This window comes from Lolium perenne, chromosome 2, assembly GCF_019359855.2.
Source record: "Lolium perenne isolate Kyuss_39 chromosome 2, Kyuss_2.0, whole genome shotgun sequence".
Taxonomy (NCBI): domain Eukaryota; kingdom Viridiplantae; phylum Streptophyta; class Magnoliopsida; order Poales; family Poaceae; genus Lolium; species Lolium perenne.
The window spans coordinates 320,172,649-320,244,737 of NC_067245.2; the positions used below are offsets into that span (position 1 = coordinate 320,172,649).

The 72,089-nt window shown below is 46.3% G+C and overlaps 3 protein-coding genes across 3 annotated transcripts; 2 read left to right on the top strand and 1 right to left on the bottom strand.

Annotated features, from left to right (window-relative positions):
- The first annotated feature begins 16,007 nt into the window (after positions 1–16,007).
- Positions 16,008–17,338, top strand: LOC127330747 (uncharacterized). The gene is made up of 2 exons (XM_051356858.1): positions 16,008–16,879; positions 17,053–17,338. The coding sequence occupies exons 1-2, from the start codon at positions 16,045–16,047 to the stop codon at positions 17,085–17,087; spliced, it is 870 nt and encodes a 289-aa protein (XP_051212818.1). The 5' UTR covers positions 16,008–16,044; the 3' UTR covers positions 17,088–17,338.
- A 12,510-nt stretch (positions 17,339–29,848) lies between these two features.
- On the top strand, positions 29,849–33,564 carry LOC127336658 (WAT1-related protein At1g68170). Its single transcript, XM_051363494.2, has 3 exons — positions 29,849–30,306; positions 31,107–31,169; positions 32,294–33,564. The coding sequence occupies exons 1-3, from the start codon at positions 30,110–30,112 to the stop codon at positions 33,222–33,224; spliced, it is 1,191 nt and encodes a 396-aa protein (XP_051219454.1). The 5' UTR covers positions 29,849–30,109; the 3' UTR covers positions 33,225–33,564.
- Positions 33,565–39,622: 6,058 nt separating this feature from the next.
- LOC127336657 (putative F-box/FBD/LRR-repeat protein At5g62970) lies at positions 39,623–47,478 on the bottom strand. Its single transcript, XM_071826816.1, has 6 exons — positions 47,295–47,478; positions 46,629–46,751; positions 45,556–46,509; positions 45,272–45,427; positions 41,902–45,178; positions 39,623–41,826 (listed from the first exon to the last, which is right to left on the bottom strand). The coding sequence occupies exons 2-5, from the start codon at positions 46,737–46,739 to the stop codon at positions 44,822–44,824; spliced, it is 1,578 nt and encodes a 525-aa protein (XP_071682917.1). The 5' UTR covers positions 46,740–46,751; positions 47,295–47,478; the 3' UTR covers positions 39,623–41,826; positions 41,902–44,821.
- Positions 47,479–72,089: the final 24,611 nt, after the last annotated feature.

Consider the following 72,089-nt stretch of genomic DNA (forward strand, 5'->3'; position numbering starts at 1 on the left):
AGGGGACTTTCTAACGTGGGAATAATCCCAACCGTGCACGAGGCAAACTCTAACTAATCGACACGGAATCTACTATGTTACAGATACAAGGGCAAGCTAGCCCAAACTTAGCATAACAGGCCGATTCACGTAATTCTTCTGTGTATATTCTTTAAATCCATCTTGATCGCGGCCCACCTCTGACTCGGTCAAATTCTGGTGATAACAAATGCATAGTAATTGATTAAAAAAACATTTTATTCCACAAACTAATACATAATTGGGAACGTGCTTTACATGAAGATATAGTTGGAACATGGTTTTTTTTTGACACAAATACAGTAGGGAAAGGCTCCCTCCTGTGTCATTTTTCTATTAAATGATGGAGGGGGGGAAATTTACAATGGGAAGTCACTTATTACATGTTCATAGGGTGTCAATCCATGATTGCATCCCTTCCTTAAGACTAGGCTTAGCTCTATGCATAGTAAGAGTAGAAGTGGCTTTAAATTTTCCAATACATCTCTGAATATTTGGATGAATCCCATTAAAAATAGCATCATTTCTTTGGTCCCAAATACTCCAACATCCTACAATCATTATCTCCATAAAGAAATCCAAGGATATCCTCCGTTTGGCATCATTCATCATTTGGTAGAGGTCCATATCAACATTCCATTCTACACCAAGAGACCACCAGAAGCTTTGACTGAAGGTACACTCAAAAAATAAGTGCATATTTGTTTCCTCAGGGCAAGTCTCACACAGGATGAAATCCGAGAACTCCACATAAAAATGCTTGTGCTTCATCATCTCTTTTGTGTTGAGCCTACCATTAAGTAGAAGCCAGGCAAAGAATTTATGTCTAGGAATATTACAGGCTTTCCATATTGAAGTGATGCATTCTAGTGTTGAGTGGTTGCCAATAAGCTCCCTGTAAACCTTCTTTGTAGAAAAATTATTGCCCCAATTAAAAGACCATATATCATCCTCTGTTGTAATATTTAAGTCTAATAATTCTTGTTCCAAATTGTGCAGTTCTTCATGAGCAACAGTGCTAAGGGGAAGATGAAACATATCAGATATATTTTCAGTAGTTACTTCAACTGCCTTTTGGATTGTGATCTTTTGATTCTTAGCAAAAGAGTGCAGATGGGGATATAGGTCCTGCCTGATATCACTGTTCCAACTGTCCTTCTATAAGATGGCTGATTTTCCATTGTGTATATCCACATTTGCCATCTCCTTGTATTTATCCTGAAAAGTCAAGCAATCTCTCCACCAGAAGGAGGCATTTGTGCTGATTGTTTGTGGAGTACCTCTGTTTTCATAATAAGCATGCCATATCAATTTCACCCAGGGGATGTCTGCATTGTTATAGAATTTGTGCAGGTTTTTCATGAGAAGGGCTTGATTCTGTATTCTGAGGTTCAAGATCCCTAGTCCACCTTGATCCTTTGGTCTGCACATCATGTCCCAGCTTGCTAAGCACTTTCCTTGAATTTTATTTTCTCTGTCAGACCAAAGAAATTGCCTTCCACTCTTTTCAAAGTGAACAAATATAGTAACTGGTACTTTGAATGAGCACATTGCATACATAGGTAAAGATTGAATCACTGAGTTTAACAATGTAAGTTTTCCAGTATATGACATCAGAGATGAAATTCCAGATAGTTTCTTATCAATTCTTGATACCATAGGCATAAGATCAGATACTGATGGTCTTGTTGTACCTAGAGGCAAACCCAAATATGTAAAAAGTAGGCTCTCAACCCTGCATCCAAAGATATTTTCCAACTCAGTAGCTCTTGCATTATCAATATTGATAGGTACAAGGGTAGTCTTGTGGTAATTCACATGGAGTCCAGTAGATGCACTGAAGATTTGCAGGATATTCTTCAAATGGATGAGTTGATTATTATCAGCTGGCATAATCATAAGTGTATCATCTGCATATTGAACTATAGGATATTTCTATCCGAAGTCATCAGTAAGTGGGAGATTAATAATTCCATTCTGCCATGCATCATTAATTATACTTTGTAACAGATCTGCAGTGTTGACAAACAATATAGGCGATAGGGGATCTCCTTGTCTCACTCCTCTTTTGCAAATTATTTTCTTCCCTGGTACCCCATTTAAGAGTACAGATGTAGATGCTGAATGGAGAATGTTGGATACTAGATTGACCCATTTTTTTCCAAAACCTCTTGCTCTCAGCATGCTAATGACTGCATTATAATCCACCTTCTCAAAAGCCTTCTCAAAGTCTATTTTGACTATAATAATGGGTCTCTTGGATAAATGACATATATGTAGATCCTCAAAAGTCCAACCTAGACAATCCTGAATATTCCTCCCTTTAATAAATCCATACTGGTTCTGATGAATTAAAGGAACAATCTCCTTCTGCATTCTGTTTGCCATAAGCTTTGTAATAATTTTGAGTGGGAGACTAACCAGAGATATTGGTCTAAAATCATTCATATTATCAGGATCTGCTACCTTAGGAATAAGAGTAATGAAGACAGTATTGATACTTTCCAAGTTAATTTTCTCATTATAGAAATCATCTATCAGTTTATAGAAGTCCTCTTTAATTATCTGCCAACACTTCTTCATGAATTTTCCATTAAAACCATCAGGCCCTGGGGCTTTATCCGTGGGAAAATCTTTTATAACAGCATCAATTTCTTCTCTAGTGAAAGGAGTATCCAGGTGTGACAAGTCTCTTGGATGTATAATATTGTCAAGGTTGATATGCATCTGTGCATTTTCACTAACTCCAAGTCTTTCCTTGTATGATTCCCAAATAATAGCAGCTTTATGATCATGATTGTACAATACTGAACCATCAGCAGCTTTCATGGAGGTAATCAGATTTCTTCTGTAGCTCTTGGTTGCAATAGTGTGGAAATATCTTGTATTTTCATCTCCCAGGGTGGCCCATCTGATTTTAGCTCTATTTTTCCAATAGATTCTTTTTGCTTCCATTAATTTTCTTGTATGGTTGGGCAAAATTCTCTGAAAATTCTTCTCCACAGTGGATAGACTTCTTTGATCCTCCAGTCCATCAATAAGAGCTATAGTATAGTTGCACTTGGAAATAATTTTACTCAAATTTGAGAAATTTTTACTCCATTTCTTCAGTCCAAGTCTAAGCTTCTTGAATTTTCCATTTAACATAAGTGCAGGATCATTCTTGTAAGCAGCTGTTTCCCAATTAACTTTCACAATATCTAGAAACCCTTCAAACAATCCAGTAATTCTCAAATCTGAACAGGTTTGTTTTTGGTATATCAGTACCAATTTGCACATGTATAGGAATATGATCAAAGCCCATTCTTGATAGTGGATAGGACAATGTATTGGGGAATTCAGATGTCCATGTGGCAGAAGTAAATACCTAGTCAAGTTTTTCCAAGAGTGGGTTCTGCTACATATTACTCCATGTATATGATCTTCCGTTTAGGGGTATTTCTTCTAGATCATGGACTTGTATGACAGTGTTGAAAAGTAACATATTATTTGTGTCCCCTCCATTCCTCTTCCTATCACCTGGATTTCTGATTAAATTCAAGTCACCAAGAATCATCCAGTAGTGGTAATCAGAAGAGTCTAGTTCTGCCATCCAATTAAAGAAATCCTCTCTATTTTCATTGTGAGCAGGCCCATAGATGTTGGTTAGGAACCAGATTTTTCCAGACATTCTACATTTGAATTCCACAGTAACTTGAAAGACACTTTGAGAAATAATTGTTCCCTCAAATAGATTCCCATTCCAAATTGTGATAATGCCACCAGAACTGCCAATTGAAGGAGTGAAAGCATATTTATTGAACTTCTTGTGACAAAAATTCCTCAGATGTGATAACTCAAAATGTTCCCTTTTTGTTTCTTGTAAGCATACGATATTGCAGTTGCATTCCTCCACTCTTTGTTTGATATCATCCCACCTTTCTTGAGAATTAATCCCTCTAATATTCCAGTCTAGTATATTCCATGAGATACTCATTTAATAAACTTTTCTGTGTGATATAAATAACACAGTGGCAGCATAACTGACCACTGACAATCCTCATTCTCCACAGACAAAGCTTCTTTCAAATAAAAATCATACATTGCACAAACGACTAACTTTCCCAGAGTAACAGCACAGATCACAATTACTGTGTATATACGCTTCATCATACACCAAAAATAATCATTAATGTCATGGCAGGAGCAAGAGCAACTCATAGAATTGATAATAATAACCAAAGCAGAGATATCCATTATTACAAGCCCAAAATAAGTACAAAGTCAGATGTCCTGTGCTCTAAAGTGTTACGAGCATATACCAGAATGATTCATGTAATGATCATAAGACAACAGTAAGAATATCCCTGAGTGCTCTAGAAGAACCAAGGATATATATATATAGTTTTATATGGGCAATGATAAATAAATCGCTGTAAAGTGTTGCACCGATATTAGTTTGATCACATATAAAAATAAAATTTCAATCTCAATTAGGCTAAGTGTTGTTTAAAAGGTAGCACAATGAGCTAGAAGAAGTCTATGCTAGATTTAGATCAGTTCTAAATATTGTGACGGATTCTATAAATGAAGGCAGAGTATGTCATTGTTTTGACAATGACTGAGGATGTTAAGTCGAGGAGTTCTTTGAGAACTTGCTGTAGTTCCGATAGTGTCAGAACTTTGAAGCTATATTGTGTATGACAATATTAGTGACTTATTTTCAGACCGCGGAATTAAGGTTCCACCAGAGGACTAAGCATATATAATTAATGCCGACTCATTTGGAAAATGAGTGATGCGTTGAGACGCAAATGAATTGCAAAATACATACGTTTCTGAGTGTGTCAGATCCGTTGACTAAAACCTCTCCAGTGAGCAAAACATGATAAGCACCAGAAGGCCAAGGTGTTATATCTTTACAAATGTAAACTAGATTATTGACTCTAGTGCAAGTGGGAGACTGTTGGAGATATGCCCAAGAGGCAATAATAAATTAGTTATTGTTATATCTTAGTGTTCATGATAAATGTTTACATCCCATGCTATAATTGTAATAACCGAAACATTGATACATGTGTGTTATGTAAACAACAAGGAGTCCCTAGTAAGCCTCTTGTATAACTAGCTTGTTGATTAATAGATGATCATGGTTTCGTGATCATGAACATTGGATGTTGTTAATAACAAGGTTATGTCATTGGGTGAATGATATAATGGACATACACCCAAATAAGCGTAGCATGAGATCAAGTCATTAAGTTCAATTTGCTATAAGCTTTCGATACATAGTTGCCTAAGTCCTTCGACCATGAGATCATGTAAATCACTTACACCGGAAGGTTACTTTGATTACATCAAACGCCATTGCGTAAATGGGTGGTTATAAAGATGGAATTAAGTATTTGGAAAGTGTGAGTTGAGGCATATGGATCAATAGTGGGATTTGTCCATCCTGATAACGGATAGATATACTCTGGGCCCTCTCGATGGAATGTCGTCTGATTAGCTTGCAAGCATATGATTGGATCATAAGAGATGACATACCACGGAAAGAGTAAAGAGTACTTGTCGGTAACGAGGTTGAACAAGGTATGCAGATACCGATGATCGAACATCGGACAAGTAAAATATCGTGTGACAAAGGGAATCGGCATCATATGTAAATGGTTCAATCGATCACTAAGTCATCATTGAATATGTGGGAGCCATTATGGATCTCCAGATCCCGCTATTAGTTATTGCTCGGAGAGGAGTCTCGACCATGTCTGCATAGTTCGCGAACAGTAGGGTGACGCGCTTAAGGTTCGATGTCGCATAAGTAGATTTGGAATATGGTATGGAGACGAAGTTTGTTCGGAGTCTCGGATGGGATCCAGGACATCACGAGGAGGTCCGGAATGGTCCGGAGAATAAGATTCATATAAGGGAAGTTGATTTCTAGGTTTCGAAAAATTTCGGGATTTTTCCGGTGAAAGACCGGAAGGTTCTAAAAGGTTTCGGAGGGGTCCACCATGTGGCCCACGACCTAGGGGGGCCTACATGGGCCGAGGGGGTGCTGCCTAGCCCTAATGGGCCAGGCGCACCAAGCCTCAAAGGCCCAGGCCGGCCACCCCTTAGGGTTTCCCCAAAACCCTAAGGGGGGATCAACTTGGGGGGCAAGATTACCCCCTCCCCCTTGTGCCGCCGGCCCTAGATGGGTTTGGGGGGCAAGGGGCCACCCCAACCGACCTGCCCCCCTATATAAAGAGGGGAGGGGGCAGGGGGGCGCACCCAACCCAAGCCACCACTTCTGGCCGCCCCTCTACTCCTCCATATGCTGCTCCGGCTTAGGCGAAGCCCTGCAGTTTTTCCTCCTCCACCACCACCACCACGCCGTCGTGCTGCTGGAATTCGGAGGAGATCTACCACACCTCCACTGCCCGCTGGAACGGGGAGAGGAAGGGCTTCATCGACACCGTACGCGCGACCGAGTACGGAAGTACTGCCGGATTGCAGCACCGGGGACGATCGTCTACACCAACAACGAGATCTAATCTCGTAGGCTTTGGAAATCTTCGAGGGTTAGTCTCATCTCCATCTCGTTGCTCCGATCTTGTAGATTAGATCTTGGGTGTTCCATAGATTAGATCTTGGATTTATTCGTCTTGCGGTAGGAAATTTTTTGTTTTCTATGCTACGAACCCCATCAAAATTTACAAAGGAAAGTCACTTATTACATGTTCATAGGGTGTCAATCCATGATTGCATCCCTTCCTTAAGACTAGGCTTAGCTCTATGCATAGTAAGAGTAAAAGTGGCTTTAAATTTTCCAATACATCTCTGAATATTTGGATGAATCCCATTAAAAATAGCGTCATTTCTTTGGTCCCAAATACTCCAACATCCTACAATCATTATCTCCATAAAGAAATCCAAGGATATCCTCCGTTTGGCATCATTCATCATTTGGTAGAGGTCCATATCAACATTACATTCTACACCAAGAGCCCACCAGAAGCTTTGACTGAAGGTACACTCAAAAAATAAGTGCATATTTGTTTCCTCGGGGCAAGTCTCACACAGGATCCGAGAACTCCACATAAAAATGCTTGTGCTTCATCATCTCTTTTGTGTTGAGCCTACCATTAAGTAGAAGCCAGGCAAAGAATTTATGTCTAGGAATATTACAGGCTTTCCATGTTGAAGTGATGCATTCTGGTGTTGAGTGGTTGTCAATAAGCTCCATGTAAACCTTCTTTGTAGAAAAATTATTGCCCCAATTAAAAGACCATATATCATCCTCTGTTGTAATATTTAAGTCTAATAATTCTTGTTCCAAATTGTGCAGTTCTTCATGAGCAACAGTGCTAAGGGGAAGATGAAACATATCATATATATTTTCAGTAGTTACTTCAACTGCCTTTTGGCTTGTGATCTTTTGATTCTTAGCAAAAGAGTGCAGATGGGGATATAGGTCCTGCCTGATATCACTGTTCCAACTGTCCTTCTATAAGATGGCTGATTTTCCATTGTGTATATCCACATTTGCCATCTCCTTGTATTTATCCTGAAAAGTCAAGCAATCTCTCCACCAGAAGGAGGCATTTGTGCTGATTGTTTGTGGAGTACCTCTGTTTTCATAATAAGCATGCCATATCAATTTGACCGAGGGGATGTCTGCATTGTTATAGAATTTGTGCATGTTTTTCATGAGAAGGGCTTGATTCTGTATTCTGAGGTTCAAGATCCCTTGTCCACCTTGATCCTTTGGTATGCACATCATGTCCCAGCTTGCTAAGCACTTTCCTTGAATTTTATTTTCTCTGTCAGACCAAAGAAATTGCCTTCCACTCTTTTCAAAGTGAACAAATATAGTAACTGGTACTTTGAATGAGCACATTGCATACATAGGTAAAGATTGAATCACTGAGTTTAACAATGTAAGTTTTCCAGATCAGATACTGATGGTCTTGTTGTACCTAGAGGCAAACCCAAATATGTAAAAGGTAGGCTCTGAACCCTGCATCCAAAGATATTTGCCAACTCAGTAGCTCTTGCATTATCAATATTGATAGGTACAAGGGTAGTCTTGTGGTAATTCACATGGAGTCCGGTAGATGCACTGAAGATTTGAAGGATATTCTTCAAATGGATGAGTTGATTATTATCAGCTGGCATAATCATAAGTGTATCATCTGCATATTGAACTATAGGATATTTCTGTCCGAAGTCATCAGTAGTGTTCCTACCTATTGTCTGGATATACCAAGAGAGATCTACGGTCTAATGAGGCTGCTATGAAATATTTACTCATGGGTGGGGCAAGCTCTTCTATTCTGGTTCATAGTTTCTCTTGGCTATATGGTTCATCTGGGGGGAGATCGAGCTTCAAGAAATTGTGAACGGCCGGCAAAGTGGAGACGGACGACCACGGTCCCGACCTTACCAGCACCGTAGGTTTACTAATCAATGAAGCCCCTCAACCTACTATCTTTTATTACAAACTCAACCAAGCCACTCCTACCTCGCGGGTGATGCATTCCCTTCTCCAGGTACTAAAAGTGATAAATAGGCTCGATTCTCATAAGAAACGTGCCACTGAAACCAAAGGAAGTACATATATATTCTTAGACGGAAGGAGCAGATTCTCGACCTTAAAGAGCAGATTCTATACTAGACTTGTGGCTTCAGGAGAAGAAAAGCTTGATGAACCCCGACCCACTAGACCAAGTGAGTGATGTTGCATTTCGAGCACAGGCACCTTTGACCTAGCTTTCGACAGAGAGAGACAAATGGGAATGCCAGGCACAACTCTTTGCTTTGGAGCATGAGAGAACGAGAACATTTCCACTTCTTTAGTTGCTAGAACCCCGGGGAGATTAATAATTCCATTCTGCCATGCATCATTGATTGTACTTTGTAACAGATCTGCAGTGTTGACAAACAATATAGGCGATAGGGGATCTCCTTGTCTCACTCCTCTTTTGTAAATTATTTTCTTCCCTGGTACCCCATTTAAGAGTACAGATGTAGATGCTGAATGGAGAATGTTGGATACTAGATTGACCCATTTTTGTCCAAAACCTCTTGCTCTCAGCATGCTAATGACTGCATTATAATCCACCTTATCAAAAGCCTTCTCAAAGTCTATTTTGAGTATAATAATGGGTCTCTTGGATAAATGACATATATGTAGATACTCAAAAGTCCATCCTAGACAATCCTGAATGTTCCCCCCTTTAATAAATCCATACTGGTTCTGATGAATTAAAGGAACAATATCCTTCTGCATTCTGTTTGCCATAAGCTTTGTAATAATTTTGAGTGGGAGACTAACCAGAGATATTGGTCTAAAATCATTCATATTATTAGGATCTGCTACCTTAGGAATAAGAGTAATGAAGACAGTATTGATACTTTCCAAGTTAATTTTCTCATTATAGAAATCATCTATCAGTTTATAGAAGTCCTCTTTAATTATCTGCCAACACTTCTTCATGAATTTTCCATTAAAACCATCAGGCCCTAGGGCTTTATCCGTGGGAAAATCTTTTATAACAGCATCAATTTCTTCTCTAGTGAAAGGAGTATCCAAGTGTGACAAGTCTCTTGGATGTATAATATTGTCAAGGTTGATATGCATCTGTGCATTTTCACTGACTCCAAGTCTTTCCTTCTATGATTCCCAAATAATAGCAGCTTTATGATCATGATTGTACACTACTGAACCATCAGCAGCTTTAATGGAGGTAATCAGATTTCTTCTGTAGCTCTTGGTTGCAATAGTGTGGAAATATCTTGTATTTTCATCTCCCAGGGTGGCCCATCTGATTTTAGCTCTATTTTTCCAATAGATTCTTTTTAGCTTCCATTAATTTTCTTGTATGGTTGTGCAGAATTCTCTGAAAATTCTTCTCCACAGTGGACAAACTTCTTTGATCCTCCAGTCCATCAATAAGAGCTAGAGTATAGTTGCACTTGGAAATAATTTTACTCAAATTTGAGAAATTTCTACTCCATTTCTTCAGTCCAAGTCTAAGCTTCTTGAATTTTTCATTTAACATAAGTGCAGGATCATTCTTGTAAGCAGCTGTTTCCCAATTAACTTTCACAATATCTAGAAATCCTTCAAACAATCCAGTAATTCTCAAATCTGAACAGGTTTGTTTTTGGTATATCAGTACCAATTTGCACATGTATAGGAATATGATCAGAGCCCATTCTTGATAGTGGATAGGACAATGTATTGGGGAATTCAGATGTACATGTGGCAGAAGTAAATACCCAGTCAAGTTTTTCCAAGAGTGGGTTCTGCTGCATATTACTCCATGTATATGATCTTCCTTTTAGGGGTATTTCTTCTAGATCATGGACTTGTATGACAGTGTTGAAAAGTAACATATTATTTGTGTCCCCTCCATTCCTCTTCCTATCACCTGGATTTCTGATTAAATTAAAGTCACCAAGAATCATCCAGTAGTGGTAATCAGAAGAGTCTAGTTCTGCCATCCAATTAAAGAAATCCTCTCTATTTTCATTGTGAGCAGGCCCATAGATGTTGGTTAGGAACCAGATTTTGCCAGACATTCTACATTTGAATTCCACAGTAACTTGAAAGACACTTTGAGAAATAATTGTGCCCTCAAATAGATTCCCATTCCAAATTGTGATAATGCCACCAGAACTGCCAATTGAAGGAGTGAAAGCATATTTATTGAACTTCTTGTGACAAAAATTCCTCAGATGTGATAACTCAAAATGTTCCCTTTTTGTTTCTTGTAAGCATATGATATTGCAGTTTCATTCCTCCACTCTTTGTTTGATATCATCCCACCTTTCTTGAGAATTAATCCCTCTAATATTCCAGTCTAGTATATTTCATGAGATACTCATTTAATAAACTTTTCTGTGTGATATAAATAACACAGTGGCAGCATAACTGACCACTGACAATCCTCATTCTCCACAGACAAAGCTTCTTTCAAATAAAAATCATACATTGCACAAAGGACTAACTTTCCCAGAGTAACAACACAGATCACAATTACTGTGTATATATGCTTCATCATACACCAAAAATAATCATTACTGCCATGGCAGGAGCAAGAGCAACTCATAGAATTGATAATAATAACCAAAGCAGAGATATCCATTATTACAAGCCCAAAATAAGTATCATCACTGCCACCACATAAATGTCTGATAGCATCACCAAATATGACAGAAGGTTTGTCACATATTACAAAAGTAATGTCCCCCATTAATGAGGAACAAATAAAGCATGATAATAAGCTAGGGATAACTAGGTTGTATGACAGACAACCCAACTGATCAGAATTAAAGTGGCAACTTTTCATCAGTCACCTCACTACGAGGGATCTGACACTGGTCCACTGCAATGCTTTGGACAGTCTTGATAGGTAGCTCAGAAGGAGGGGGCCAGTCCTGTCAATAATCTCCACTTCAAATTCAGAGTTGAGATTTTTCTTTGCAACCTTTGCAGATGTCGTTTTCTTCTCCTTATCCTTTCCCTTGTCTTTTCCTTTCCTAGCTTCTTTCTGCTGCTCCTTCTCAAGTTCCCTTGCCATTGCTGCATCTGCAGCTTCTTTATCCTCGTAACCAGCAGAGATAATAGCAATTCTTCTACTGCGCTTGACTTCCTTGACATCCACCGGGGCTTGCTCATTTTTCCTCTTTCCTACAGGAGTATCCAATACAGTGTTGACTAATACATAGTTTGTACCATGGTTGACACAAATATAAAATAATGCAAAAAAACTAAACCTAACTAGGCCGGTCATCGCATGTTTCGTGTGTTCGCTGCCAAAAAAGAACACTCGAGGGCACATCCAGTCACCTAAACTGGAAAATCCAGCTAGTGAGGGTGCCTCTGTTGGTTCTTTCGAGGAAGAACATCCAAAAAATGCATACTAATATTCGCTGCGAAGAAACAACACTTAGTCGTCGTCCTCCTCGGCGCTGTCGCCGTGGTAGTGGCGGCGCCTACGCGTCTCGTCGAACACCTTGACGCTCATGTCCCTGTCGCCAAAGTAGGAGAACACCAGCACGAAGCCGGCTTGGAGGCGGTGGTGGCACGCGAACTTCTCCCAGCTGATGCGGAGGTACATCTTGTCGTGCGCGTCGTAGATCACGTCCACTATCCACCGGTAGTAGCCTCCCGCAGCCTCCCGCAGATGCAGTGTGCCTGGGCGCTCATCGCTGGCGATGAAGTCGGCGAAGGTGTTCGGCAGCCTCTGGATACCCCGTGGGTCGCCCTTGAGGACGAGGACGAACTCGAACAACACGGGCCCCTCCTCGTCCATGTCCGACGATGAAGACGACGGCGTCGCAGGCGACGGCATGCGTGCACCTCTGTCGTGGCCACAGCCACGACCACGGCCGCGACCTCGGCCTCGACCAGACATGGCGTCGTCTTTTCAGATGGTGGCGGCTAGGGTTGGGGAGAGAGGCGCTAGGATTTGTGTGTAAGAGGGACGATGAGAGGCGGCCCTTTTTATAGGCCGGAGGGAGGCGGGGGAGCGGTGGAGCGGTGGCGCTCATTAACGGCGGCACGAAGAGCAAGACGCGCGCGACGGGACGGTTCGCTGCTCGTCTGCGGAAACTGCACCGTCGCTGCGCCCCAATAACTCCCGTCACGAGGTAGGCGATGGTTAGGTTAAAATTGAATGAGCTGGCGACGCATCGGCCCCGCCACTCCCCGCTGGCGTCGACTTTTGGGATGTGTGGCTGACAGGCGGCTCCCACGCCCAAAAGTTTCAGCCTCGCGAGCACGGGGTTGCCGGCGATTCTATTGGGCTCGAAAATTGGCCGGCGCCGCTTTGGGACGCGCCGGTGCGAGCCCATTTTCGCTATCGGGGCTGCTATCGAGAGCGTCGGTGGAGATGGTCTAAGGTGGATCAAAGGGATTCCACAAAGCAATCAGGTGGCACTTAATTTATAAAATTGAAATTATAGCGATGAACCCAAAGCCAAAGATTTTCTGTATATTTGTTCAAATTTTTATAGAGTTTCGTTTCGAACAAACCTAATATGCTAAGAAAGTACTGGTACGGTTCTTTTTCTCCCCAGCTCTGTATTTTCCTTTTCTTTCAGCAAAGGGATCTATCGATCTATCTCTATATGTAGGGCATTTCGACCGATGGCACGCAGGGCAAGCACCATGCCAAGTCGAGCTCAAAGCTGCCTTGCTTTAGGACCGCACCTTGCTCAGTCTGGTACTTGCTTGATGCATGAGTTCAAGGTAGAGTATCCGGCTATGGCCACTAGTACTAGCATACTTGCAGCTCCCTAGCCACCAACAAGTCAAATCAATTAGGCCAAGTTTTTTTATGGCCATCGGACAAAATTAAAGAAACTTGTTGGACTGGAATCAGCAGCAGACAACGTTGTGCCATTTTTCTTTCTAAACATGACAGGAGAATTAAGAAGGTTGGCATGTGTGGTGCCACATTAGGGAAGAACCTTCTTGCTATTGTTAGTTAATCCAGCCGGCGATGCATGCATGTGCGCAATACCAGCTAAAGGGTACTAGTATCAAGTAGTGCTACACGTACTACTATCCCAATGATCAAGAGGAATATATATCATGACCTTTTCTTATTTTAATCCAGCTACATGGGCCGGTATCGACGAGAGCCATCGATCAAAAGGTGGTAAAGGGAAGGAGATATTAGGGCATCTCCAACCGGCTGACCCAAACAGACGCGCTGGGCCGTCCGTTTTGGGCCGTTTGGGTGGCCGAGCGGACGCGCGGACAGCGGCCCGCGTCCGTTTGGGTCACACGCTGCGCCCAACGCGCGGACGCAGCGCATAATCGGAGAAACACGAAACCAAACGAGAAATGGCAAATTTATACGAAATTTGATTAAACATATGCCCTATTTTGGGCAAATTTGTACATAGCCCTATTTTTGGGCAAATAACTAACAAAAGAAGCCCCTATATGGGCTTTAAAATTTAAACTAATAAAAACCCTCTATTAGGGTTTGGTCGGCGGCGCGGTGGCCGCCGGTGCGCCGCCTAGCCCCTGTGGGCGTCGTCGGCGTCGTCGTCGTCGTGGACGACGTCCCCGGGCGGCGAGGCACTGTTGTGGCTCGACCGCGCCGGGGACTCCGGCCACGGAGACCACAGGGCTTCCTCCCAGGCCGAGTGGGGGTCCGGAGCGACCCGAGGATGCGGCGGCGCATGGAGCAGCGCCTCCTCCCCGAGGCGCTGCTGCCTCTCCTGCCAGCGCGGCGCACGGCCTCCCGGCGCCGCTGCTCCTCCGCGCGGCGCCTGGCCTCCTGGCGCCGCTGCTCCTCGCGGCGCTCCTCATCGGCGCGGCGTCTGGTCTCCTCCCGCCGCGCCGCTTCCTCCTTCTCCCGTCGCGCCTGGTGGGCCTGGGCGTAGAGCTCCCAGAGCTCGGCTTCCTCCTCCGCCAGCCGCGCCGCTTCCTCCATCTCGGAGGTTCGAATGGCCGCATGGAGGTGCGGCCATTTCGCGTCCTCCTCCGCCGCCGAGATGAGCAGCGCGGCGCGGAGGCCCGGGTCCTCCTCCGAGGACTCGGGCTTGGGATCGAGAAGGAGCGGCGGCGGTTGCGGCAATGCCGCGCCGCCGTGGGCGGCCTCTCCGATGTGGAGGCCGCCTCGGTTTCCGAAGGACGGCCGCAGCGCCGGCGGACTACGGCGGCTGCTGCTCGCCTCGTCGTCGTTGGCTCCGGCAGCGAACCGTCGCTTCGGGGCCATGGCGGCGGTTTCGCTGCGGGAGTGGAGTGGGGACTGGAGTGGAGGGCCAGATCCCCTCCAGTCCCCATTTAATACCCTCCCTGGTCACCGACAGGTGGGCCCCAGGGAGACGAGGCGACCAGCGCGCGGACGCGAGCGGATGGCGCGTGCCATCCGCGACCACGCAAACCCGGCCCAGATTTGGGCCGGGTTTGCGTCGTTCGGGACGCCGCGGCCATCCGCTTTTGCGGTGCGTCCCCGCGTTGGGCCGCATTTTTGTCCGGCTCGACCCATCCGGACGCGCGGGCGCGGGATGGGTCGCCCCGTTGGAGATGCCCTTACATACCAATGGAGCAACGGGGACTTGTTCCATATGTAACTATGCAAGATAAAATATTGTGAGTGAGCTTGCACGCATATGTCTATTTGATCAAGCATGCTTTCAGAAGATATTTTCGCAGCTTGTTAGCTACTAGCTAGTGGATATGGAATCAATGAGTGGTCGATTTCCATGTGTGGTTTATTGTGTATTTCTGGTTTTCCCCTATTTCAAATTTTGCCTCCTGATATTCCAGCTCTACGGTAGACACACTTCGATATAGCTTGCAACAAAAATCCTGCCCACTTTGTAAACGTATATACTATGTATTGTACATGTAGCTGCCTTGATCCCCAAGATAGGTTAGCTAGCATATCCCACGATCTTAGGATCGGATTGATTGTAATCTGTTGTATACCGATATGCTAATATAAATAGAGATGGAGGCCTACCGTGAGGGTACGGCAAAACATAAATCTTGACTTGGTATCAGAGCCATTCCCATCTCTTCTTTCATCACGCCGCCACATCTCATCTGCCATGACGTCCAGCGGACTAGCGGATACCACCTCCGGTGCGATCGTCTCAAGCTCTGCCGGCTCCCTCGTCTCAGCCCCTACTGCTACCATCCCGGCTGCCGCGACATTCAGCGGCCTCATTACCGTGCGCCTCTCCCGCACAAACTTCAGGCTGTGGAAGACCCAGGTCGTTCCCGTTCTGACGGGAGCTAATGTTTTTGGGTACCTTGATGGATCCATCCCAGCTCCAAGCCGGATGATCACTGAAGGTGCTGGCGACGCCGCTCGCCAGGTGTCCAATCCGGCGTTCCAGCGCTGGTTCCTGCAAGACCAGCAAGTCCTCGGCGCCCTCCTCTCCAACATGACAGAAGAGGTACTCGGGCAGATGACAACTCCGACCTCCGCGCACGAGCTCTGGACTTCACTGCACGCCAAGTTCTCCGCCACCAACCGCGCCTGCATCAACAACATACGCGCGCAGCTCGCGAGCGAGAAGAAACGCGACATGACGGTCGCTGAATACTTCGCCAAGATGAAGGGCTATGCCGACACCATGGCAAGTGTTGGGCATCCTCTGGAGGATGACGAGATCATCAGCTACATCATAGCTGGCCTCGGCGAGGACTACGACGCGCTCATGGCCTCGCTCACCGTCATCAACACTCCGGTAACTCTCACAGATTTCTACTCGTTTCTGTTGAGCTATGAGGCACGTCAGAATATGCGTGCAAATTCTCGTGATGACTTCTCCTCCTCCGCCAACAACGTCGCCCGCACCGGCTCCAACAACACCAACAACCAGCGCAACACCAACAACAATGGCGGTGGCTACCGCGGTAATCGTGGTGGCGGTGGCTATGCTAATCGCGGCGGTGGCTATCCCAATCGCGGCGGTGGCTATGCCAATCGCGGTGGTGGCCGCGGGCGTGGCAATGGAGGAAATCGCTTCCACACTAGGTGCCAGGTATGCGACAAGCCTGGGCACGAGGCGCTGCGATGCCGCGAGCGCTTCAACCATGCATTCCAGGCCAGCGACCCCGCTCCCGGCCATGGTGGCTACCATGGTGGCGGGAATCATGCTGGCTATCACGCCGGCTATCATGCTGGCCACGGTGGCTATCATCACGGACATGGTGGCTATGGACATGGAGGCTATCAGCAGGGTGGTGGCTCTCACTATGGCGGCTACTACGGTGGCTATGGAGCCAGCTCTTCTAGCGGGGACCCCCATTGGTACATGGACACAGGGGCCACTGATCACCTCACCTCCGAGCTCGACCGTATGACTATGCATGAGCGCTATCATGGGCGCGATCACGTTCAAGTCGCCAATGGATCAGGTTTGAAAATTTCGCACATTGGTCGCTCCTTACTTCCTGGCTCAAATAATAATCTTGCTCTAAATAATATCCTTCACGTTCCACAAATAAGCAAAAATTTGTTATCTGTTTATCGCCTTGTTTCCGACAACTATGTTTTTGTTGAGTTTCACCGTGACTATTTTCTTGTTAAGGACAAGGCCACGAGGAGAATTCTGCTCCACGGTAGGAGTCGTGGTGGACTCTACCCTATTCCGCTTGATCGAGCTTCGCCTTCATCCTTCCGTCAAGCCTACTCTGGTGTTCGCGTCTCCTCCGATCAATGGCATCAACGTTTAGGACATCCCTCCAATAATGTCGTCGAGTCGATTGTTAGGTCAAATAAATTTTCAAGTGGTGTCGTTTCTGAGTCTTTCGTTTGTGATGCGTGTCAACGTGCAAAAAGTCATCAATTACCATATACTTTATCATCTCGAATAACCACATATCCTCTTGAGCTCATTCATAGTGATGTTTGGGGTCCTGCTCTTGCCTCATCTGGTGGCTATAAATATTATGTATCATTTGTTGATGATTTTAGCCGCTTCACTTGGATTTATCTTATCAAACATAAGTCTGATGTTGAACAGGTGTTTTATCGTTTTCAAGCTCATGTAGAGCGTCTTCTCAACTCCAAAATTCGATCAATTCAATCGGATTGGGGTGGCGAGTATCATCGACTTCATGCATATTTTCAGCGCACAGGCATCTCCCATCGTGTGTCGTGTCCCCATACATCCCAACAAAATGGAATTGCTGAACGTAAACACCGCCACCTTGTTGAGACAGGTTTGGCTCTTTTAGCACACTCCTCTCTTCCTCTTCGATATTGGGACGAAGCTTTTCTCACGGCTTGTTACCTCATAAATCGCATGCCTAGTCGAGTCATAGCTAACCAAACACCATTATTCCGTCTTCTCAAAATCCAGCCTGACTACACCTTTCTACGAGTCTTCGGGTGTGCATGTTGGCCTAACCTCCGTAAATATAATGCCCACAAACTTGCGTATCGATCCAAGTTATGTGTCTTCCTTGGCTATAGTTCTTTTCATAAAGGATACAAGTGTCTTGAACGTTCAACTGGTCGCATTTATATATCGCGTGACGTCGTGTTTGATGAAAAAGTTTTTCCTTTTGCATCCGGATCTCGTCCTAATCTTGATCTTCTAATTAATCCAACCATTTTTCCCTTGACCGAGCCAGTAGTACAGGATGCACCTATGCGGAATTATAACCTGTCTCTGTTAGGCTCTAACGTGTTGAGTGCAGGAAGTACTGAAGGAGCTTCAGCTGCAGGAAATACTACAGGAGCTCCAGCTGAGGTCGCTCGCTCGTCTCCGATTGACGTCCAGACTACGTCCATGATTGACGTACCCAGGGTGCATGGCCTCGCACCCCGTGCTGCTCCGACCGCGCCATCTCCTCCACATGGGCCGCATGAAGCAGCCCCCGATCCGGCACATGACTGCATCTCGCTTGACGCGGAACAGCAGCAGGATACTGCTGCCGCCTCGCCTGATGATACTGCATCGCCACCTCCAGCGCCTCCTGCCGGCGTCGTCACTCGTCTTCGTCATGGTATTCATCGTCCTCGACAGTATACGGATGGCACGGTGCGCTATAACCCCATGCGCCGTGCTTTCTTCGCCATGCCCGCATCTCACCGTGATGCCATCGCTGACCCTGCATGGCGCACTGCCATGGAGGCGGAATTTCGAGCATTGCAAGACAACAAGACATGGATTCTTGTTCCACGGCCAGCACGTACAAACATTGTGTCCTGCAAGTGGATTTTCAAGGTCAAACAACACTCTGATGGGTCTCTCGACAAGTACAAGGCACGATTGGTTGCACGAGGTTTCACACAACAGTCTGGAATCGACTTTCATGAAACTTTCAGCCCAGTTGTTAAAGCTGCCACTGTCCGCATTGTGCTTTCACTTGCTATTTCCCGTGGATGGACCCTTCGTCAGATAGATGTGAGCAATGCTTTCTTACACGGTTTCCTTGAAGAGGATGTTTTTATGCATCAGCCGCCCGGTTTTGAAGACCCTCGCTATCCTCAGTTTGTGTGCAAACTTCAGAAGTCATTGTATGGTCTCAAACAATCTCCTCGGGCTTGGTACTCCCGCCTTAGTGACAAACTTCAGCAATTGGGTTTTATTCCTTCGGTGGCAGACACATCCTTGTTCATCTATCATCATGATGGAGTCACTATTCTTATGCTCGTCTATGTCGATGACATTGTTATTGCTGGCTCAAGCTCTTCGGTTGTGGACCATCTGCTGCGTAATTTATCTAGTTCCTTCCCCATTAAGGATCTTGGTACACTTCGGTATTTTCTTGGTCTTGAGGCTGCATACACTTCAGGGGGGATGACCTTATCTCAGCACAAGTATGCCGAGGATCTGCTACATCGTGCTCACATGGAGAAGTGTAAAGCAGTTTCTACACCTATGTCAGTCACCGATAAACTCTCTAGTACATTGGGAACGCCATTAAATGGAGATGATGCATTCAGATATCGCAGCATTGTAGGTGGACTACAGTACCTCACTCTCACACGACCGGATATTTCATTTGCGGTCAATAAAGTGTGTCAATTTCTATCCAACCCCACTGATCAACATTGGGAGGCCGTGAAACGCATTCTGCGGTATATTCGAGGTACAACCACCACTGGACTTAGCATCCGAAGATCTCCATCTACATTATTGAGTGTCTTCACGGATGCTGATTGGGCCGGTAGCCCTGATGATCGACGCTCTACTGGAGGGTTCGCTGTTTTCTTTGGTCCCACACTTGTTTCATGGAGTTCGAGGAAACAACCAACAGTCTCGAGATCTAGTACCGAGGCTGAGTATAAGGCGCTGGCAAATGGTGCTGCTGAGGTTACATGGATTCAGTCATTGCTAAAAGAGATTCATGTCCCACAACCAAGGGCACCGATATTATGGTGTGATAACCTTGGCGCGACTTATCTTACCGCAAATCCAGTGTTCCATGCACGCACCAAGCATATTGAGGTGGATTTTCATTTTGTTCGAGAGAAGGTGGCCTTGGGAACTCTTGATGTTCGATTTATCTCTTCCCGTGATCAAGTGGCTGATGGCTTCACGAAACCAGTCACACGACACATGCTTGAGCGGCTGTCTAACAATCTGAACCTTACTAGCACCGGTTAAGATTGAGGGGGAATGTAAACGTATATACTATGTATTGTACATGTAGCTGCCTTGATCCCCAAGATAGGTTAGCTAGCATATCCCACGATCTTAGGATCGGATTGATTGTAATCTGTTGTATACCGATATGCTAATATAAATAGAGATGGAGGCCTACCGTGAGGGTACGGCAAAACATAAATCTTGACTTCTCTTGTGTCTCACATTATCCGTCGGAACATCCTCGCCCGTGTTGAGCAGGCATCTCCGGTGGTGGAGGAGGAGCAAGCATCTCTGATGGTGGTGAAGGAGGAGAAAACATCTCTGGTGGTGGTGGAGGAGGAGCAAGCATCTTCGGTTTGGGAGGAGGAGCAGTCCCTCCCGCCCGTTGACCATGAAGCCGACTCCTCCCCCTCATACTTTGGGTGGTCGTCCTCCAATGAGAAATGTGAAAGAAATTTGGAGGATGACGAGGGTGCGTTGACCGCGACGATGGAAGATGATTCATCTAAGCTCGAGTGATGGGAGGAGGACAAGTGACATCCCCTGCAGGAGGAGTACGAGATGCTCGAGAAAATCTCCCCCTTACCCAACAGATTTTTTGGATGACACAAGCTGCAGTTGCCTGCACAAATATTTTGCCCGGCAAATGAGCATTTCTAGTGCCCAGCAAAGCCGGCGCACAAATATTCACTTTTTTGATGGCATACCGGCGGATATTTACGCCGAGGTAGGTAGTTGACAAACCCAACACCAGTTAATGATGCAGTATAATAAGGGAGGCACATACTTTGTACACAGTGAATTGTGAGCACCGTGAAATATGGGTCCCATGCTACATAATGGTCAACCGCATCTGGTTGACTACTCATGCATATCTCAATGACTGGTTTGACCCACCACCTCCTGGTCGAGCCTTGCCTTGCTTGCATTCGAGGAAGCGAAGAACTACTTCAAGATTAGGGCCAGCGAGAATGCACACATACAGGTTCGCTCTGGTGTGAAGGTTCAACAAAGGCTAATGGTAGGTTATTGCCAAATATGGTGTGGAACTTCATTGCAAGTATAACCAGTCATGAAGACAACGACGTAACAAAGAATTATTTTACAACTCTCTCATTTGTATAGGTGTAGAATTTTATTATTTGCCCTTGTTTACTTTGACATTCTATCTTTTGTTCTCTTTTAACTTGCACATTACTTTTTCGCTCCTTTACATTAGCACTCGATGATTTGCCCTTTTTATCCCATTTTCTCCTGTTACAAGGATAACACGGAAATTGAGGGCCAAAATACCCCCATCATGCTCTTCCACCGGGGGAGCCCATGTGCTACTCCATCCGCATCGCCGACCCGATTCTTCTTTGTCCTCCCACATATGTATCTCATACGTCTCCTTTTCCTCTGTACCTTCAACGAGCTGCTCACCTATGTACATTCCACGAGATTGTTGCCTCTGTTCCCCGACATCTTCTCCTCGCCACCAGCGCATCGTCCATCGAGCTTGCCATCTAGCCCATCGGCGGGTCATTTCCCTGACGTCCTTGCTCGCTGGCCTGCCGTCGCCGCCCATGTCCATGTCGGGGAGAGGAGAGCAGGAGAGGGACGGCCATGGCACCTGCTCCTCGTCGGCGGCCGTGTGCCTACTACTGACTTGATCCTCCTCTCGAGTAGGTCGCCAATCTCCGTTTCTACATCCATACCTAGCGGCACGTGTCGTAGCGACGATGCCGGCTGATGGGAGTGGGATTTGCCGGGGAGGTCAGTGAGGAGCAGCCATGGAGGGGAGTGGTATGGAGGGGAGGAGGAGGATGCATGAGGGAGGGATAGGAACGGGAGATGACGAGATGTTGCTGGGCTGTGTTAGAGGCGCTGCCGCAAGCTGCTCCCTAGTGTGAGGAAGAAGCGAAGCCTGAAGGGCATGTTAGTCTTGGCGTTGTAGGCCCCGATCGGGAGTCGCAAATTATCAAGTGCCAATATAAAGGAGGGCAAAAAGTAACGTGCAAAGTAAAAAAAAAAAGGGCAAATGATAGAGTGCCAAAGTAAACATGGGTAAATAATAAATTTTCCTGCAATTGAATCGATGTCAAAATACATATATACATATGGTGTATGAAGAATTGAGTTTGATAATATATTCGCGTGCAATTTTGAGTTATGGGTTACTGGTACAGATGGATACATGTTTCAGCTTGTAATGCTTGTTGTTACATAACTAAACCATGTGTGATGCTTGAAATAACCCTACTGCTGGTCCAAACAACCATGAGCTATCTAGGATGAATAAGGTTGGCTTAACATTCATCATTTGTGATGTTCCAACATGTTGAGGGTATACCTCGGCGCCCTCAGGCTTCAGGCTAGGACTTAAAAAACCTGGAACTCAAAAACTAGGCCCAGGCCCAGCCCGGCCTGGCCCGACCAATAAGCTCAAAAGCTCATTGGGTCGGTGGGCTGTTTTCCTATTTCGTGCTTTTAGCACTACCCAGGCTCGGTCTGGTCATCGGGCCAATATTTTTAGGCCCATGCCTGAGAATTTTGGGCCAGGCTTCGAGCCGGGGCTCGGACTAGGCTACCCATGGCCAGCTATGGCTGGTGCTCGAGTATAAAAAATCGTGTGCGAAACCGTCTCTTTTCAGAGACGGTTTCTACTTTTACATAATCGTGTGTGGGATTTCACCCTTTTCAACATGGTATATTAAACCGTACAGGATGTGGAGGCCAATATATCGCTCAGCCATGCATTGTAACTGTTTGTTAAATCGTGTACGTACCACGGGCCATTTCTATTATGTGTGTGTAAAATGCTTGTTCTGTACTAGTACTATTTAATTTTGCTAGTAGCTTTAAACCTAGGCCATGCGCTATGGAATTAACTATGGCAAACTAAAGTTGTGTTTTTTGTACTATTGTTGATTAATGAATTAGCGGTACTTTTCACAAAAAATAGTAACGAACTTTTGACAACAACAAAAAATACAAAAATATAGCGCACATGTCTTCCTATGATTTAACTTTGACCAAGGTACTCTAACATAATGTTATGTGCATGCGTGAATTGATATGCAAACATACGATTATATATTGTACCATAGATTGCAAATTCTTGGAATAATCTCACTCAAAGATTAATCTAAAATTGAATAATCATAGTATGTGTAGATTCTAACTGTCTGGCTATAGCAGCGGACCTTCCTTTTTAATTGGGACCGAGCAAGCAGGCTAGCTAGGAATGCTAACTTGTTGGCGGTTTTTTTGCGTGCAACCACGTCTCACTCCAGCTGCCGGGAGCTGCTTATTAGGTCCGGGAATTGATCGCATGCATGGCCAAATTCGCATGCACTACGGGAACAACCGGCTACACCGACGCCCCGCACCGTTGGCACAGTGCAGTTCACCGTCGGCACAGGCTCTGCCGACGGTGACCGTTGGCGTCTCCCTGTTGGCACAGCAGGCGTCGGGGTCTGCGCACGCACCGTCGGCGTAGCAGGACACCGTCGGCACAGGCGTACGCCGACGGCTGGACGGTGGCCGTCGGCCGCCCCATCGTCGGCAGAGCCAACCCCCCGTCACGCCGGCTGCCGTCAACGTGCCCAGCTGTGCTGACGGTTACACCGTCGGCATAGTTTTACTTTTTTTTTCCCAGAACTGGCGGCAAAACGGTGACATTCGAACTGGAAAAAACACGCGAAACTGGGCCGGCTGTGCCGACGGTGTCACCGTCGGCACAGACCCTGCCATTTGGCACAGCTACGGGCCTGTGCCGACGGTGACACCGTAGGCACAGCCGGCCCAGTTTTTTTTCGGATTTTTGCCATTTTGGCTCAATTAGCTCAGAAAATCGCACAAAATGCACATATTATAACATTGAATGTCCAGTAACATACATAGCACCATAGAGCACAAAGATATCACCATATAGCACCAAATCTCACAAATATAGCATCAAATCCCACAAATAGCACAAATATAGCATACAAGACCATCGTACATACACGGGATCCACTACAAAGCTGGAATGTGTCATCATGTGCTAGTACAATGTAGCAACTATGGTGGTGTACTACCACCCGGAGGGTAGTACTGATCTAGCTCCGAGTGGGTGAAGCGAGGCCGCAGTACTTCGACGGTGCTCGGGGAGGTAGAACCACAACGAGAGCCACCGGAAGTAGAACCATGCCGAGGTTCGGCAGAAGCACCAGGAGAACGGCGACCGGGGTGCATCTAAAAGTCTTCCCAAGTGTAGGCTAGCTTGGACTCGCCCCCAAGGACCGGAGTGTAGATCCCCGGCCAGTACTTCCTAATAGCAGCTCCAATCAGGCTCCCTGGCACGCGGATATTATTCCCCGTATATGTGAAATTCCTACACAATTATCAAACATTAGAAAATGCTAAGTGTCATAACGAAAATGAAATCACCTTACTACTTACTCTATCTTTCCTGGGACAAGGAGCCACTTGTCATCCTCCGTAGCAGGTTCCTTACTCTCATCGGGAACCTGCGCTTCCCCACGAATCCGCAACTTCTTCGGAGCCATCTCCGTCGAAGCCTCCTCGTCCCTAGTCTCCTCCTCTGTCTCCTCCTCCTCCCTAGTCTCCTCCTCCTCCTCCCTAGTGTCCTCCTCCTCATCCATAGACTGGGAAGCCACTGAGCCAGAAGCAGAGGGAATGTCAGCTAGAAGGAGCTGTGCATCCCCCCTCGTCCTCCAGCTCGTCCTCCCCCTCGTCCTCCAGCTCGTCCTCCCCCTCGTCCTCCAGCTCGTCCACCCCCTCGTCCACCCCCTCGTCCTCCCCATCCTCCGTCTGCGTCTTCGTAACGCCGGGTGGGAACAATGGGTCTTCCACTCCGTCTGGAAGCACCCGGCCCTGGCTTCCGCTGATGCATCTGATCAAGCAAGGAGCTCGATGATGCCTTCCGTTGGCTCATATTGGGCAATTACCTGCATAAGAAAAGAGAAAATAATTAATAAGCATGTTGAAAAAGAGTAAACACTAAGCATAATGACAAATGTAGGTATTAAGCATAATGATAATGTAGGTACTAAGCATAATGACAATGTAGGTACTAAGCATAAAAGACCCTCACCATTCATCACCACTCTCATCTCTAGGCATTGGGTTCTCAGCCTCACTATCACTATCAGTATCATATGAGTATTCATGGTCGGCATTGGGTTCCGGTTGAGTCTCGACAATGTTGTCTTTGTTCGCATGGCGCTTGGTGAGCATAGCTATGTCCTTTAGGTCCACCACGGTCTCACCACGCATTTGTACATCGTTGTGGAGATCCTGAAGACCTATGTCTATTTGAAGGTCCCCGAACTGCTCTTCCTCTTGATAGAAAATTCCCTCATATGTTACCGGGTCAATGTTGTTGTAATCGTCCTCGGAGGGGATGGGTAGCTTACCATGTGGCGATACCTGGAACGCGACTTCCCAGCCCATGAGTTCCTCATTCTGACATGGGTAGGACAAATAATAAACTTGCTTGGTTTGGTGAGCCACAATATAGACGTCAGCTCCGCTGTAGGTGGTTGAAGGCCTAACTTCAACTAACCCAATGGAGGGGGTGCTTCTAATTCCACCGTGTGGGTCAAACCAGTGGCATTTGAACACAAAGAGCTTGAGTTCTATGTTTGCGTTGTTGAACGTCAACTCGTATACCTTTTGTAACCTTCCATAGTAATCAAGATCATCAGCTCCACGGGTGTAGACCCCAGTATTTATTGTTTTTGCATTAGGCCGGTTCTTCTGGTGAAACTCCGTATGGAAGCGATACCCATTTACATCATACTTCTCATGCGTATGGACTCTACGGTTAAAACCCTGGGAAACGCATCTCAACTCGTCTGTCATCTCAACGTTGGGATCAGCTCCCTACAAGTTCAGTTCAGATTATTTTGTGCATTAGTTACGTGTAATAAGACAAGTCACGGATTGCAAAGTAAGAGGAACATTTGAGAAATTACTTTTTCATGGAACCAGGTCACGAAGCTTTTATTTAAGGGCGGGGCACCCTCTTTCAGAGGAGTGTACCACTGCTTGGGAGTGGGACCATTTCTTCCTGACCACATTTCATCATGGAATTGGCTGAAAGGAGAAAATACGTATTAGACCAAAATCAAGTTACTGGTTGCAAAGTAATTGCTTCATCATTTTACCTATGAAATCGACCACTTCCTCCATGTTCATAAGCACGTAAAGCATTATGCCATTCCCTAGATCCGATGCTCGATTTCTGACGAAACCCTAGTTCTGTTGACCGCGCGGTCTACCCCTTTGACTGCATCCCATCGGGGGTCCCCCGGTGGGAATATGCTTCCATTTGAGCTTGGTTAGGTCATAGGTACATGTGGAAACAAGGATCATCCCATATGATCCCAAGGTTCTCTCCGGTTCACCTCCGAGGGAGTTCCCCCCTATACATGCAGAATCTGCCTAAGTGTAGGAACCCCCTGTCCGAGAAGCCGGACACACCCGGGAGGGTAGCATTGGATATAGAACCATCTCAAATAACTTTTGTGCATGCCATGTGGACACACACAAGTTTTGGGGCCATTCCCTAGATCCGATGCTCGATTTCTAACGAAACCCTAGTTCTGTTGACCGCGCCGTCTACCCCTTTGACTGCATCCCATCGGGGGTCCCCCGGTGGGCGTATGACTAAATTTGAGCTTGGTTAGGTCATAGGTACATGTGGAAACAAGGATCATCCCATATGATCCCAAGGTTCTCTCCGGTTCACCTCCGAGGGAGTTCCCCCCTATACATGCAGAATCTGCCTAAGTGTAGGAACCCCCTGTCCGAGAAGCCGGACACACCCGGGGGTAGCATTGGATATAGAACCATCTCAAATCACTTTTGTGCATGCCATGTGGACACACACAAGTTTTGGGGCCATTCCCTAGATCCGATGCTCGATTTCTGACGAAACCCTAGTTCTGTTGACCGCGCAGTCTACCCCTTTGACTGCATCCCATCGGGGGACCCCCGGTGGGCGTATGCCTCCATTTGAGCTTGGTTAGGTCATAGGTACATGTGGAAACAAGGATCATCCCATATGATCCCATGGTTCTCTCCGGTTCACCTCCGAGGGAGTTCCCCCCTATACATGCAGAATCTGCCTAAGTGTAGGAACCCCCTGTCCGAGAAGCCGGACACACCCGGAGGTAGCATTGGATATAGAACCATCTCAAATCACTTTTGTGCATGCCATGTGGACACACACAAGTTTTGGGGCCATTCCCTAGATCCGATGCTCGATTTCTGACGAAACCCTAGTTCTGTTGACCGCGCGGTCTACCCCTTCGACTGCATCCCATCGGGGGTCCCCCGGTGGGCGTATGCCTACATTTGAGCTTGGTTAGGTCATAGGTACATGTGGAAACAAGGATCATCCCATATGATCCCAAGGTTCTCTCCGGTTCACCTCCGAGGGAGTTCCCCCCTATACATGCAGAATCTGCCTAAGTGTAGAACCCCCTGTCCGAGAAGCCGGACACACCCGGGGGGGTAGCATTGGATATAGCACCATCTCAAATCACTTTTGTGCATGCCATGTGGACACACATAAGTTTTGGGGCCATTCCCTAGATCCGATGCTCGATCTCTGACGAAACCCTAGTTCTGTTGACCGCGCCGTCTACCCCTTTGACTGCATCCCATCGGGGGTCCCCCGGTGGGCGTATGCCTCCAATTGATTGGTTAGGTCATAGGTACATGTGGAAACAAGGAGACGGTGGCCGTCGGTGTAGACAGCAGTGTGCCGACGGTGACCGTGCGCCGATGGTCAGCTCCTTCGCCGGTCGACGAGGGCCTCTGTGCCGACGACCCCGACATTTGGCCGTCGGCACATGGGCTGGCCGTCGGCACATGCCGGCTCTCCCATAGTGATGCATGCATGAGAATAGAATAAGAAAGAAAACATAAGTGATTCTTCCTTTGGTGGCATCTACAGCTTGCATGCGCGTCCGTCCGGAAGGCAAATAACCAAACCGGACGGTGAAGCAAAGTAATATCCTTAATTTGGCTCTGTATTTTCTTTTCAGGTTTTCTTCTGAGAGCCTTTCTTTTCAGGTTGCAAAGCTATATTTTCTTTTCAGGTTTTGAAGACACAGATAATAATACACTTGAATCACACTACTCTTTCCAGATCGATGGTACCATACAGCATGGGTATGTCCAGATTTTAGTCGATTTAGATCTAACTAAAACCCAATTGGGTGACATCTCTCAAATCTCAGTTACATCCTAGTCGTAATTTGGCAACTTGCACGTTAACACCGATAATAATTTCAGTTTTGCAAGAATTCGTGAGACTTCGAGCCTCGATCTAGCGAAAAGTTAACTATGCTTTAGTAGCTTGATTTTTTTACAACCAATCACATCCATAGCGGCTGTGGCCCTGCTGCTGTTCTGCACAAACAAATACCCGCATTGCGCGTCCACCCCTCAGCTACCTATCCCTTCCCCACAATGCAGCACATTATGGAGATTCAACTTTGGATGTCCCCAACTACCGAGTCGGGAAGACGATTGACAAGGGGAACGGGATAGGTCACCAGATCTAGCACCGACAGTGCTCTCGCTAGGTGTGTTTTATGCCGCTGGTCCAAATCAGCAAGGTGTGATTGTGGCTACCGGTACCAAATCAGCGAGCCTAGGGCAGCTTGGATGACGGTTTGAGGCTACTGATTTACGATGCTACATCCGGTCACCCGATATGTTGTGAACACACATGCGATATATTGTGGACGCGATATGTTGAATCGTTTTCGCGGCGTTATCTACATGTGAGGTTATCTCGCATTTTTGATGTTGCACACTTGAGTTCAATATGCTGCAAATAAATGCGTCTTTTTGCACCATTAGTAATTTTGAATTTTTGCTCGTCCATGTAACATCATGAAAAAAGTTTGTTGTATAACCAGTTGTTGTTGCATTACTATTTTTGAATATTGCATAACTCTTTTGTATTGTTTGTTGCGCATTCTAAAAAATGTTGCGATGATTTTTTGCTATTTTAGACTTTGCTTTAAAATACAGATGAAAAAATACATAGATGGTTGATCGGAAGGTACTCTCTCTATTGAAAAATATAAGATGTCATAAATGTCCAATTTACACCGCTAGAACTGTCATATATTTAGAAATAGAGGGAGAACTCCATGGTTTTCCCTGCCATAAGGGCATCTCCAACGGGCTGACGTAAAACGGACGCCAAGTGACAAGCTAGATCCATTTGCATCGGCCTAAATGATCGAAATCGGCGGCCTAAATGGTCGAAATCGGCCATGCGTCTATTTGAATCTAGGGGTGTTCCCAACGATCCTACCAAAAAAAGAGAAAAAATGACAATATTTGTGTTGCATTTGCATCTGGACGGACAAGCCGGTCAGTTATGCATCGGGCCGCTGGGTTGGGTGCAGACGCATCTTGAAACGATCGTTCCGCGTCCTACCAACACAAAAACAGAAAGTATGTGTGTTGTCCGTTTTTTTTTTTTTGACAGAATGTGTTGTCCGTTTATGAGAACGCAAAAGGGCAAGATTTATTGACGGGTATGATCCAGCTAGCTACACGAACAAATATCGGAATGTCTGTTTAGGACACGGTTTCTTTGTTGCCAAGTTCGGGAACGGGCCCACCGCGCGCTGACGTCATTGATTACTGTAGCAGAGTCAGGCATTGCCAGCACGAGAAGAGGGAGAAAGAAGGAGAATGGAGCTTCCTTCTCCACTCGATTCGCCCCTTCCGTTAGCCTGCCTATATATGTACCTCCTCCGCGGCATGCACTAGCTCAATCACCTCACCTCACCTCGCTCCGCCCGCCCGCCTCGGCCTCCCTTCCACCGCCTCACATCCCAGCCCCAGCCCCAGTCCGGCCCAGCCGCCGCCTCCCCCGAACTACGTACAGGGCTTCCACCTCCGATCGCCGACCGGCGTTGATCGATCAACAGCTAGCTACACGTACGTACCGAGCGATCGATCGAGGAGAGGGGAAGGTACGTAGGGACTAGGGAGGAGATCGATAAGGGGCCGGCCGGAGATGGGCGGCGCGGGGTGGGGCGTGATGGAGGGGATGAAGCCGGTGGCGGGGATGGTGGTGGTGCAGTTCGTCTTCGCCGGCGTCAACATCTTCTACAAGCTAGCCGTGAGCGACGGCATGGACATGCGGGTGCTCATCGCCTACCGCTACATCTTCGCCTCCGTAGTCCTCGCGCCACTCGCATACTGTGTCGAGAGGTTCGTACCTCCTTACTCATCGGCTCTCCTTTCACTCAACGTACGAATTAAAATTCACCAGCTAGCATATGATCGCATATACACATGCATGCATTATATTCCCATACTTAATTATCAATTTGCGTGGATTTTCTTTTCTAATAAAAAAGCACCGGCAGCACAAGTTACAGTCATATATGTATGTATAGATAGAGTATATACTTGTACGAAGCATCTTCTCTACGCATCAGCAAGCTAGTTGGTCTGATTATCTACCTGTGCTAATATGCGTTACCAGGGCATCAAATGCCTTGCTTTGGCCAATTAGATTACTAATTGTTCTTGCCTTTTGTGTTGGGTCACTCAAGTCGGTGTGCATGCATGTTTTCTCTCAAGAATAAGCCAAAGCCAGTGCATGGGTGTCCCTTTCTTGTATTTTCTCCATGTTTTCCCATGTCCCCTCCCCCGCTCTGTTGACCTGCTTTTTTGTAGCAGCAAAGAAATTAATTAAGAACTTTGTGAAAAGCTACGGTCTAGCTAGCTTCCATGCGCTCCGGCCCATTGTTTATTTTATTTGGCCATGAAGGAAAAAAGGCTTGAAAACAAACCAAATCTCGAAAAGGGAACACAAAAGAGAGCAATTATATATATTTATTCATGTGTGCAGATGCTTTATCTTCATTTTGTAATGGAAAAGTGCACTCCATATAGTATATGCTAACTGGTTAATTGCATGCAAAGTATTCTTTTTTAGGAGAGATCATGCAAAGTGTACTTGGTGACAACTATATATGTTAGTAATTCGACTTAATCTGCTGCAGGAAGAAGCGCACAAAGCTGACTTGGCGAGTCATCGTGCTCTCCTTCATCTGCGGCCTCTGCGGGTAAGCAATGACTTGAATAATTGATTGAATTGTCGCCTTTTTCGTTTGTTTTTTCTGGCTTTGTTTAGTACAAATAAATATACTGCATAAATGTTTCCACCAGTTTGAACTTTTAGTTGAATTGGCTAGAGTAACAATCTTATATGGTTTATCAGAGCTAAGAGGAGGTTTCAAGTTCGGGACCCTGCATGCTAAGGCAATATTAACTAGAAAACAAAAAGAAAAGTTATGCGACCACCACTAAGAACTAAAAGAGCCTAGACGTAAGAGAGAGCAACAAACCTTTTGATGAGGAAATTCAGGTGCTCAAAGGGGATTCCATCGGGTCGCCTGCAACACATGCATAGTGCCAAACATTGAGCTAGCGTGGATGCGTCACGGGGTGCTCGCCGGCGGGCAACCCTTTAGCTTCCTTTTGTATCCATGGAGCACATGCCTCGAGCAGGCGTCCACTAGCTTCATTGTAAAGGTTTGGCACAACCGAACTGATGGAATCCCCTGCTGCTTTGCCTGCCAAAGAAACTCCTATCACCAAACCATGGAAGTAAACAAACATGCATGCATGGCTATCGTCCCCGTGCCCCGCAGATTAATTTGTCAACGTAGTGCACCATGGATCCTCCTAGAAGTTGCTACTTGCACCGATGGAGCCACCCAATGGATCGAATATACGCCGGCCTAATTTACTTCTCCTTGACTTGCGTATCCATCGCCATCAATACGCATGCATCCAATGCATGGCCTTTTTCGTTTCCAGTCCCCCATAGGAAATGGTTCCTTGGACTCTAGCGCCGCATGCATTGCCATCGTCAGCTGTCTCGCTCGAATATACTACTGTACGTACAAAGCTGTACGATAGATGGGTACATGTACGCACGTATATATGGTACGTCAGGGGTATCACATCCTCATGCTTTTCGTACTCGACTAGAATTCCTTCATTCAATCGTGGCCCAACCCAAGAACCAACGGCCCAAGAACAAAGATAGATACTACATGTAGGACATTATATTGCTGTACTACTGTATGTGTCGTAGCAGTACGTAGGTGTGTGATCGATTACGCTGCATGCATGCATGTATTGACTCATTTTGAAATTTGCAATGGTGTACACATGAATGCAGGGGCTCGCTGGCGCAGAACCTCTACATCTCCGGCATGAAGCTCACCTCCGCCACCTTCGCATCCGCAATGACCAACCTCATCCCGGCCATCACCTTCGTCCTCGCCGTGCTCTTCCGCTACGAGGGCCTCGCCATCCGCACCGTGCCCGGCCAGGCCAAGGTAGCCGGCACCCTACTCGGCGTCGGGGGCGCCATGCTCCTCACTTTCTACAAGGGCGCACAGGTCACCCTCTGGCCGCCCACGCACGTCAACCTCGCCGCCCAGCTCGCCGCCCGCCACCACTCCTCTCACCCCTCCGCTGCCGCCACCATCGCCACCTCCGAGCCCAGCAGCGGCAACCGCGCCATGGGATCGCTGCTCTGCACGGGCAGCTGCTTCTTCTACGCGCTCTGGCTCATCCTGCAGGCCAGGCTCAGCCGGGAGTACCCCTTCCACTACTCAACCACCGCACTCATGTGCCTCATGAGCGCGCTCCAGTCCGCGCTCTTCGCCCTCTGCTTCGACCGGGACCCCGCCCAGTGGCGCCTCACATTCGACGTCCGCCTCCTCGCCGTCGTCTACACCGGGGTGCTCGCCTCGGGGGTCATGCTCGTCGTCCTCTCGTGGTGCGTCAAGCGCCGCGGCCCGCTCTTCGCCTCCGTCTTTAACCCCATGATGCTCGTCATCGTAGCCGTCCTCAGCTCCCTGCTGCTCGGGGAGGAGCTGCACCTCGGCAGCGTGCTCGGGGCCGTGCTCATCGTCGTCGGCCTCTACGCCGTGCTCTGGGGGAAAGGGCGCGAGGCCGCGGCCGCCTCCCCGGAGCACGGCAAGGCAGCCGCCCCTGCGCACGAGGTCCCGCACATCGACATCGTCGTCCACCGCCATCCTCCACCGCCGCCATCTCCGCAGCAGCAACCTCAGTCTCCTGAAGCAGCATCCGCTGCACGGTGATACCGCGTCGAAGAAGAGGGACCGGCGATCGACGATATGAACTGGTCCAACCCCCGGCCGGCGATAACACTTCGTTGACTAGCTAGTGTTTTAATTCGGTGGTTAATTAGAACTTGATCGGATTGTCTAGTAGTGTACGTAGTTCTCTGATTTTGTTGATGCTCAACTAACTGTAGAGGATGAGGATCACACACTTGTGAACTGCAAATTAAGATAGGGATCCACTAGTGCAAAGCAAACTGAGGCGAGATTATTGTACAACTGAGATGAGATGAGATAACATGAGATGAGATGAGATGAGATGAGATGAATCAACCAATAAAATTTCAGGCACAAATTTTTTGAGACAAAATTAGAGGATAATTATTTGTTGACTTCATTAAGAAATGCTTAACTATTACTACTACTCTGCTCACTGAATTTTGTTGACATATACACTATATATACTACTTCTGTATGTAGTCATTATCCATATCAGTTCATGACTACCAGCTCCACTTATGTTACACCACCAGAGAAAAAGAAACAAAATACCAGATAACCAAATCAGAAATGAAAGGAAGAAAAAAAACACAAGTACGACCAAATGGAGTATTGTTTTTATCTAGCTAGACAAGCAACAGGAAGATGATTTCCAAAAAAAAAAAAACAGGAAGATGACTGAATTTCATAGTTGTAAAAGCACAACATTTTGTGGTTCAAACACTTTCTACAATTTTTGTCCGATGGCCTTTAAAATGTTGGCCTAATTTAATTGACTTGTGGGTGACTAGCTAGTTAAGTTCCATCGACCAATAAGCGCCGTGCATTGCAGCTGTCACTTTTTCCCAGATTAAGGAAAAGCAACATTGCAGATGTCCGAAAGAAACCAGACGAGGTGCATGCGCTGCTCTGGTTGCTATCACATCTTGTGTTTCACATTATCTTGACACACGTCCACATCATGCATCCATGTGTGGTGGTATTTCAGGTAAACTATCCTAGCTCACATGAGCTAATCTAGCGTTGCAATTTAGAAATTTAGTACTGAGATATGTAGTGCTGGCTGCCGAATTTTCAGTCTTAAATTGAAGATGCTAGCTGCCTATCTATCAATATCTGAACTGATGGATGGATCAGGTTCAGGCAAAACACTAGACTGAGCATGGTGCGATGCCAAAGCAAGGCAACTTTGAGCTCAACTTACTACATGCGTCACGGCGATCTGCCAACTGCACTATATAGAAGCTAGGTAGGTAGATTCCTTTCATTCGAATCCTGTATACGGCGATCTGCCAATTCACTGACACTGTGTTTGGATGTTGCAATTGGAGCTCGGAAATGAATTGGGCCAGAAATTCCATTTCCAAGTTGGAAAGGAAATGGACTGCAATTCCATTTCTGCTGTTTGGATGTATATGGAATTTCTGCAGGGAATCACAGGCTAGCACCCAATTCTAAATCATGTTTGGATGTCCAGGGCATGGAATTGACAGTTCTCACCAAGGGGACCAGTTCTCCAATGGTTCTGCAAATTTCAGAGAAAAAAAAAATTAGAACATCTAGCACTCATACACGTACAGGAAGAAGGGCATGTTGGGGAGGGGCCGGTCGGAGCAGGCCGCCGTTTGCCTCCGCCTGCCGCTGCTTGCCCCAGCCCGCCGCTGCTAGCCTCCGCCCGCCGCAACGTGCCCCTGCCATCCGCGGTTGACTTGGGGCGATCTAGGGTTGGAGGCCAGGGGACTGCGACCGACTGAGTCGAGCCGGCGAACGGGCGCTGCAGCAGGCGTGCTAGTCGAGCGCGGCGACCGACTGAGTCGAGCCGGAGGGCGGGGATGAGGAGGACGGAGGGGGTACTCACCGGAGCCAGAGCCGCCGCCGCCCCTGCGCTTCCTCTGTCGCCGCTGCGTTTCCTCTTTTGGCTGTGTCACGAACGGGTACGCGAGCCTTTCCGAGCCTTTCCGAGCTGTGGAGCTCGGAAAGGAACGAGGCCACTTAACACAGGCCGCGGGCGGGCGTGGAATTGGGTCGACGTTTCCACGGTCCAAATTCTGAGCCACTTCAAACAGCGGAATTCGGTCTACCAATTCCATACAGGCAATTCCGAGGCTCAATTCATACATCCAAACACAGTGTGAACGAAAAGAAAAGATACAGCTGGGAGCGTAACTGACCAGTGGCTGTGTACCGCACGACCGAGTACTTTCTGAAACGTGGTATCCATAAATCTACGGAAGCATTTCGTATCCTGTATATGAGATGTATATATAGGATCGTGAACCCTCACCGGCTCTAACGACCCAAAAACAGCAGTAGCAGCAGCAACAACGTCTGTGTGGCTGTGTCGCCACGATGACCGGCCGCCATCAGACAAGCGGGGCCAGCGATTGGCGAGATGAACTAGACTCTCGGTCAAAGAAGATTTGTTTGTGTTCTGTGATCAGGATGCAGACTTCGCCGAGATGGAATTAGTGATTGGGCGGTTAGAACCCTAATTGAAACTTGTTCTTAATTAGAAGGCTCGGAGGATCAGAACTAACTGTAGAGGATCACCGAATCATACCTGCAAATTCAGATAGGGGAGAGAGGAACTGTAGTGCAAGGAAGTGAAGGAACTGAGGAAAGAATGTAACTGGAATGAGATGAGATCAAAAAACTTGGGCACAATTTTTTTTGTTGAAGACAAAGTATAATAGTTAGATAATTTCATTAAGGAATACTAGCTTATTACCACATACTAGTCTTAAGCCTTGGGATGGAGGTTCGAGTAAATGGTGAACTTACTATGCCGGTGATTCCCTCAAGAGGCATTCGACAAGGTGACCCAATCAGTCTGTACTTATTTTTGCTATACACGGAGGGTTTATCATGTTTGTTAAATGCTCGTCAGATGGATGGTACTCTTAGTGGCATCCGGAATGGGAGGAGTGGCCCAGCTATCTCCCACCTGTTGTTTGCGGACGACAGTATTTTCTTTGCAAAGAGTGATTCTGCTAGTGTGGAAATTTTGAAGGATACTTTGAACACTTACTGTTCTGGGTCGGGACAGAAAATTAACTTGCACAAATCCTCGGTGTTCTTTGGTTCCCATTGCAATGAACAAGTTAAAACAACAGTAATGACAAGACTGGGTGTTCAGAATGAAGCCCTTCAGGAGACTTATCTTGGCATGCCCACTCATGTGGGTTAATCTCCTCTGAGCACCTTTAGGTTCTTGCCTGACCATATGTGGAGAAGAGCTAATGGTTGGTCGGATAGACCATCATCTCGGGCAGGGAAAGAAGCCTTGTTGAAGGCTGTTGCCCAAGCTATTCCTACGCATGTGATGAATTATTTTGAACTCCCTGTGGGCACATGTGATAGTATGAGGAGCATGGTCTCTGACACTTGGTGGGGAGTCGAAGATGGAAAAAAGAAAATGCACTGGAGATCTTGGGACTGGTTAACAATGCCTAAATCTCTGGGTGGAATGGGTTTTCGCGACATGGCTGTGTTCAGTCAAGCAATGTTGGGAAAGCAAGCTTGGTGGCTGCTTACATAACCAGACTCATTAACAACAGCTTACATAACCAGGTTCTGAAAGGGAGGTACTTCCCTAACAACAGCTTCTGGTCGGCCTCTTGTCCAAGCACTGCATCTTACACTTGGAGAAGTATTATTTTCGGGAAGGAGATGCTGACCCAAGGCCTTCGATGGGGTGTGGGAACTGGATCCACTATTCGAATTGTTGAAGATGATTGGATCCCCAATACCCCAGCTTATATGGTTACTTCGCTTGAGGATATGGTTAATCCGATAGTGGAGGGCCAAACTGTTGATACTCTGATTGATAGTGAGTCACACACATGGAATGAAGATCGGTTGAGAGAAACCTTCCATGAGGGCATAGTACAGAATATCTTGTCGGTGCTGATTAGCTCTCAGGGAGGACATGACTATGCCTCTTGGCCTCATACGAAGAATGGTCGTTACTCAGTCCGGTCTGCATACAACATGGCACGAGCAAATATATTCCATCGTGCCCAAAGTGGCCCTGGGAGGGGGTCGAGTTCACGGCTTGAACAAGAAGAGAAGGGGTGGAAAAAGATCTGGGCAGTCCATGCGCCACAAAAGATGAAGATTATCTTATGGAGGCTTGCCCATGATTGTCTTCCAACAGGCTATCAGCTTTGTCACACATTTCAGCATCTGTTTCCTGCATTTTTTGCAACCGGATGGAGAAAGTTGAACACACCTTCCTTTTCTGTGATTATGCCGCTGAAGTGTGGGAGGGTATCAAAGAGATATATGGTATCAACCTGTGTCTCCGTTTCTTCATAACTCCACGTCAATGGTTGTTTGATATTCTAATGCGATCCACAGATACTCAAGCAACAGTTATAACCATAACAATCTGGCACATTTGGGAGGCGAGAAACGGTGCAAGAAATGATGAAGGCTTTTTACATCCGAAGTGAATTGTTGAGAAGACGCGGGCCTATGTGGACATGGTACTCGAGCACTGTGTCAATCAGCCCCGTGTTGCTCGGTGTGGGTCAGTTACATCACCTCTAAGATGGACTCCACCGCCAGCCGGCACTGTATTGATAAATGTTGACTCTGCCATCTTTGCGACTTCTCGACGGATGGGTATGGGTGCGGTGATTCTGGATGATCAAGGATGGTTCTTATCAGGTTTCTGTGAGCATCAGAATGAAGTCACAACACCTGAACTTGCTGAATGTTTGGCGATGAGGAGAGCGATTCAGTTTGCATAGGTAGAAGGCCACCAGCGCATCATCTTGGCATCTAACTGACTATCTGTAGTTTAGAGGTTAGGTGACTCAGGTTTGGATCGGTGGACGCTGGGTGTGGTGGTTACAGACATCAAAAGAATTGCGGCCTCCTTTTTTTCATGCATTTTTCGTCATATTCCTCGTGGTTTGAATGGTGCGGCACATCTGCTAGCTCGTTCCTGTGAGAACTCTGCTTTTATGAGCTTCCATGATGTAATCTCGGATCTAATCCGGCAAACTCTATGTACTGATGTTAAGTTATAAATAAAGAGCCGTACTTTCTCTCATAAAAAAGCTTAAGGCTTATATTTTTTCAGAAAGTCAAACTATGTTAAGTTTGACTAAGTTTTTATAAAAAATAGTTAACATGTCAAATACAAAACTAATGTTATTAGATAGATAATGAACTATATTTTCATGTGCTATCTACAAAATATCATATTTATTGATAGATTATTCTAAAATTTTGGTCAAACTTTACTTGCTTTGACTTTTTCAAAAAAATTATAAGCCTTAAGCCTTGAGATGGAGGTAGTATCAGTTAGCGGACTACTAACTCTGCTTCGGTACGTACCAATCCAAAAACAGAAACAATTACCACTGACTTTTTTGTGTGACATATTACTGTTTGCGATTATTATTATTATTTGAAATTTAAAACCACTTTATTAAGCAAACAGCAGGCCGCATCATTAAAAGTCTCCCAGCCCCTTACGGTACCCTGAGAGGAAAAGAGTGCGTCTGGAACCTGCTACCGCACATCACAATATAGTTACATCGAATATGAGTTTCTCTAAAATAAAACTAGGGGGTTCATTGATCCAATTACAAGAGTTTTGCTCTCAGAAACTATTTCTAGCTAGGAAGTGGGCAACTTCATTTGCGTCTCTCCCGCAGTGCTTGAAGGAGACCTTCCTAATACCAGCAGCTAGGTCCATACAGTCCAAAATGATCACCGAAGCGTCTCCCCACCAAGCATCCACTCTCGAACACGCATCAACTATTTCTTGCGAATCCGATTCCATGATCACATTGTTAACCCCCATACGATTAGCATGGGCAAGCCCCTCTTAATCGCCATGGCTTCAGCAACATTCACCGATGTAATATTTGGGAGATAGACCGAAGAGGCTGCCATAAAATTACCATTATAATCACGCATAACAACATGTGAGGCTTGGAAGAAAGAACCATCAACGTTCACCTTATTTTGTCGCACTAGAGGCTTCTCCCATTTGTGCTGGCTTGCCGAAACTTTTGCACCCACCTTTGCCACGTTTGCCGTGATCGATAGGATAGATAATTTGCATTTGAACATAGGTGGAACCGGCTCCCCATTTGTTCTTTGTCACCGAATCCACCAAAGATACCAACGGGTAGTACGGATAACTTCTCTCACACCGATTGAGTTGAATCTAGGCATAGAACCATCAGAGCGAAGGAGATGTTCCAGAATTGTTGACCCCGCACGATCAGATATCATAGCATCATTGATCGCCTCAGAAAGCTCGAGTGACATCCAAATTTTACTCGCCGTGTCACATTGAAATAAGAGGTTCTTAATGTCCTCAGGCCCTTGCATGCAAATAGGACATTGGCCGGAGGTACCAATATGTCTATTGGCCAATATCGATTTCAGGGGAATCACATCGTGGAGGGCACACCAATGGAATTTTTTAACTTTGCTTGGAATTTTTAAACCCCGCAGATTCTTCCATACTGGATTCAGCACCGAGGATCCAGGTAGGGATAACTGATTTTCTCTAGCCCCAAATTGGTGTCTCCATTGAAGATAATACCTAGGTCGAACCGAATATCTGCCATTCTTATTATATTACCATACAATGAAATCCTCAAAACCTGAAACATTAAGAGGAATCTCAAGAATACATTCCACACAATATCCATGAAGAGTGACTGAAGAAGTGGGACAACCTAGCCACCAGTGATTGGGCATATCAATTGTGAAACCTTTGTATAAACACCTAGACCACGAGGAGAAAGAATCTTCCTATTATGACTTGAAGGTATCCAAGGATCAGTGTAGATGTTAATATTCTCCCCCGTCCCTACCCTCCATATGTATCCTTGCTTGAAAGTGGCAATACCAGAAAAGATGCTTTGCCAAGTAAAAGAAGATCTCACCTTTGGTCCAGCCTTTAAAATGTCCCCGTAACGGTAATACTTAGCATGTAAAACTGTAGCACAAAGAGAGGTATTTTCTATGGCAAGACGCCACACTTGTTTGGCCAACATAGCTAGGTTGAAAGAGTGGAGATCTTTAAAACCCATACCCCCCTCTCTCTTGGGGTAGCACAATTTTCACCAAGCCATCCAGTGCATCTTGTTACTATTTTCATCATCTCCCCACGAGAAACTAGGGATGGCATCCATTATTCTTTTGCACACCCCTTTTGGAATAAGAAAAACTAACATAGCATAAACTGGAATTGCTTGAGCCACGGACTTCAACAGAATTTCCTTTCCGCCAATAGATAAATACTTTTCTTTCCACCCATTAATGCGTTGAATAATTCTCTCAATAAGATGAATAAAATTGTCACTTCTGTCCACTCCCACAAGCGCTAGGAGTCCCAAGTATTTATCTGAAATAGCCTCAGTGGTAATATGCAAAGCCTCACAAATTTATACTCTTGTTAGCACATCCGTATTTGGAGAGAAGAATATGCTTGAATTAGCCAAATTCACCATTTGTCCAAAATTTAGTAAGTATCTAGGACCTGCTAGAAGGAAGGAAGTTGCATTATTCGTGTCAGCTTTCATGAGAATCAGAGAATCATCAGTAAATAGTAGATGTGAAACCCACGGTGCATTTCTGCACACCCTAACCCCAGCAATGCCACCAACTTCTTCATACAACAAAAGACTAGATAAACCTTCCGCACACAATAAGAACAAATAAGGAGATAGGGGGTCTCCTTGGCGCAAGCCCCTCGAAGGAGTGAAAGAATCTGTCTCTTTAGAGTTAAATCTAACTTGTTATTTAACCGAACTGACACACACCATCATCAAAGAAATCCACCTTTCAGCAAAACCCAATTTCTCATCATATTTTCTAGAAAAATCCACTCAACACGGTCATATGCTTTATGCATATCCAACTTAACTGCACACGCTCCATTAGATCCCGTCCTCTTATTCTTAATAGTACGGATAGTCTCATAAGCTACCAACACATTGTCCGAGATAAGTCTCCCAGGGACAAAGGCACTCTGCATTGGGGAAATAACATCCGGGAGAATCAACTTCAAACGAGATGCCAAAAGCTTAGATATGATCTTATAGATCACATTGCACAGGCTAATAGGGCGATATTGGGTAACAGATTCAAGATTGTCCACTTTTGGAATCAGCACGATCATAGTATCATTCCACCCATCTGGGATAACACCAGTATGCAGGGCCTGGAGAATTTCAGAGGTGATAGATTCTCCACAAATACTCCAGAACCTTTTATAGAAAATTGCATGAAGACTATCAGGACCCGGTGCCTTGAGATCACCAATAGCAAACGCAGCTTTTTTGACCTCCTCAGCCGTGAAAGGGGCGAGAAGACCATCATTCATGAGAGGAGTAACTTTAGGCTGAATTTTGTCAAGAAACTCCAGATCAACCTGATGAACTTTAGAGGTAAAGAGGTTAGAAAAATAATCAAGAATAATAGGTTTTAGAGTTGCAGTTCCTTCCACCCATTCATTATTATTTTTCAGCTTTTTAATCAAGTTATTTTTCCTCCTAGCTGAAGCATATTGACGAAAGAAATTAGTATTGCGGTCCCCATACTGTAGCCAATTAGCCCGAGATCTTCGCATCCAGTGAACTTCATCCTGTTCAAGAAGAAACTCAATTAGTGCCGCTTGTTATTTTGCAATCACCTCATTTTCCGCTGTTAAAGGCCCTACCATTGCTTGCTCGAGTTTTCTTTGAGCAGATTTCAAATGACGCTTCGGCTGCCGGAGGATATTGCTATCCCACGCATGCAAGGATGCATGCATGTGGGCCAGACGCTCGAGGACCCTCCATCAGGAAGATCAACCACCGCTTGTGTCCATGCATTGGCAACAACATCACGAAAGTCTTCCTCTTTCAGCCACTTGGCTTCAAATCTCTTCGGACCACTAGCGCTCGGCGGAACATTAAGCCAATCAGTCTCCAAGAGGATCAGACGATGATCAGATTTCATACAGTCGAAATGAGTAAGAGTCGCATCCGGGTGCATCAACAACCACTCATGATCAGCGACGACTCTATCCAGGCGTTCATGAATCCATCCACGATGCCAAGTAAAAGGGTCGCCCAAAAAACCCAAGTCATGGAGATTGCAATTAGATAACGCATCGCGAAATGCTTGCATAATATGGTCAGGTCGGGGATCGCCCCCTTCTTTCTCATTTGAAAACAGAATTTCATTAAAATCACCGATGACAACCCACGGCATATTATTTGAGTCCTCAGCTCACGTAGCTTGTCCCAAGTCTTGTACTTGTCTTCCCACTTAGGTTCACCATAAATTCCTCTAAGTCTCCAAATTTTCTCAGGGCTTTTTGGACTGAAACATCAATATAATTCGAAGCAGCATAAATCTGTTGTATGTTGATTCCATGTTTCCATAGGAGCAAAACACCTCCACTTTGAGAAGTGGTAGGTTTAACAATTTTTGAGTCGATGCTTTTGTAAACATTCCACAGGAAAAGATTCTAAGCGAGTTTCAGAGAGGAATATCACATCGGGGTCACAACGCTTTTGAACCCTCAAAAGCGACCGAACTGTCGGGCGATTCCCCGCACCCTGATAGTTCGCAGCTGGGATCCTCATTGCGACCGGACGGGAACCTCAAGGGAATCCGCCGATCCTGTTGAAGGGGAGATAGCTCCATCCTTCTTCGACCGCTTATTACGGTCATTTTCAGCATTCTCAGTTATGTCGATCACTCCCTGATCTGTTAACCCCGCAGCGTTTACTGGGTGCACACCATCACCCTCCTCTGCATTATCATTTGCCATATTCTGAGCCAGTAGCGCCAAATCTAGGCTCCTCTTTGCCCCAGAATCACCACTCTTTTGGGGAATATCAACCTCCATCTGGTTAGTTTTAATCGGACTAGTGCCCGTGTCCTTGAGATCATCGTCCTCTTTGTCTTCATTGTTCATTCCATCTCCATCTTCCTTTCCCGCAGCTTGTGCAATACCCTCACCATACGCAAGGGCATTATGGCGCCATGCATAGGGTCCAGCACGACCATCCACTGCCCCATCTCTTCCTCGCCCTGGGACACAACCATGACCACCCCATGAGTCCCAAGAACCCCGTGCTGTACGGGCACCTCCTCTACCTCCTCCAAAACCACAGCCATACCATGATTCCCAATCCGCCTTCAAGAAATCCCCCCACTTCAGTTTGTCTTCTTCATGTTCCCCAGTACCACATTCCAGATATGAATGTCCAATATGACCACAGGCAGCACAAAACCTTGGCATTTTCTCGAATTTGATTGGATAAACTTCACGTGCACCACCACGAGACATAGAAACAAACCTAGCATGGTTGTCTAACATCCAATTGCACCTTAGCTCTGACAAAATTCCCAGCTCCAAGGACATCTAACTGAACTTTACCAACTTTTGCAACTTTTTTCTCTGTCAAGTTTGTAATTAGTGATACCTTTCTATATCCCACTGGTATCTTGTGTATCTGGATCCAGGTTGTAAAGAAATTCAGGTCTACTGTTCAGGCAATGCTAACCCATCATATGGTTCAATAGATACCATACTTTGCCTAAATAGCCACGGTCCACCTTCAGAAACCTTGAGCCAATCTCCCAAACAATTACATTGAACCGTGAATAGATTACCTTCCAAGTGCTGAAGCAATACCAATTTTGCTGGGCTCCAAGCAACCTTCATGTGTTGTTCAAAAGTTTGAGGACTGAACGTATTTGATGTGTGAACTTTCGCCAATGCCATCCACTTCAGGCCCTCCTTCGGAGCCTCTTCTTCTTCCTCAAAGACTAGATAGTCAAACTCGTCCTCCTTTATTCCAAGGCGGTTGAGCATATCATCTATCGCCTCATCCTTCTTCGTTCCCGATCCGCTCGCATGAGATGAGATGAACATGCCGAGAAAAATAATTCCCTAGTTTTATTAATTAACTGCTTATTTTCATACTGCCAAAGCTAAAACCAACAAAACATAGAAAGAACACATCGTTTACCAACCCGGATGAACTCGCCCAATAATACATACACCACTGGATTTTGGTGCATGTACAAGTCCAATCAATCAGCTTTTATAGAAATGCCTCCCTTCTGAGTGATTCCAGCAAAGCTTCAGAAAGGATTCGAGTGGTAATAGAGCTCCGATATGTCAAGATTTTTCCCGCAAACATTCTGCAACCCTAGTACCATTGTTAGTCACGATGTGATGGAACTATCAATAAAAAAATTGTATAAGTTTTGGTAGGATTAAAGGGGCAATAATTACATTATTTCATTATCAAAGCAACACATACGCTCAAAGTCAAAAATTCAGTACATTACCCAACCGAATTACCCAATTCGAGGCTTCTATTCATACTCTCAAAGTTCAGAATTCAGAACCCAGCCTAACTTCGTGTGCAACAAAAGTTCAGAAACAGCTTGTACTAAAGTTGTGTGGACATGCTTTGCCTGCAACGATTCAGCTTGTGCTTTCCTTCTTTTAGTTCCTATAAAAGCTTCATGTAGGAATATCAGAGCGAAGGAAAAGTAAACACCTGCCCAATTTTTCATCACACCGGTTCCTCCAGTATCCACAAATGTAGAAAAGATCTCTAGTTCTAGCTTATTCACAGAATGGTGAGGATATGACGAAACTCCTCTCTGTCAAGGTTCTTTTTCGCAAACAATTTCTTCTCCTCGACACAGTACAGAGCACCCTTGGTTGGAAGAACAAACCCTTCACTGCTACCGGACTTGACCGAATAGAAAAGTTCAGTGTTCAAATCTTCCTTCATCCCTGCCATAGTATCTACTACCATACGTTCAAGCACAATAGCATTTCCAAGAATATAGAGCGCCAGCTCAGCTAACCCCAATACATCACAAAATCCAAACATGTAAACATTTTTGAGGTGATGATGCAGAGGCCCTTGCGCCGCCGTCACTGTCCTTGGATTAGGAGAGCAATATCTATCACAATCCATCTGCGCGTGCATATTCATTAATTTCAATGTAAATATTTGTTCAAGTGGAGAGAACAAGCACACAAATACTATAATTAAAACTGAACCACTTACATGCACTTCCAGCTCTTCTAAAAGAGGTGCTAATTTCAAGAGATTAACAAGCCCCATAGCCCAATTATCATCATATGGATCGAAAAAGATATCAAGGTTCATGTTCAGTTGCCTCAAACCAATGAAGTTATCCTGGGTGTTACAGAACCTTTCCACCTGGAACCGAAAATAATGTATGGTCACAACAATATTTTATTTGAGATCAGCTGAGATAGAAAGTCAACAAGCAAGTTGATGTAAATATCATGAAACAATGACACTAGGCGCTTGTTTCCAAAGCAAACCTGACTAGCAGTCAAAAGTAGAAGTAGTGTGTGCACATGAGGAATAGCAGTTGGAAGCTCAGTGAAGATATAATCCAGATCATCATCATAACCATCACACAATCTCATGTTTGACACAAAAATTGCCTCTGACAACTTTGAAGATTGTTTTAGCACTGTTTGCATCAGTTGGTCGTCGAACTCAAATTTGGTAAGATTAGGAGCATGAAACTCCATCATTTCGAGTTTACAGTGTCGCACACGCAGGTAATGTAACCGGGACAGCTCCTGTCGTACACATAAACTTGACGAGGAGGAGCACGACTCTATGCTTAAGCTCTCGAGAAGAGTGCAACTTAGCAACAAGCACTGGAGGTCATCTCCATTGATGGACACCATATTTAGTGTAAGTTTCTTAAGGTTTGTGATACCACAGAAACCGGGGGGCAGCTTTAAACATACATAGCCGAGATCAAGATACTTGATACAAGAGCCATTTGGGCCACTCAGACTGCATAGCGGAAAAACATACTTGTACTTGTCAAAATAAGAGCCAAAGCAATTGACATCTGAGGTGAAATCATAAGCAATGTGCTTGGCCCTTGCTGCAGTGGAAAAGCTAACCCATTTGTCAATATAATACTTGTGCTTCCTGCGAAGACCAGATTTGACCACAAACTTTTCCAGCGTAATCGTACTTGTATTAGAAGCACACAAGAATGGGCGCAACACACTGTCCACATTGTTGATGAATTTCCTATTAAGCCAGTCGCGCTTCTTGGCGTCAAATTTCAACAGCTCCTCAAATGTCATGGATTCCTGGTCAGTATTCGTGATTGTATAGCTGCCAAATGTGTCTTCGGTAAATACCAGGTCCGGATGACACATCCTTAGCTGTCTCCATTCACGAGAAAGTATGCTCATTCTCACAACTTCTTTTATCGATAACCATGACAGTATGCCGCGCAGGATGTCCTGTAATAAGCACGAGCAGTCAGGTTGTGGCACGAGTGATCAATGGTCACGCCCCTTCCTAAAATCATGAATTTTAGAAGAGTCACAAATCGATATAAATAAGGTGTGTCGATCCTTACATATGGTAGAAATTGAAGCTGCATTGGTACCAAATTCGGTTTCACCACTTGATTGGAAGCAGCACCACTCTTGGTTTCGGTGGAGTGTTCCTGACTGTGTTGTTTGTCCATCAGTGTATCTTCCTGTCAAAGTAGAAACTAGCTAAAGCATTGTCGTCGGTTGAGCAAAGCCATGGAGATGCTGAATCCCTACCGACTCAACTCTGTTCTAGGACAAAACAGATAACAGAACTTGGTGAAAAAGTAACAGGCAGTATCCCAGTACATTACAGATTACTAGTCTGGCTGATTGAAGAATAGAAACTACAGTTGTATACTGAGGATTCACATCATGTGAAAAAACTGAAATTTTGTAACGGGGGTAGCTGGATCAGGATTGGAACTGGTTAATTAACTAAGATCGTGAATCATGCCGACTAGTCTGAGTGAAGATAACAGAATTTGGCAGCAAACTACCGAGTAGTATCCAGTAAGTTACAGGCTACTAATCTGAGTGAAGAAAAGGAACTACAGCTATATATGCAGGCAACGCCGTCAGGTGAAAATTGAAATTTTATCAAAAAGGGGTAGTTGGATTAAGATCCTCAGGAAGTTGTACATTGTTTTCTGGGAAACGACGACCGACACCAACGATTCTTAACAGGGCGGTACCAAATCAGAATATACCTATGGATGGAGTCGCCGGTCCGGAGAGGGGTCGGGGGATCACGAAGGATGAGCGGCACCAAGCGGACTCGCCGGAGGAAAGGAAGAGCCGCGCCGGCGACACGGTAGGAGTTCGCCGCCACGCTAACCCTAGAGCTGCTGCTGGCTGCCGTGGTAGTAGGGACGGATCGACCGGCAGGAAGAGATTGATCTAACCCTTACATTTCAGATCCAACGACGTTTGCCCTACCACCTAGTATCAATTCTCTAAAGAGGTCCTTTGGTATCTAGGTATTCATTTCATTATAAATGAATTCCAAACTTCCAGTAGGATTTAATTTCACATGAACTGAATTCCACATGGAATTGCTACATAATAAAACATAATCTTTTCCAAAGCAACGATACATGTGGGCATGAGATGAAATGCGAAACATAAAATCTTGTAACTTTTAAAACTCAGAACATAGATTTCTGCTACATGGAAGAGGTCGACGTATTTTCCTGGCTGGACACATAACAATCAATGTTGATTGATGGCATCAAAGAAGTCGACATCATGAAATGCTCATGGTGGGGTCAATCGAGCTGCAAAATCGGTTGTCCGCTGCTACATGTGCTGGCAGGAGGCGCAAACATGTATAAATTCATTTGGAATGTGTAAGGCCCCGCTGGGATCTTACGAGAATTTAGGTGAGAATTAGATAGAGATTTGGGTGAGATGTAGACGAACAGGAGTTGGAGGTGAGAGGAGCAGTTGAGATGCGATTCAGAAATCAGTTCATACACGATACCCCTGCTCGCTCACGAGCTCCTCGCTTTATCAGAACGGTCTTAGACTAACAACGGGTCCCTCTCGGTGCATACACCAGGGCCACACACACCTCTCACGTTACCTAGCCAGCTTTGCTCATTTGTGTCTGCCACCAGGTTCATGTCCGGCTTAAGGCGTGACATTTCCGCCCCCCCCCCCCCCCGAGATGAATCCTCTGCCCAGATCGAAGCCATTGGAAAACGATTGCGAAGGACTTGATAATCTTCCCAGGTGGTGTGATCAGCTGACAGGTTCGTCCATTTGTTATCACCAGAATTTGACCGAGTCAGAGGTGGGCCGCGATCATGATGGGCTTGAAGAATATACATGGAAGAAATACATGAATCGGCCTTATATGCAAAGTTTGGGCTAGTTTGCCCGTGTATCTGTAATATAGTAGGATACGTATCGATTAGATAGAGTTTGGCTCGTGCCCGGTTGGGATTATTCCCACGTTAGAAAGTCTACGGACTATAAATATGTATCTAGGGTTTATGAAATAAACAACAATCACGTTCACCACAAACCAATCTAGGCGCATCGCCAACTCCCTTGTCTCGAGGGTTTCTTCCGGGTAAGCATCATGCTTCCTAGATCGCATCTTGCGATCTAGGCAGTACAAGTTTATTCACTGTTCATGCGTTGCTCGTACTGAAGCCTTTTTGATGGCGAGCAACGTAGTTATCTTAGGTGTGTTAGGGTTAGCATTGTTCATCGTATCATATGCTGTCGTCGTGCAACCCTGAGACGTCTAGCCGCCCTTACACCTATCTTAGGTGTAAGGGCGGCACCCCGCTTGATCATTATTTAGTAGATCCGGTCCATTATGGTTGCTCCTTGTTCTTCAAGGATTAGTTTAATATCTGCATAGTTAGGCCTTACAAACGGGTTGAAGGATCCAGTGGCGCGTAGGGTGTAGTTTGCTAGCCCTAGACAGGATGTTCCGGGGATCAACTTCGTGTTGGTTTTTAGGCCTTGTCTAGGGTCGGCTTACGATCACCGTGCGTGGCCGCCAGGCTCAATCACGAGTAGGATGTTCCGATTATGTGGTGAAAACCCTAAATCGTAGTACGTCGTTTTAGCTTTATTCTGATCAAGCAGGACCACCATATATTCGTACACCCCGTACGGATCATGGGTGGATCGGCTCTTTGAGCCGATTCACAGGACAACCTGAGAGCCGATCGAGGCTCGTATTTAATGTTTACGTGTATGCCATGCAGGAAACTAAGCGAGGCACATCCATCACCTTCCTGACCAGGTATAGGTCAGGTGGCACGCCCTTGCACCAGCATCGGACGTGCGTGCCGAGTCTTTGCGGGCTGTCGCTCGGAGGGACCAGGGCCAGCCGCAGTCCTGGGAGCCTCCCGGCTCTACTGTGTTGCCCGTCGCTGCTCGCGGGTGGGTTTCTTACCGCAACACATTCTGGCACGCCCGGTGGGACCATCTTCGACATCAACCGCATCGCCATCTACATCTGAGATGGCGGAAGGCACTCCAGTCACGTACGAGGATTTGACCGAGGAGCTCAAGAAGAAGTATGACGAGGTCAAAGTGATCCTCGAAGCCGACCTCATCGGCTCTTTTCACAGAACCCGCTCACATGGCGTCAGGTGGAAAGGGTTCTCACCTGAAGGCGCGCTCGATGGAGTGGACCTGTCCGCCCCGTCAGAAGAACGCACCAGGTCTCTGCGTCAGGAGATTAACTTCATGGTAGCTCATTCGCTACACCGCCATTCTGAGAGCCTGGTGAACACTTTGGAGCGTGTCGCTCTTCGGGTGATCCAGGAAATCATGAGGCATCAGTACTCTCCGTCAGGACCAGCTCTAGGGACTTACCAGGGAGAGATGCCACTCCAGTCCCGACCGCCGCTGCCATTCGCGTTGGCAGCACCAGAAGTGCCGAATTCACCGGCATACGTCGTCTACAAGATCGGTGGTGACCCTAGCGACTACCAGTTCTTGCATGAGGCGCCTAAGGAGATCCCTCACGGATACACGTGCACGTACGTGCTGATCGCAAGAATCGGGCACTCACAAACCAGATCGCAACAGCAGGGACTTCTGGAACAACAGGAGGAACTTCGGGAACAGATCTTGAGAAGCAGACGTGGCTAGCTAAGTATGCCACTCCGACAAACCTCCAGAGCTCAGCTCCTGCAGTTGGCTCAGAGCTGGAAAAGCAAGCATGGCTGGCTAAGTATGCCACTCCGGCGAATCTTCAGAGTTCGACTCCTGCAGCCAGCACCGCGGATCAGATCAGTACAATCCTGAGAGACCAGTTCGGCATGGTGCCGAAAAGGAGGACAATCGGCTATTCCAAGCCGTACCCCAACGAGTACGAGTTGATCCCGCTACCACCCAAATATCGGCTCCCTGATTTCTCCAAGTTTAATGGATCAGATGGTTCCAGCTCCATCGAGCATGTGAGCCGATATTTGGCACAGCTGGGCACGATCTCAGCATCAGATGAGCTGCGTGTGAGGTTCTTCGCACAGTCCCTCACAGGATCGGCTTTCGGATGGTACACATCGCTGCCACCAGACTCAATCCGGACTTGGAAGCAGTTGGAAGAGCAGTTCCACATGCAGTATCACTCAGAGGCTTCCGAGGCTGGCATTGCCGATTTAGCACAAGTACGTCAGAAGCGCGGAGAAACAGTGTCAGAGTACATCCAGCGCTTCAGGACCGTGAGGAACCGATGTTATTCGGCTCGTTTGACCAAAAAGGAAGCAGTCGAGTTGGCGGTGGTGGGTCTCGCATCACCGATCAAGGACGTGGCCTCCCAAGCAGACTACCCTTCACTGGCGCACATGGTGCAGAAGCTGTCAGTATATGAACAGCGCCACCCAGATGTATACCAGGATAAATTCAAGCGTGCGGTGGTCCTGGTTGAGGCAGATGAAGACGAAGGCTTTGCGGGAGATCAAGAGGTAGCAGTGGCTGAATGGACTCGGGGGGCAAACCCCGTGTCCTGCAAGTGGGTTAAGCCACAAGGTCCTCCCAGAGGGTTTGACTTCGACGTTACCAAAGCTGAGCAGATTTTCGACCTCTTACTTAAGGAGAAGCAGCTAAAGGTACCCGAAGGCCACAAGATCCCCACGGCGCAGGAGCTGAATGGAAAGCCATATTGCAAGTGGCATAACACGTTCACCCATGCCACCAACGACTGCAGGGTGTAGCAGCAGCAGATCCAAATGGCGATAGAACAAGGACGTCTAATTTTCAACCAGTACGCCATGAAAGTCGACACTCACCCCTTCCCCGCCGTTAACATGGTGGAGTGCACTTACCCAGGAGGGTGCCAGCCAGGATTCTCGTTCAACATCAACATGGTAGGACCTGGACACCACTCTGGTAAGGACGGAGACGAGGGCAGCTGCTCTCGTAGCAAGGACACAGAGGAAGCCGTTCCACGCGATCGGCTCCGTCACGATGGCAAGCGCTACATCACAGAGGGAGAAGTAAGGAATGTGAGATATCAGCGCCCTCTCTCTGATCACCTCCTCAACAAGTATGTGAGTCAATATGACCAACGCCGACGACCCAACGACGATGGTGAAAGAGATCGTCTGGCTAGGGACGCCAGGAGACATCGCCGGCATGATCGCGACAAGGAGAGATATGAGCGCCACGCCAAGGAAAGGTCAAGAGAGCAAGACGACGAGGATAGGCACTGGGACTGTCCCTTCTTCAGACACTGCTGGGATTCAGGAATGAGCCGATTGCCTACAATCGGCAACTGCCCAGAATGTAGACAAAAGAGGAAGGATGCAGCTAACGTGTCCGTGTTCAAACGTCTAGGGCCTCTCCCGCCTCGGAACAAGCACGTTGAGTCCTCTCGGGCGGAAGATCTCGAGGATTTGGAAGACGATGATGAAGAAGAAGAAGATAAGTACCACCGGCCAAGGTGGTGCCCTAATGGACTCAGCCGTTCCCAAAAGCGTAGGGTTCAGCGATTACGTGGTTTGGAGGAAGCCGAAAGGTTATACCTGCACACGTTGAGGAAGGCGCGGCCTGATCTGGCCGCTAAAATTCAGCGAACCCTGGACGAAGAAGGTCGGCCACAAAGGAAAGAGTGGCGCCCCAGACAAAAGAAAGCCGATGATGAAACATCGGCTGGCACAAACATGGTGTTCATCCTTCCGACGGAGTTTAGTGCTCCAGGATTAGACGAAGCACCTGTGGCACAACTTGACTGCGGCCCACGGCCAGTTATCTTTGAGAAGCCACGAGAAAGAAGCTACAGACATCTGAAGGCCCTGTACTTGCGAGGTTATATCAATGGGCAGCCTGTCAACAAGATGCTGGTGGACACCGGAGCGGCAGTCAACATTATGCCATACTCCATGCTACGTCGGTTGGGACGCTCTAGCTCGGATCTGATCAAGACCAATGTGACACTGAGCGATTTCAACGGCCAAGCGTCTGACGCACAAGGTGTTCTGAACGTGGATCTGACCGTCGGAAGGAAAACCATCCCTACGACATTCTTTATTGTCGATAGCAAGAGCACCTATGTTGTCCTGCTAGGAAGAGATTGGATCCACGCCAATTGTTGCATTCCATCCACGATGCACCAATGCGTAATACAGTGGGATGGAGATGAGGTAGAGGTCGTCCATGCAGATGACTCAGCCGAGATTTCAACGGCTGGCATGAACGCTTGGGAGACAACAGGCCAAGAGCCACTCTCAGGCATCAATTTGGACGACTGCGTGCGCATCGACATGACAAAGGATGGGGTTAGGCTGGTCTTATCCACCGGCCTGACCGTATAGCAAGAACAAACCTATGGGCAAACGTGGCGAGGCCGATCCTTGGGATCGGCCCCAAAGATCTATGGAGGAACATTGCAAAACCTTCATTGAGCGATTCAATCAACATGGAAGCCGATTCCAGTGATCGGCCAAAATTATCCTCACCATACGTTCTGCCTGTGTTCAACATCGATCTAATGGGCAGCGGTTTTACGTCGGCTGATGAGAGTCAACATTAGTCCTAACGGAGCCGACGTTCAAATACAGTGCCTTGGCTAACTACAGAGCCGATATCCGCAGTTACCTGGCAGATTCGGCTCGGGGGGCACCTAATCAGATGAACATGTGCGATACATGTGCAGTGAAATATTGGGGGCCGATAGAAAAATCGGCCAGTAAAAAAAAATTCTCATGGTATACAGCCGATGCACAGCCATCGACTCTAGCACAATTACACAGGATCTACCCGCTGCGTGTTCAAGACGCGGATTTTCACCAAGTCGGTCTTCCGTTCAGCTTTGAGGCCTTCTGCTTCCTTGAGGGAGTGAACAATGAGAGCTTCCTCAGCTGCAATGAGCCGATTTTGGTGCCTGAACTTTCTCTTCGAGGACTTCCAACCCTTTGCGCCAGTTCAGTAGTACTGTCAGAAGCGTCAGTTTTGGCATACAAGGTAGCCTTTTGTTCATTAAGCCGTTGGTGTTTCGTCTACAATATCGGCTTGCAACGGAAGAAAAGGCGATCGATGAGGGCAAGTTTGGCTGGCTCTGCACGGTGGCTATCTCAGGATTACCTGAGTTCAAAGCCCTTTGTCTGATCTGTGCATCCTCGCCGCTATTCTCGCCTGGACTGAGGCTCGGGGGGCAGCTAGCCTGGTAGATGCTCTGTTTTTTAAAAGCCGATTGGGGTGTCATCGGCTGACCCTGCATCATAACCTTCTTCGAAAGCGGTGAGTTGTTGCAGAAGAAGACTGCTAGAGCTACGGAAAGGAGCCTGAAAGGGAAGCCGTCATCATCTACAGGGTCTGGACCGTCCTGTTGCTGCAAGAAGATGAAGGAGACTGGATTCTCAAAACAGCCGATGAACAACCATCGGCTATAGGATTGCAAAGTATTATGGTCAGATATCAAATTACAGTCTGAATTTGAGAAGTGCTTGATTGACGGTCTAGTTGGTATCTGAGTCTGGCTTCACGGGCGTCTGAGGCGAAAAGTCCGACACGTTGCTATCGGCCTTGGTGCGGCAAACGGAAGACTTGAAATTGGATTAATTGAGAGTCAAATTGGAAGAACAATTCTTATTGATTCAAAGGAACGGCTTTACAAGAAAGAGCCGATGGCTCTCAAAAGGATCATCTGATGCCTAGTGCACTGCTACTACTAGTCCTACATTACTAATCCTCGCTGGCCTCGTCGTCGGCATCGTGGCTACCGTCGGCGCTGCTTCCAGAGAGTTCCTCGTCGCTGCTGCCCCAGCCCTCGGCCGGAGCCTCTTCTTCCTCGTCATCATCACCATCCTCGCTGTCCGCCCAAGCGCGGAAGCGCTTCGCCGGCGGATACCCAGTGGAGGAGGAGGAATCATCCTCCTCCTCTTCCTCTTCTTCCTCTGCTTCTTCTTCCTCCTCCTCCTCGTCGGAGGAGGTGGAGTTCGCCCAGGAGTGGAGGTCGTCTTCGCTCTCGCTCTTCAGTTCCCCTTCGCGGAGGAACTCGAAGTCGTCCTCCCCATCGGTCAGAGAGAAGTTGAGAAGGCAAGGCATCATGATGAAGAATACTGCGACGGTTTTGCTCTGCCACGACATGACCCAATGAAGAAAAAGCAGAGTGATTTTGGAATTAGCAATTCCAAAACCAGGGGGGCATGTGTTATCACCAGAATTTGACCGAGTCAGAGGTGGGCCGCGATCAAGATGGGCTTGAAGAATATACATGGAAGAAATACATGAATCGGCCTTATATGCAAAGTTTGGGCTAGTTTGCCCGTGTATCTGTAATATCACTGGTGGAAAAACAGGCTTCCGGGAAGCCCCATAAGTCGCGACGGTGAAGGAACCGCGACTAATGGGGTCTTTAGTCGCGGTTCGTGTGGCGAACCGCGACCAAAGGCCTGGGCCCAGGGCGCTCGGTGGCCAGCCGGTGCACGTGTTCTTTAGTCGCGGTTGGCCAGGCCAACCGCGACTAAAGGTGCCCGAAGGCCTTTAGTCGCGGTTGGCCAGGCCAACTGGGACTAAAGCCCCTCCCCTATATATACCCACCCAGCAGCCAACACTTAGCCATTTGGTGCCATTCTCTTCACAAGCTTCACAAGTGGGTGTTAGGTTTGCTTTTGGTTCCTCTTATGCACATAAGGTGTTTGATGAAATGCCCCAAGAGCATGAAACAAACATGATATGAAGTGTTGGAGCCACACTTGAGCTTTCTCATTTATTTTTTCCTCCTCGATCGCGGTTAGCAACTTGAACCTTTGATGTGTCGTTGATAAAATGTGCATGTGTGTGTAGTTCATTGTTTAATTTATATTGTTTGTAGCTAGTTAGTTTAACAAATGCATATGATGGTTAATTATATATTTTATATTATAATAATGCAGATGAATCGACAATGGATGTACGGTAACCGACTCTCCGGCGAGTTCGGTGCGGGTTTGAAAGATTTCTCGTAGTGGCTAATGCGAACAAGCTGTGGGGTTTTGTTATCTCATTCCATGTGTTAAATGTAAGAATCAGAATGGTTACTCTTCCTCAAGAGATGTTCACATGCACCTGCTTCGGCACGGTTTCATGCCAAGCTATAATTGTTGGACCAAGCATGGAGAAAGAGGGGTTATAATGGAAGAAGATGAAGAAGGGGATGATTTCATCGATGAAAGCTATCTTGCTCATTTCGGTGATACTTTCATGGAGGATGCTGAAGGTGAAGGGGAAGGTGAAGGGGAAGGTGAAGAAGAGGCACGTGATGATCCCGTTGATGATCTTGGTCGGACCATTGCTGATGCACGGAGACGCTGCGAAACTGAAAAAGAGAGGGAGAATTTGGATCGCATGTTAGAGGATCACAGAAGGCGCCGTACCCGGATGCGATGATGGTCTGAAAAAGCTGGGCTGCACAATCGGATTTGCTGAGATGGAAGGCACAGGCAGGTGTAGCTGACTCGGCATTTGAAAACTTGCTGAAAATGTTGAAGAATATGTTTCCAAAGAATAACGAGTTGCCCGCCACTACGTACGAAGCAAAAAGGTTGTCTCGCCCTCTAGGTTTAGAGGTTACGAAGATACATGCATGCATCAACGATCGCATCCTCTACCGCGGTGAATACGAGAATTTGAATGAATGCCCGGTATGCACTGCATTGCGTTATAAGATCAGAGGCGATGACCCTGGTGACGATGTTGAGGGCCAGAAACCCAGGAAGAGGGTTCCCGCCAAGGTGATGTGGTATGCTCCTATAATACCACGGTTGAAACGTCTGTTCAGGAACAAAGAGCATGCCAAGTTGTTGCGATGGCACAAAGAGGACCGTAAGTCGGACGGGGAGTTGAGACACCCCGCAGATGGAACGCAATGGAGAAAGATCGACAGAGAGTTCAAAGATTTTGCAGCTGACGCAAGGAACATAAGATTTGGTCTAAGTACGGATGGCATGAATCCTTTTGGCGAGCAGAGCTCCAGCCATAGTACCTGGCCCGTGACTCTATGCATCTACAACCTTCCTCCTTGGTTGTGCATGAAGCGGAAGTTCATTATGATGCCAGTGCTCATCCAAGGTCCGAAGCAACCCGGCAACGACATCGATGTGTACCTAAGGCCATTAGTTGATGAACTTTTACAGCTGTGGGGCAGACCTGGTGTCCGTGTGTGGGATGAGCACAAAGAAGAGGAATTTGACCTACGAGCGTTGCTTTTCGTAACCATCAACGATTGGCCTGCTCTTAGTAACCTTTCGGGAATAATTTCGAAAAAAGCCTTTAGTCGCGGTTGGCCAGGCCAACCGCGACTAAAGGTCAGTTTCCGCGGGAACCGCAAAAGGTGCGAAAAAAGGCTTTAGTCGCGGTTGGGGTTACCAACCGCGACTAAAGGGTACCTTTAGTCGCGGTTGGTAACCCCAACCGCGACTAAAGCCCCGACGGTATAAATACCGCGCTCCGCGGACGGCGGTTCAGTCTTCGTCTTCTCCGTCGATCCGTGAAGCTTCTCTGCACGTCGCCGCCCTCGCTCGCTGCTCGGGCCGACGCCGTCTGCTGCCCCGCGCCCTCTCTCGCGCACGTCGCCGCCCTCGCCGGCCCGCCGCCATCAACGGCCGCAGCCGCCGCCGCCTCGAGCGACCTCGCTGCCCCCTGCCCGGCGCCCCGTACGTACGTTGCCGACTCGCCGCGCCGCGCGAACTCTCCGGCCGCACACGCGCGTCGCACACACGCCGCCGCCGCAGTACACTCCGCCGCAGTACCCTCTGCACGTCGCCGCCTCTCGAACCGCCGCCGCCCACCGCCGCGCGGGAGAGAGAGGGCGCGCGGGGCGCGCCAGTACACACGTACGGCGCCCGGCCCGATCTCATTTTTTTTTGTTTTTTTTTGTTTTTGCTAACTAAAATTGTAAACTAAAATTTGACTTCAAAAGATTTTGGAAAAAAAACTAAAAATTGACTTAAACGAATTAACTTGTTGTTAATTAAAATTGTAAACTAAAATTTGACTAAAAAACTAAAATTTGACTAAAGTGGGCCGGTGAACCAAATAAACTTGTTGTTAATTAAAATTGTAAACTAAAATTTGACTAAAAAACTAAAATTTGACTAAAGTGGGCCGGCCGGTGAACCAAATAAACTTGTTGTTAATTAAAATTGTAAACTAAAATTTGACTAAAAAACTAAAATTTGACTAAAGTGGGCCGGTGAACCAAATAAACTTGTTGTTAATTAAAATTGTAAACTAAAATTTGACTAAAAAACTAAAATTTGACTAAAGTGGGCCGGTGAACCAAATAAACTTGTTGTTTCATCACAATATGTAACTTGTTGTTTCATCACAATATGTAACTAAAGTGGGTGAACCAAATAAACATGTTTGATGAACCAACAAAAAACGAATTACATGTTAGAGGAGACGGGCAATCCCATGACACGAAAGAAGTCCGGTGGGTTGCATCATGCATATATAAGCTAACGACGGACTAGTCGGCCAATCCCACCACCGCACAGCCACAGCAAACAGGGATGGGGTAATGGGGACAGGAGAACACACGGCACCGCCACTGCGCTTTTGCCACCGCCGCCCTTTCGCCACCGCCACCGCGCGCCTACCTTCCACCGCCCCCCTTTCGCCACCGCGACCCCGCATATACCGCGACACCCTCTCCCACCCTTTCCTCGCCCCCTCCTTTTGGCACCGCCCTTTCGCCACCGCCACCGCCCCCCTTCTTCACTTAATTAATTTGTTTTGACTACATGTTTTCAGGTGACATATGGCGGACGATAGAGCTGACCCGATTCTCGGACAACTATGATCCGGACGCTGAAGACCATATGTTCGGCATCATAAAAGGCGATATTCCATATGTGCCGACCGGAGAAGAAGAAGATGATATCTCTTCTTATCTGAACCTTGAGTGTGAAGATGAAGGGCGCCGTCAGCAAGCAGATGATGCCGAAGAAACGTCGATAAACGACGATCTTCAATTGGAAGTAGCAACCACCTCCGGCGCCGAGGTATATATATATACATATTGAGCGTCTGGTGATACAAACTAACTGATTTGAATAAATGTGTGTGTACTAACGCGCGCGACTCTCTTTCTTATTTTAGCCCTCGGCCGGATCGTCGACAAAATCGAGTACGTCGTCAAAGCGTGGCGCAACCAAGACGATGAAACCAGGAGAAACATGCACCATCGATGTTGTCGACGAAGCAACCGGCAGGCCGCTGGAGCCCAGCAAGAACGCCACCAAGTTTGTCAGCCAATGCGGAGCCGTTGTTAGAGACAACGTCTCGATCACCCGCCAGGAGTGGAATGAGCCAAAGAAGGCACGTGTTGGTTTCACTTTTGTCGATAAGAGAGAAAAAAAAGATTGCTTCAACAAGCTTATGGAACATTTCGTTCTACCTCCGAATACCGCAAATACGATGAGGAGGGTAACAAGATTGCGGAAAACAAGGAGAGGCGCAAGCTAGTCAAACAGTTCGCTCTTTCTAGGATGGCCAACGCATTCCGGAAATACAAGCAAAATCTAGCCCATGACTTTGTCAACCAGGGCAAGACTCGGATTTCAAAGGACAATATGAGAAACCGCAACATGATTGGCCAGAATTTGTGAAGCAAAAGAAATCGGAGCAGTTCCTTGAACTATCGAAAAAAATAAGGAAAATGCGGCCAAGAAGGAGTACAATCATAAAATGGGGCCAGGAGGGTATCGCTTTTGGCAGCCTAAGTGGGAGAAGATGGAGAACGAGCCGAGGGCGCGAGGAATCCGTCCAGTGCACGGAGGGATGGGACCCAAGGGCCAAAAGCTGGTGGTACGGGCATGGGGGATCGCTGAACCCGGAGACAGGGGAGTGTGTTTACCAGGGCAAAATAATTACACCCACCAAAAAGCTTATTGAGGCAATGAGGGAGGCTCAAGAGGGGAGGATCAGGTTCAACAGAGAGAACGACGCCCTGACAAAAGCCCTCGGGAATCCTGAACACGGAGGACGTATACGAGGCATGGGGCCCATTCCGTGGAAAGTAGGGTTCCCCCAGAACGATGACCCGTACGGTTACAGAAGCCGTAAGAGAAAGATGGATCGGGATGCAGATGTTGTGGCGAAGTTGGTAACGGAAATGGATGTGCTGAAGGAAACCGTGAGTGTACTAGTAGCCGAAAGAGATGCAGCTCGGGCGCAGCATGCTGAAGATCATCCAATGGATCTCGGAAGCCAGCAGCGGAGAAGAAGCAGCGTGGCTTCCACGGAGGCCTCACCGGCTGGTGCACCGACGATAGAAATTACTGCACCGGAGCCTCTGGTGGTCCAAATTACTGCACCGGAGCCTCCTCGCTACCCCGTGGACGATATAAAGGAGATGAAAGCATGTCATCTGTATTATCCTATCGGGAACATGTCCATGAAGGTAGCCATCGGCAGTGCTTTGCCACCTGGAGCACTCCACCACAACAACCCCATTCAAGATGGCTATGCTCGTGTCACGGTGGAGGAGATAGTCCAAGGGTTTGAAAACCTGGACATTGACATTGCTACACCTGAAGGGGTGAAAAGACTTGGAGATGTCAAGCGCCAGTTCATTCTATGGCAGAAGAAATTTATCAAGTTTCCAGGCGAGGCGCCAACAAGTCCACCCCCGTACGGTGGTGGTGGTGGCGGTGGCGGTGACGGTGGCGGTGGCGGTGGCGGTGGCGGTGACGGTGGCGGTGGCGGTGACGGTGGCGGTGGTGCTTCACCTAATACACCTCATTCACGTCAGCCGACGCCGCCGCCCCCCAGTCCTCGTCCGGCGGGTGATCAGACACCGGTACCGCCCCCCAATCCACCTCCGGCGAAGAAGCAGAAGCAGTCCTGGGTTATTAACCCGGACCCTTACGTACCTAAGAAAACAAAGGTACCGGAGGTATCACTGAAGCCTCTCCCCACGAGGCCTTGGGAAAGTAGTGCCGAGGAAGTCGAGGCGGGCGCGGCTGCTGATTTAGAGAAATGGAAGGCGAGCGTCAAGAAGAAAATAGAGGGCGAGCCCAAGCCAGTATATTCTGACAAGGAAAAGCAGTGGGCTAAGTCATTTTTGAACACACCGTCCCAAGCCGCGAAGAATCTGCCTGACGACTATTTACGTGAACTTCGTAGGCAAGCACTCGCGTTCAAGAACAGGAAAGAGTTGGCGGAGAAGAAAGCCTTGAAGGACGAGGCCGAGTCAAAATTAGAAAGGGGGAAAGAAGTTGCCCAGCTCGGGGAACAAAGTAAACAATCGATCGCCCCGCTCATAGTGCAAGCCGCCGATCCGGATGCCCCCGATATCATAGCAGCTGTGGCAGCACATGGATTGACTGTAACGAGTGCCAGAGAACAAGCGGCCGAGTTAGGTATCACTCTTCGTGCACTACTAGGCCTTGATGAGGCGCCAATGAAGGACGTAGTATTTACATATGTGAAGAATGGCCCTCTCGTCGAGCCTCGCGCAGAAGGGGATCTACCTCGACAAATGCTAGGTCCGCTAAATTGGTACAAGGGTTACATAAAACATAAAAACGCCAAAGAGTATATCTATGCGGAAGTTAGATATGAGCATCACTTCAAACATTACCGGGTACAAATTCATCCGAGTGAATTGTTCCAGCTGTTCAATCTGCGCGACCTCGACAAATCTATCATCGGTTGCTACGTTCGGTAAGTGATTTATTAATTTCTACCCCATCTCGTTCATTGCCTGCACTGTCCTAACTATCTTGTTGTGTACGCTATTATGCAGAATGAAGAAGCGGGAAATGCGAATAAGGAACATCCATGATGTTGGGTTCATTGACCCACACATCGTTAATTCACATGTGTTAGAACACCACCCCGCCGACGTGGAGGATGACTCCGTGGCGGTTTATTAGAAAACAGCAACAGAAAAGTGATATTCTATTTCCTTACCATTTTGGGTGAGTGTTTCTGTCTTGAGCACATTCTCTTTTGTTTACTCCATGCATGGTATGTGGCTAATCGATGAGTTATGCATGACTGTGCATGTATCGTGTCCGCAGGTTCCACCGGATTCTTATGGTAATTCAAGTTCAGACCTCCTCGGTTCCCGTCCACGACTCTCTGAATATGGATCCGGCGCTTTGGGCCGACATGAGAAAAATGATGCAAAAGTAATTATTTTCATTCATTTGCGCTCTATATCGATCGGCCTATTTCGTTCATCATTTCCTAATATCAAGTAACTAATTAATAACTCTCTTGTTTATTTAATTTTCTTTGCCTCGTAGGGTTTGGAGACGGTTCGTAGATACCAAGGTCGGTGAATTCAAAAAAGAGCTACATTTTAAAATGGCAGTGCGGACGACTGGGGATATTCAGCCACCGGGGACCAATCTATGTGGATACTATGTTTGTGAGAGGATCCGGAGATACTGCAATGAGCGGGACCAGACGTGTGAGAACAACATCCTGAGGAATAACCTCCGGAAGACGCTTAGTCCAGAAGCTCGCTTCCGACCACTTCAAGAGGAACTAGCTGGATGGTTGGCGAGGGAAGTCATCGATCCTAGAGGAGAACACTATTACGATGACGTAGAACTTTATATGCACCAGAATTTGTAACTAACTTGTTCAAAATTGTATATGGTCATCCGATATTGAATATATATTGTATATGGTCATCCGATATTGAATATATATTGTATATTCCTCTTGAATTCTTTTTGGTTCTAATTTCAAATTTGTTTGAAATTGTACATTCATATGCATGTATGTATACAGTACCGTACAATATGTGAAACTCCTTCAAAATTAAAACCCAAAAGAAATAAAACAATACAAATTAAAAAGAAACCAGATTTAGGGGGAGGGGGGCTAAACCCTAAACCCTGCGGAGGCCTTTAGTCGCGGTTGGCCAGAAGAACCGCGACTAAAGGTCCTCCGCCCTGGCGCTCGCCTGCGGCCCACGTGGACGGGCCTTTAGTCGCGGTTCGTAAGGAACCGCGACTAAAGGGGGGGCCTTTAGTCGCGCTACTTTGGTCGCGGTTGCGCAACCGCGACTAATGGCAGTTGCGAACCGCGACCAAAGCCCCTTTTTCCACCAGTGTATAGTAGGATACGTATCGATTAGATAGAGTTTGGCTCGTGCCCGGTTGGGATTATTCCCACGTTAGAAAGTCTACGGACTATAAATATGTATCTAGGGTTTATGAAATAAACAACAATCACGTTCACCACAAACCAATCTAGGCGCATCGTGATACGTCTCCGACGTATCGATAATTTCTTATGTTCCATGCCACATTATTGATGTTATCTACATGTTTTATGCACACTTTATATCATATTCGTGCATTTTCTGGAACTAACCTATTAACAAGATGCCGAAGTGCCAGTTGCTGTTTCTGCTGTTTTTGGTTTCAGAAATCCTAGTAACGAAATATTCTCGGAATTGGACGAAATCAAAGCCCAGGGGCCTATTTTCTCACGAAGCTTCCGTAAGTCCGAAGGAGAGACGAAGAGGGGCCACGGAGGGGCCACACCCAGGGCGGCGCGGCCCCCCCTTGGCCGCGCGGCCCCGTGGTGTGGGGCCCCGTGCCGCCTCTTGACCTGCCCTTTCGCCTATAAAAGTCTCCGTGACGAAACCCCCGCACCGAGAACCACGATACGTAAAACCTTCCGGAGACGCCGCCGCCGCCGATCCCATCTCGGGGGATCCAGGAGATCGCCTCCGGCACCCTGCCGGAGAGGGGAATCATCTCCCGGAGGACTCTACGCCGCCATGGTCGCCTCCGGTGTGATGTGTGAGTAGTCTACCCCTGGACTATGGGTCCATAGCAGTAGCTAGATGGTTGTCTTCTCCCCATTGTGCTATCATTGTCGGATCTTGTGAGCTGCCTAACATGATCAAGATCATCTATCTGTAATTCTATATGTTGCGTTTGTTGGGATCCGATGAATAGAGAATACTTGTTATGTTGATTATCAAAGCTATGCTTATGTGTTGTTTATGATCTTGCATGCTCTCCGTTATTAGTAGATGCTCTGGCCAAGTTGATGCTAGTAACTCCAAGAGGGAGTATTTATGCTCGATAGTGGGTTCATGCCTCTGTGAATCTGGAGGAGTGACAAGAACCACTAAGGTTATGGATGTGCTGTTACCACTAGGGATAAAACATTAGTGCTATGTTCAAGGATGTAGTCACTAGTTACATTACGCGCAATACTTAATGCAATTGTCTGTTGTTAGCAACTTAATACTGGAGGGGGTTCGGATGATAACCTGAAGGTGGACTTTTTAGGCATAGATGCAGTTGGATGACGGTCTATGTACTTTGTCGTAATGCCCAATTAAATCTCACTATACTCATCATGATATGTATGTGCATGGTCATGCTCTCTTTATTTGTCAATTGCCCAACTGTAATTTGTTCACCCAACATGCTGTTCGTCTTATGGGAGAGACACCTCTAGTGAACTGTGGACCCCGGTCCAATTCTCTTTACTGAAATACAATCTACTGCAATACTGTTCTACTGTTTTCTGCAAACAATCATCTTCCACACAATACGGTTAATCCTTTGTTACAGCAAGCCGGTGAGATTGACAACCTCACTGTTTCGTTGGGGCAAAGTACTTTGGTTGTGTTGTGCAGGTTCCACGTTGGCGCCGGAATCTCTGGTGTTGCGCCGCACTACATCCCGCCGCCATCAACCTTCAACGTGCTTCTTGGCTCCTCCTGGTTCGATAAACCTTGGTTTCTTTCTGAGGGAAAACTTGCTGCTGTGTGCATCATACCTTCCTCTTGGGGTTCCCAACGAACGTGTGAGTTACACGCCATCAAGCATATTTTCTGGCGCCGTTGCCGGGGAGATCAAGACACGCTGCAAGGGGAGTCTCCACATCCCAATCTCTTTACTTTGTTTTTGTCTTGCTTAGTTTTATTTACTACTTTGTTTGCTGCACTAAATCAAAACACAAAAAAATTAGTTGCTAGTTTTACTTTATTTGCTATCTTGTTTGCTATATCAAAAACACAAAAAATTAGTTACTTGTTTTACTTTACTTAATATCATGCATGTTTTTATTTCACTAGTTAAGCATAATAGAAAACAACAAAAATATGAGAGATCTTTATGAACTTTATCTTGAATTAGGACATGATGTGTTTGAAGAGAGAATTAAAAAACCCATGGAACTTTATATGCATGCTAATGGGAATGTTATTACTATGAATGCTTTGAACACCATTGTTGCTAATGCTATGGAAAATTCTAAGCTTGGGGAAGCTGGCTTTGATGAGCATGATCTTTTTAGTCCCCCAAGCATTGAGGAGAAAATTTTCTTTTATGATTACAATATGCCTCCTATATATGATGATAGCCACTATGTTGAATTTTCTCCCACTACAACTAATAAAATTGATTATGCTTATGTGGAGAGTAATAATTTTATGCATGAGACTCATGATAAGAATGCTTTATGTGATAGTTATATTGTTGAGTTTGCTCATGATGCTACTAAAAGTTATTATGAGAGAGGAAAATATGGTTGTAGAAATTTTCATGTTACTAAAACACCTCTCTATGTGCTGAAATTTTTGAAGCTACACTTGTTTTATCTTTCTACGCTTGTTGCATTATGCTTCTTGAACTTGTTTATTTACAAGATTCCTCTTCATAGGAAGCATGTTAGACTTAAATGTGTTTTGAATTTGCCTCTTGAAGCTCTCTTTTGCTTCAAATACTATTTCTTGCGAGTGCATCATCAAAACTGCTGAGCCCATCTTAATGGCTATAAAGAAAGAACTTCTTGGGAGATAACCCATGTGTTATTTTACTACAGTACTTTGTTTTTATTTTGTGTCTTGGAAGTTGTTTACTACTGTAGCAACCTCTCCTTATCTTAGTTTTGTGTTTTGTTGTGCCAAGTTAAGCCGTTGATAGAAAAGTAAGTACTAGATTTGGATTACTGCACAGTTCCAGATTTCTTTGCTGTCACGAATCTGGGTCCACCTCCCTGTAGGTAACTCAGAAAATTAAGCCAATTTACGTGCATGATCCTCAGATATGTACGCAACTTTCATTCAATTTGAGCATTTTCATTTGAGCAAGTCTGGTGCCATTTTAAAATTCGTCAATACGAACTGTTCTGTTTTGACAGATTCTGCCTTTTATTTCGCATTGCCTCTTTCGCTATGTTGGATGAATTTCTTTGATCCACTAATGTCCAGTAGCATTATGCAATGTCCAGAAGTGTTAAGAATGATTGTGTCACCTCTGAATATGTCAATTTATAATGTGCACTAACCCTCTAATGAGTTGTTTCGAGTTTGGTGTGGAGGAAGTTTTCAAGGATCAAGAGAGGAGTATGATGCAACATGATCAAGGAGAGTGAAAGCTCTAAGCTTGGGGATGCACCCGGTGGTTCACCCCTGCATATATCAAGAAGACTCAAGCGTCTAAGCTTGGGGATGCCCAAGGCATCCCCTTCTTCATCGACAACATTATCAGGTTCCTCCCCTGAAACTATATTTTTATTCCATCACATCTTATGTGCTTTTTCTTGGAGCGTCGGTTTGTTTTTGTTTTTTTTGTTTTGTTTGAATAAAATGGATCCTAGCATTCACTTTATGGGAGAGAGACACGCTCCGCTGTAGCATATGGACAAGTATGTCCTTGGTTTCTACTCATAGTATTCATGGCGAAGTTTCTCCTTCGTTAAATTGTTATATGGTTGGAATTGGAAAATGATACATGTAGTAATTGCTATAAATGTCTTGGGTAATGTGATACTTGGCAATTGTTGTGCTCATGATTAAGCTCTTGCATCATATGCTTTGCACCCATTAATGAAGAAATACATAGAGCATGCTGAAATTTGGTTTGCATATTTGGTTTCTCTAAGGTCTAGATAATTTCTAGTATTGAGTTTGAACAACAAGGAAGACGGTGTAGAGTCTTATAATGTTTTCAATATGTCTTTTATGTGAGTTTTGCTGCACCGGTTCATCCTTGTGTTTGTTTCAAATAAGCCTTGCTAGCCTAAACCTTGTATCGAGAGGGAATACTTCTCATGCATCCAAAATACTTGAGCCAACCACTATGCCATTTGTGTCCACCATACCTACCTACTACATGGTATTTTCCGCCATTCCAAAGTAAATTGCTTGAGTGCTACCTTTAAAATTCCATCATTCACCTTTGCAATATATAGCTCATGGGACAAATAGCTTTAAACTATTGTGGTATTGAATATGTAATTATGCACTTTATCTCTTATTAAGTTGCTTGTTGTGCGATAACCATGTTTAATCGGGACGCCATCAACTACTCTTTGTTGAATTTCATGTGAGTTGCTATGCATGTTCGTCTTGTCTGAAGTAAGAGAGATCTACCACCATAGGGTTAATCATGCATATGTTAGAGAAGAACATTGGGCCGCTAACTAAAGCCATGTTCCATGGTGGAAGTTTCAGTTTTGGACAACAATCCTCAAATCTCAAATGAGAAAATTATTAATTGTTGTTATATGCTTATGCATAAAAGAGGAGTCCATTATCTGTTGTCTATGTTGTTCCGGTATGGATGTCTAAGTTGAAGAATAATCAATAGCGAGAAATCCAATGCGAGCTTTCTCCTTAGACCTTTGTACAAAGCGGCATAGAGGTACCCCTTTGTGACACTTGGTAAAAACAATGCATTGTGATGATCCGGTAGTCCAAGCTAATTAGGACAAGGTGCGGGCACTATTAGTATACTATGCATGAGGCTTGCAACTTGTAAGATATAATTTACATGATACATATGCTTTATTACTACCGTTGACAAAATTGTTTCATGTTTTCAAAATCAAAGCTCTAGCACAAATATAGCAATCGATGCTTTTCCTCTATGGAGGACCATTCTTTTACTTTCAATGTTGAGTCAGTTCACCTATTTCTCTCCACCTCAAGAAGCAAACACTTGTGTGAACTATGCATTGATTCCTACATACTTGCTTATTGCACTTATTATATTACTCTATGTTGACAATATCCATGAGATATACATGTTACAAGTTGAAAGCAACCGCTGAAACTTAATCTTCTTTTGTGTTGCTTCAATACCTTTACTTTGAATTATTGCTTTATGAGTTAACTCTTATGCAAGACTTATTGATGCTTGTCTTGAAGTGCTATTCATGAAAAGTCTTTGCTTTATGATTCACTTGTTTACTCATGTCATATACATTGTTTTGATCGCTGCATTCACTACATATGCTTTACAAATAGTATGATCAAGATTATGATGGCATGTCACTCTAGAAATTATCTGTGTTATCGTTTTATCTGCTCGGGACGAGCAGAACTAAGCTTGGGGATGCTGATACGTCTCCGACGTATCGATAATTTCTTATGTTCCATGCCACATTATTGATGTTATCTACATGTTTTATGCACACTTTATGTCATATTCGTGCATTTTCTCGGAACTAACCTATTAACAAGATGCCGAAGTGCCAGCTTCTTTGTTTTTGCTGTTTTTGGTTCCAGAAATCCTAGTAAGGAAATATTCTCGGAATTGGACGAAATCAAAGCCCAGGGGCCTATTTTCTCACGAAGCTTCCGTAAGTCCGAAGGAGAGACGAAGAGGGGCCACGGAGGGCCACACCCTAGGCGGCGCGGCCCCCTTGGCCGCGCGGCCCTGTGGTGTGGGGCCCCGTGCCGCCTCTTGACCTGCCCTTTCGCCTATAAAAAGTCTCCGTGACGAAACCCCGATCCGAGAACCACGATACGGAAAACCTTCCGGAGACGCCGCCGCCGCCGATCCCATCTCGGGGATCCAGAGATCGCCTCCGGCACCCTGCCGGAGAGAGGGGAATCATCTCCCGGAGGACTCTACGCCGCCATGGTCGCCTCCGGTGTGATGTGTGAGTAGTCTACCCCTGGACTATGGGTCCATAGCAGTAGCTAGATGGTTGTCTTCTCCCCATTGTGCTATCATTGTCGGATCTTGTGAGCTGCCTAACATGATCAAGATCATCTATCTGTAATTCTATATGTTGCGTTTGTTGGGATCCGATGAATAGAGAATACTTGTTATGTTGATTATCAAAGCTATGCTTATGTGTTGTTTATGATCTTGCATGCTCTGCGTTATTAGTAGATGCTCTGGCCAAGTTGATGCTAGTAACTCCAAGAGGGAGTATTTATGCTCGATAGTGGGTTCATGCCTCTGTGAATCTGGAGGAGTGACAAGAACCACTAAGGTTATGGATGTGCTGTTGCCACTAGGGATAAAACATTAGTGCTATGTTCAAGGATGTAGTCACTAGTTACATTACGCGCAATACTTAATGCAATTGTCTGTTGTTAGCAACTTAATACTGGAGGGGGTTCGGATGATAACCTGAAGGTGGACCTTTTAGGCATAGATGCAGTTGGATGACGGTCTATGTACTTTGTCGTAATGCCCAATTAAATCTCACTATACTCATCATGATATGTATGTGCATGGTCATGCTCTCTTTATTTGTCAATTGCCCAACTGTAATTTGTTCACCCAACATGCTGTTCGTCTTATGGGAGAGACACCTCTAGTGAACTGTGGACCCCGGTCCAATTCTCTTTACTGAAATACAATCATCGCAATACTGTTCTACTGTTTTCTGCAAACAATCATCTTCCACACAATACGGTTAATCCTTTATTACAGCAAGCCGGTGAGATTGACAACCTCACTGTTTCGTTGGGGCAAAGTACTTTGGTTGTGTTGTGCAGGTTCCACGTTGGCGCCGGAATCTCTGGTGTTGCGCCGCACTACATCCCGCCGCCATCAACCTTCAACGTGCTTCTTGGCTCCTCCTGGTTCGATAAACCTTGGTTTCTTTCTGATGGAAAACTTGCTGCTGTGCGCATCATACCTTCCTCTTGGGGTTCCCAACGAACGTGTGAGTTACACGCCATCACATCGCCAACTCCCTTGTCTCGAGGGTTTCTTCCGGGTAAGCATCATGCTGCCTAGATCGCATCTTGCGATCTAGGCAGTACAAGTTTATTCGTTGTTCATGCGTTGCTCGTACTGAAGCCTTTTTGATGGCGAGCAACGTAGTTATCTTAGGTGTGTTAGGGTTAGCATTGTTCATCGTATCATATGCTGTCGTCGTGCAACCCTGAGACGTCTAGCCGCCCTTACACCTATCTTAGGTGTAAGGGCGGCACCCCGTTTGATCATTATTTAGTAGATCCGATCCGTTATGGTTGCTCCTTGTTCTTCAAGGATTAGTTTAATATCTGCATAGTTAGGCCTTACAAACGGGTTGAAGGATCCAGTGGCGCGTAGGGTGTAGTTTGCTAGCCCTAGACAGGATGTTCCGGGGATCAACTTCGTGTTGGTTTTTAGGCCTTGTCTAGGGTCGGCTTACGATCACCGTGCGTGGCCGCCAGGCTCAATCACGAGTAGGATGTTCCGATTATGTGGTGAAAACCCTAAATCGTAGTAGGTCGTTTTAGCTTTATTCTGATCAAGCAGGACCACCATATATTCGTACACCCTGTACGGATCATGGGTGGATCGGCTCTTTGAGCCGATTCACAGGACAACCTGAGAGCCGATCGAGGCTCGTATTTAATGTGTACGTGTATGCCATGCAGGAAACTAAGCGAGGGACATCCATCACCTTCCTGACCAGGTATAGGTCAGGTGGCACGCCCTTGCACCAGCATCGGACGTGCGTGCCGAGTCTTTGCGGGCCGTCGCTCGGAGGGACCAGGGCCAGCCGCAGTCCTGGGAGCCTCCCGGCTCTACTGTGTTGCCCGTCGCTGCTCGCCGGTGGGTTTCTGACCGCAACACCATTACACTCGAATCTGCGGAATCGCAACATTCCCCTTCTTGACCATGCGTCGCTCCAGGATGGCCTCTGGTTGAGCTACAACTGCGCTGATGTCTGATGTCTACGCACGCTTCTATTCCTGTAGACAGTGTTGGGCCTCCAAGAGCAGAGGTTTGTAGAACAGCAACAAGTTTTTCCTTAAGTGGATCACCCAAGGTTTATCGAACTCAGGGAGGAAGAGGTCAAAGATATCCCTCTCAAGCAACCCTGCAATCACGATACAAGAAGTCTCTTGTGTCCCCAACACACCTAATACACTTGTCAGATGTATAGGCGCACTAGTTCGGCGAAGAGATAGTAAAACACAGGTGGTATAGATGATGGTAATATTGCAGGAAGTAAAGATGCAGTAAAACAGTAAACAAGCGGTGCTAGAAAATAGCTTGCTGGCGTGGGAAGCAATTCTCTGTGGTGTAACTTATTCGGAAACAAGGCCTAGGGATCATACTTTCACTAGTGAACACTCTCAACATTGATCACATAACTGAATAAACAAATACTACTTTCTCTACACTCTCTTGTTGGATGACAAACACCATTCATTGTGTAGGGCTACAAGAGCACCTCAATGCCGGGGTTAACAAGCTCCACAATATTCGATGTTCATATTTAAATAACCTTAGAGTGCATAATAGATCATTGCAATTTAGACCGAGAACTAACATAGCGCACACACTGTCACCATTACACTATGAAAGGGGGAATAGATCACATCAATACTATCATAGTAATAGTTAACTCCATAATCTACAAGAGATCACAATCATAGCTTATACCAAGTACTACATGATGCACACACTGTCACCATTACATCATGAAGGAGGAATAGACTACTTTAATAACATCATTAGAGTAGCACATAGATGATATTCAACTAGATCACAAAGCTCATGATCACATAAAGATCACATGGGAAAGAGAGATGAACCACATAGTACCGGTACAGCCCTTAGCCTCGGGGGACAACTACTCCCTCCTCATCATGGGAGACAGCAGCGTTGATGAAGATGGCGGTGGTGTCGATGGAGATGCCTTCCGGGGGCAATTCCCCGTCCCGGTGGCGTGCCGGAACAGAGACTTCTGTCCCCCAGATCTTGGCTTCGCGATGGCGGCGGCTCTGGAAAATTTCTCGTACCGTGGCTTATTCCTCTAGGGTTTTCGCGACAGAGTCCTTAAGTAGGCGGAAGGGCAGCCTCGGAGGGGCCCTGGTGGGACCACACACTAAGGGGGCGCGCCCCACCCCTTGGCTGCGCCGCCCTGGCGTGTGGGGCCCCCCTGGCTCCCCTCTGGTCTCTCTCCGGTGTTCTGGAAGCTTCGTGGAATTATAAGATATTGGGCGTTGATTTCGTCCAATTCCGAGAATATTTCCTTACTAGGATTTCTGAAACCAAAAACAGCAGAAAACAGGAACTGGCACTTCGGCATCTTGTCAATAGGTTAGTTCCGGAAAACGCATCAAAACGATATAAAGTATGAATAAAACATGTAGGTATCATCATAAAAGTAGCATGGAACATAAGAAATTATAGATACGTTTGAGACGTATCAAGCATCCCCAAGCTTAGTTCCTACTCGCCCTTGAGTAGGTAAACGATAACAAGGATAATTTCTGAAGTGACATGCTATCATAATCTTGATCATACTATTGTAAAGCATATGAGATGAATGCAGCGATTCGAAGCAATGATGAAGACAATGAGTAAACAAATGAA

Excerpts from the sequence above, each read along its gene's own strand:
- LOC127336657 (XM_071826816.1), bottom strand. The coding sequence starts at position 46,739 with ATGGACAAACAACACAGTCAGGAACACTCCACCGAAACCAAGAGTGGT. Across the intron at positions 46,510-46,628 it reads AGCTTCAATTTCTACCATAT|GACATCCTGCGCGGCATACT; the intron begins GTAAGGATCGAC and ends TGCTTATTACAG. Across the intron at positions 45,428-45,555 it reads TACTTTTGACTGCTAGTCAG|GTGGAAAGGTTCTGTAACAC; the intron begins GTTTGCTTTGGA and ends TTTCGGTTCCAG.
- LOC127330747 (XM_051356858.1), top strand. The coding sequence starts at position 16,045 with ATGACGGTCGCTGAATACTTCGCCAAGATGAAGGGCTATGCCGACACC. Across the intron at positions 16,880-17,052 it reads TCAAGTCGCCAATGGATCAG|GACAAGGCCACGAGGAGAAT; the intron begins GTTTGAAAATTT and ends TTTCTTGTTAAG.
- LOC127336658 (XM_051363494.2), top strand. The coding sequence starts at position 30,110 with ATGGGCGGCGCGGGGTGGGGCGTGATGGAGGGGATGAAGCCGGTGGCG. Across the intron at positions 30,307-31,106 it reads CTCGCATACTGTGTCGAGAG|GAAGAAGCGCACAAAGCTGA; the intron begins GTTCGTACCTCC and ends AATCTGCTGCAG. Across the intron at positions 31,170-32,293 it reads TTCATCTGCGGCCTCTGCGG|GGGCTCGCTGGCGCAGAACC; the intron begins GTAAGCAATGAC and ends ACATGAATGCAG.